Raw genomic sequence first — 72,089 nt, 5'->3', positions numbered from 1 at the left:
CATGGTGTATATGGTACAGAGTTGCTTGTGGACTGCCAGTTACGAGGATTTTCATGATGATCAAAACAAGATTTAAAACTATGGATCAAGTAGATATCTTGTTGAAGATCAACGTATCCTATTACATTCAAAAACAACGAATCGAAAAAATTTAAAACAGGAATGGAGATATGGCTATCGAATTAGGATATATCTTCACTAAGGTTTTTGATAATTTCACTTAGCACTTTTAAATTTTTAAAAAATCACTTACCCCCCCTATTTTCAAATTTTTGTAACATTCTCAACCCAATTCAAATTATATCATTAAAATACTATGTTTAGGAAAGAGAATGTTATGTCATTCCAAAGTTGCCCTTTTATTGTGATCCCTTAGCTGTAATGACAAATCAATTTAAAATCCTTTCATAGTTGAAAACTTTATTTTTAGTAAAAAATCATAAGTTTAGAGTTGACAAATGTTTTAACAAATCTTATCTATAATTTGGAGACAAAATTTTAAATTGACAAATCATAAATAATTAACAAAGTATGTAAAACTATTTGAAATATTGTAAAGATATGGAAAATAATTTTTTTCATCTTTTAAACATCTCAAATAAATTCTAAATATAATCTAAAATTTTTCATCTTTCATCTTTTCAAGCCATCGATTCAAATAAATAAAAATCAAAGATTCTAAATAGTTCATAAAATTTATAAATTCAATTAAAACATTTTACATAAAAAATTTTTTCTCATTTGATAATCTAAGGGCATGTGATAAGAAAGATTTTTCTCTTTTGATAATCCAAGGGCACGTGATAAACATATGGATGAATAAAGGTTGGACAAATACCCAAGTTTTTAAATTATAACTAGCCTCCTAAATTGCAACATTTTTGTAGAAGAAATCCAATTTTTGTCAAAAAATAATAACAGTAATATCGGGTTTATTTCTTACTATGTGACCTTAAAGTACCAAATAGACAAACCTTGAAAAAAAAAATTTACTTTGTAAATTTAAAACATGTTAACTAATTATTTATACTTTGAAAAAGTATAAGAAAAAATCTATTCTAGTCATTTTGTACTACTTATTGTGTTGACTTGATGTTGGAAGATATTGGTAAGATGGACAATGTAAAAACATCATTGCACAGGAGAAGAGGATAACGAGTTTTATATATAACAGCGATAAAATTATAAATCTAATGAAGATATTCAGACATCACTTGATTCATTACTGAATTCAATTTTATGGAAAGTCTTCTTCAGCATTTTATAGAAATAAGAAAAATATGCACTTCTAATGAGTAGGTAAACTTCAATAACACTATCAAGTGAAGTGAAAAAATTATTAAAGTGGTTGAGTTTGTATTATAAGAAAAATTTTAGAAAAATGTGTGTGCAATAATGAAATCGCTTGTCAATCTGCACTCCTAATCAGAAGTCGCTTCACAATTAATTAGCAAAATCAACTTATTATCTTGATTAATATTTTTTAAAATATTGACAAGCGACTTCTGATTAGGAGTGCAGATTGTAGTGTGTATAGTCCAGTAATCCTCAAAACTAATAGCCCTTATATATTAAAGGATTATTACTTGGTTGAGCAGAATGATGGGGTATGGCTTTTAGCTAGAGGATTTGCATATTCTTTCCAATCCTGGGTTGAGAGTTGCAAAAGGAAAAGATGGGATGAAATTGAGCAACAGTTTCGCAGTATCTTTAGTGTAATTTCTATAGTGTCGCGCTTGACTTATTTCTTCATTAATTCTCAGCCTACGAGCTTTATCTGGATTTCGATACAGCTCATTATGTTGGGCAAGTTTCATTTCTCTACAAGGGAAAACTTGTTCACCAGATACTGTTTCAAAACTAGATGTTCTCGCATTCTAGGAAGTCATCTTGCATGCTCGTAAGAAAAAAAGATTTTTTTAACTTTTTTGTTCTTCACCTGTACAATCATTGGGTCTTGTTTATGTGCATCCATATTAGTGATCTACTAATTCCCATTTTGATTTACCAACTCTATGTCCTTGATGAAGCCGGCTGCTTATTATGGATAAATGAGAACCAAAATCCATCCTAGTGCTCTGGTACTTTGATAAATGGTATGGCTGGATAGAAGAGTACATTTCATCATGACACTAACTTTGATAAATGAATTTTTTGCAAGTATTTCAACTGTAATGGTAACGGAAGGTGGTAGCTGCTAGATGATGATACTGCTACTGCTATTGTGATTTGTGAGCTGTCCACGTACATAATACTGAACTGAGTAAAGGGATGACTAAATTGGTAGAGCTGTTTCAACTTTACTGAACTAGTAGAGCTGTTTCAATTTTACTGCATTTCTTGTTAATATTGAGTTGAGAACTGTAAGCAATCCTTTGTGAACAAGTTTCCATGTATTTTAAACTCTCTCTATGTGAAAAGGGTTTTCCAACCTCAAGTCTTTCGGTCTAGACACATTTGAATGAGTAATTTCTGGAAGTTTCATGATTGCTTAATTCTTCACTCCATAAATTCTTTGGATTAGTAAAGCCTATCAACATGTTTTATTGTTTTTGTTCACTGTTAATAGCTAAAAGAATGCTGCTCATATCTTTCTTTCTTTTTTTTTCTCTGTGTATAACTAAAAGAAATTGAGACTGTAAGATGGATACATCCAACCAAGAGTAGTCTTCACCAATTATTAGATCAATTGGTGATTCCGTTAGTCCTATGAATATGGCTGACAAAGATACTGCTATTAACGTTGATGAAGAGCTGAAATTCTCTCTTGGAGACGAAGAATTGGGGAGTGAAGATGAGGCAGTAGAAGGTGATACACATACAACTATTGAAACAACCAATCAAGAGGCTGCTGAAGATGATGGTTTGGCTGCTTTTGACTGTTATAGTTATTATAACTCCCTATAATTCTTGCTATATCTTCCATGTATAGCAAATAAATTTTAATGGGCAATTACTTTTAAATATTTAGTGATAAACATGATGCATTGCCTATGAGAAGATTTTGTAGTATATACAAATTATTACAATAAGTATTTAAATTTTACTAAAAAAATGCTTCAGAAAAATGAACTAATGATCATGCAAACAAGTTAATATTGTAGATAAGATTTTAACTTACTAATATAATCCAAACAATTATTTTCTTTTGTAAAATATCTACTTATTAGTTATAATATTTTTTTAACACATTGTTAATTACTTTACAATGGACTAATCATTTATGATGGCATATGTAATAGGTAAAATAACAAGAAAGGCTATTGGCTGGGAATATGGCACATCTATGATTACAAATAAAAAAATAGATAGATGTAATATTGTAAAAAAAGCAATGCATAGTGGAATTAGAAAATTAAAAGAATATGTTAATCATGTCACAGAATAAGTTGAACCTTTTCTAAAGGCTCCAAAAGAAGTTACAAATGTAAAAGAAATACTGTTAAGGCTCAAAGAGCTATAATAAAAAAAAGAAAAAGGAAGAAATATTGAACTCTCTATAAGAAAAAAATATGTATGACCATGTCAATGTAGTTAGCGACATGGATGATGAAGACTACTACAAAATTAATGAATTGGGAAAAAAATAAATGAAACAAACAATTAGAGATACCGATATTTGCAATTTGTTGCAGAATGATGAAAATATTTTGTATTTGGAGATCGACCTTCCATGTTATTGCCATATATTATTTGTGAACTAAAATATCATAAAAAAATTTGATATCATTTTATCAAAATAAAATAAAGTTGTAATTTTATTTCTTTAATTTTTATTTTTTAAAACATTTTTAATCCTAGAAAATAAGGTACTAGCACTTCAAAGCCAATAATTTATTAAAATCAAAGAGGATTTTTACATAATTTTAATGTCATGTAAGTAAATGAAATGACAAATAAAGGAGTTGATTCACATATTTTTCTTTCAAAACAAAAATTAGTGTTTCTGGCAAAAAATATAAAGAGAGTTGGTAAGACAATTTCAAAACTTTTTCATTTCAATATTATACCATTCGATGCAACCGGAAATTTATTTCATTAATCAATGATTCATGAAATTAACAAAGTGGATGATCCCACAATTAGGCAATTGAATGTTGGCCTATTTTGCTGTATTTGGCTAAATATGATGATCTCTGCTTTGATTCCTCTTCTTCATTGTCCCTTGTGACCATTTTTTATTACCAACCCTATTCCTCTTATTGTTGACTACTTTTGATTCCCAAAGCTCTTCAGTCTTCCATCAACTTATATATGGAGTAAAATTTGGGATTCACATCTATAAAGTAGAACCATGTTGAAATAAAACTCAAATTCGAAAAGTATGTTGTGGTTGTTAGGTCCAATTGTCACTTTTTACCATGGTGTTTGGGGTACAGAATTGCTTATAACTACTAGTTAGGAGGATTTCCAAAACAATCTATATAAGATTTAAAACTATGGATCAAGTAGATGTCTTGTTGAGGACCAACGTACTCTATCACATTCAAAAGCAACGAATCGAAAAGATCTGAAACAGGAATGGAGATATGGCTACTGAATTAGGATATGCCATTGCCATTACTCTTGCTGCTTTGGAGCTCTGCTATCATAAAGTGTCACTTTAGTTGTATTGCCTAATTTGAGGGTCAAAGTTGAACAGACCATAAAGCATATCAGAGTTATCATTAAAAATATAGTTATTACAAACGTTAATTGCTGCGTAAGTGTTGATCCCATGACAAATTAGGAGTGTCACACAATTGATAAATTTTGAAGATATGAAAGAATTTTAATATTGAAATGGAGGGTTCCAAAAATCACTAGTAACAAGTAGTTTTATTTTGTGTTAACTTATATGATAGTAAATTTGACAGTAAGCAAAAAGTGAAAAAACTTTATTTATTAGTCCAGTACTTAGAAAACTAGTTTGGAATAAAAACAAATTGTCAGAGTTGGCCATGGTATTAAAAACCCTCTAGCATATCAAATTGAAAATAAATATTTAGATGACAAATTTCAAGAGTTTGAAAAATATTTCGGAGATATTTATGTTAAAATTTCAACTTTTGAGTGTACATTTATGTGTGATGGATAGAGCACTCGTATAAAACATCTGATAATAAATTTTATGACATATTATGATAGGCAGATGATAAATCACAACCCAATTGATTGCACCAATGTAAAGAAAAATATTAAATATATTTTTAAGTTAATAAATGTTGTGGTAGATAGTCTGGGAGAAAAAAATGTTATACAAGTTGTGACAAATAACGAATCTAGCGTGAAAGCAGTTGGACAATTATTGATTGAAGAAAAAAAAATCTATTCTAGTAATCTTGTGTTACTTATTGTATTGATTTGATGTTCGAAGATATTGATAAGATGAACAATGTAAAAAAATCATTGCGCAGGAGAAGAAGATAACGGGTTTTATATATAACAACAATAAAGTTATGAATCTAATGAAGATATATACCAAAAAAAGGAACTGCAACGCCGAGACATCACTAGATTCATTACTGAATTCAATTCTATGTAAAGTCTTCTTCAACATTTTATAGAAATGAGAAAAATATGCACTTCAAATGAGTAGCTAAACTTCAATAACATTACCAAGTAAAGTGCGGAAGCACTGAAAGTAGTGATGATGATGATGATGATTTTTTTTTTTGTCACGTAAAAGGAGGAGGTACGGACTTTATAGTTGAGCATGGCAATGGAATTTAACCACAATACCAGCTGAACATACAAAAATTGCTCAAGGACCAAATTAAGTAACCAAAGAAAAAGCAAATAGGCATATAGTACAACTCTTCATACCTCTTACATAGCTTCTCAGATCTACCTATCTAAAACACTGATTTTGCTTCTTCTGAACAACTAACCGAGTTTCTTCTTATCATTCATTTTTTTCTTTTCATCCTTTGATTGTTGGCAAAAAAATTTTGGGATTTACATTCGGCCAAAGTTCAAGAGACATGTGAGCTAAAATCAGGCCTACCACATGTTTGACAAAATGTCTAAGTGAAAATGAAACTCTTCCTCCGTTATCCGCACCTGAAGCGTCAACTGCCACAATTGCCCAGCGGACCGCCTCACACCTGCCGCTCGCTACTGACTATGGCACCACTCCCAACAACGTCTCCAGGTGCAAGAAAATTGTTTGAATAAATGTCCCTAATTTAGAGGGATTACTCAGAGTTTGTGCTTCTCTATGGCCGGCGCGGCTACAACGCCCGATCCGCCCTTAGGGGTGGCAGGAAAACCTCCTGTGGTGAAGTCTTTTGCTGCTGCTTTAATAGGCAACGCAACTGCTTCGTCATGCAATGACATTATTCCGGATTTTGGCCAGCTTTCAACCTTTCGTGGGGAGTCGGCACTTTTGATATCTCGCAAAGAAATTTTAACTCTTTCTGAACCATTTAAGAATTTTCTTGTGGGCAGATTTGCGTATAGCAGACCTCCTATGGAGCTTATCAAAAAATTTGTTGTTTCGGTTGGATTGAAAGAGGATTGCCCAGTTGGTTTATTAGATAACAATCATGTGCTTTTTCGGCCATGTCTGGAAAAGGATTACATGCGTCTTTTTGTCCGAAGATCATGGTTCATACAGAATTCTCCCATGACCATCTCCAAATGGACTATCGATTTCAAGGCAGATCATAAAGCATCAATTGCTCCTATCTGGGTATCTTTTCCTGAGCTTCCTCTTCCGTTCTTTAATATGAAGTATTTGAATAAGATTGCATCACTCCTTGGGAGGCCATTGAAGGTTGATGCTGCAACTTCAGATTTTCGTAGGCCATCTGTAGCTAGAGTGTTAATTGAGTTAGATGTATCAAAGGCGCCTACTCAACATATTTGGATTGGTGATGACTCTAAGGGTGCATGGCAAAAAATTGATTATGAATTTTGGCCAAAATTCTGCCATCATTGTGCAAAGATTGGGCATACTCAAGATCAATGTTTAAAAAAAAAAAATCCTATTCTTCATCCTTTGAAGGCTGACAGAACAGTAAACGATCGTGAACCAGCACAGATTTATGCTCCAAAGAAGGTTAAGTCGGGTGTGACAGTCGAGGCTCATGTTCAGACAATTCCGGAGGCTGCCATTTTAGGGAATAATTCGCATTTTGTTTTGGATACTATTAATCCTGATGATCTCCAACCGAATATTGGGCAAAGCCACAAGGGAGAAGCTGCAAAGTCTGCTATTGTCACAGATCGGGTTGTGGAGCCGGAGCATGGAGCAGATGTGGGGCTGCAGACTTCGACTTCGAATCCACTTCATGATGGGGAATTCACTGATCCAGAGTGTGAGGATGACCATTCCATTCAACTAGAAAATGGCGCATCCACAGAGGCTGCATTGAAAGAGAAGGCGATGGAGACTGGCGACTCCTCACAGCAAAGTACTAGAATTACGTCTGATGTGGCAAATGGTGCAGTCGCTAAGGTAGACCAAATTCATGATCCACGTGGTGTTGTGTCAGTTGGAGACACACCCTTTGTGGGTACAAGTACAAGAACAGAAACGAAATCCTCTATGCCTCAAAAGCCACAGATTAAAGATGTGCCACAATTTAAAAATGTGTTCGAAGAGCTTAAATGGGAGAAAATACATGATAAGATCCCCCTCATGTATCAAAAGCCTTTTTGTCATTCAAGAACAATATGCAAGGATAACAAAAATGAAGAAAAAGAAGATGATTCACAACGCGATAAAGACAGAGATCAAGACCAGAACCTAGTTCACGAGCAATTTACCCAAGTTATTTCAAAAAAAGCGAGGAAACAGCTCTCAAAAACAGGTAAAACAATGCAAACACGTCAACATGTTAAACCAAATTCCCATGCTCACTCAAAATCCCACAAATGTGAGGCACTCTCATGTGCATGATTTCTTTCAATTCATCTGTTATGTGTTTAGAATAGCAGTTTTTTCCATATGTGTGTATTACCTTAGTTGTCTCTTTTACTTTAACAGAGGTCAGGTTTGGCCCCCCTCCAATTCGCTGTACTCTTTCTCGATATAAATAAATTAAGGGATGGCATCCCAACCCCAATTTAGGGCTTTGACCAAAAAAAAAAAAGTAAAGTGCAAAAGTTAATAAAGTGGTTGAGTTGATATTATCAGAAAAATTTTAGAAAAATGTGTGTGCAATAATGAAATTGCTTGTCAAAATTTTAAAAAATGTTAATCAAGATAATAAGTTGATTTTGCTAATTAATTGTGAACCAATGGATAGGGCTGTGAGAGTCTCAAAATTTCATTAATTTCTGAAAATTAAAATAAATATTATTTAAACTTTGAAAATTATTAAATAATATGAATTTATATTTAAAAAAGTGTATTTATATTATTAATGATGTTTTCACTTATATAAATGTTATATTTTAATTTACATGAATTTTCAAAATTTATTTGACGGTTCGCGTTCGGCTAAACATTAAGTTGGATTTTCGCACTCCCATACGCAATATAGCTCTAAGTTGAACTGTATGATATGTAGAGGTTATAAAAATGTATAATTAAGTTGAGAAAATGCTAGATGAGGAATTTCTACTAGTAGATAAGAATTTCGCGCTTAAACGCGATTTAAATTCGAAATTGTCACCATTAATGGCATGCCCAAAAAGTCTTCAAACCTATACCTCTAGCTTACCTTCATTTTCAACCCATCTTATCACCAACTACCAGCCGTTTCTCTTCTCTTCAAGCTCGATCATCTGGTGCAAGAAGAGGTAAGAGCCACGGCCATTCCCAGCTTCCAACAGCCCTCCATCTTCAACCATTCCCAACCCCAACGTTCACCTTCCATTTCCAGCTTCAACCTTCGATCGTTGCTGTGCTGCTGCGGACTAGTCTGACCGAGAGAAAAACAGAGTGCAAGGGGTGCCGACTGACCTCAGTGATTCTAGGAGCGAACTTGGGGAACTAGGCACTTCATTTAGCTAGTAAACAACCACCAAAGGTAACCCAAAAACTTCCGCTTCACCCCCTTAGCCAAAATTTCAGATTTGTTGCAGCTTTTGGTTCTTGAAGTTTTAGCTTGTCTTGGTGAAACATGTTGGGTTGCTGATCCTCTAAGCTAATGATTGATGAAGCTAGAGGTGTTTTATGTGCTATATGTATGTTTTGAGGTGGTTAAATGTTGGGAAACGTTTTTTAGAATGAAGCTGGGGTGCTGCCGAGAGAAGGGAAAATTTTCCAGATTTGTACCTGTTGATATTTTGCAAATTTCGCTTAGGTAATGAACTGGATTGTTTGTTTGGGGGCTAGACTAGTTAGTGGTGATTGTTAGGGACTTAAAGTATGAATTATAAGTTGGAAATGGTTGATCAAAAAGAAGAGAAAAATTCTGCTCTGCAACCGAACCAGCAGGCCTGTTTTTCTTCCAACTTTGCCCAGATTCTTGAACTGGATTTTGTGAAGTTATTGAGCTATTTAAATCATGTATATGTTCACCTATATGTGTAGAGCAGTTTTGGTGAAAATGCAGCTTTGGTACAATGGGAAATTCCATTGAAAAATCAAAGAGAAAAATGCCCTTGAGCTGTCCCAAAAATTCTGGAAATTTCCAGATTTTTGGGCGAATTTGGGGTTTGGTTTTGACAAGTTTTTGAACCATTTGAGCTGTAAACATGTTAACCTATATGTGAAGTATTGTTTGGGTAAAAATGTAGCCTTTAAGTAGTTGAAAAATTTTGGACAAATTGAAGAGAAAAGGGACTACTTGTACCGAATGCACTTGGAAATTTGTCCAGCTTTGCATGAGACATGTTGAATAATCTTCACGTTAACATGAACCCAATTTGACTTGTGTTTAGTTAAGGGGTGTGTATAGCTCCATTTGGGGACAAAATCTAGTAGAGTTTACGTTCAAAAGTGGGCCAAAATTTTATTCTTCACGAGGCTACCAAAACAGAAATTTTGTTTGAAATTAGAAATGATTTTGACGTTTGGATTCATTTTGATTAAATGTGGACTAAATTGTCCCGAAAATGTTTTCTAGCATTAACCTTTGTTACTAGGTCCACTTCGAGTCAATAACCTTGAATTTTATTAGACCAAATGCCCTATTTCGAGAAATATGCCAAATCTGGAAACTTTCTTGAAAACTCAAGTTTTTGCTTTCATAAAAATCCTTGAACCAAGTTGGTCAATGGAATTTGGTAAACTTAAGGAGTTTCTATTTTATAGAAATTCCAACGACTAGTTTTACTTGGTTTATATGATTTCCTCTTAAAGGAATTTCCCAAGATATTTTTGGGAAAAATTAGAAAGGAAAATTCCTCTAAATGGGTAAATATGATTTTTCTCAACCTGTGACACCAAAGTGGTGTTAATTGCTTATATGACTCTAGAACTTGGTTATTGAAATATTTGACGAATTTAGCAAGTTTTTGGTTTTAAAGAAACCTCAAAATTTAATTTCACTCGAAATTTGTGGATTTCACTTTGAGAAAACGATTAATACTAGTTTGGGATTTTTGAGTGAAATTAAATGCTAGTTGACTCGAGTTAAATTCGCCAACTCAAAAGTGGAAATTTATGTGAAATATTTGTATGATTTTAGGAGTTGGTGAAGAGCACAATCTCGATCAAAGTTTGGAATTCTAGACTCTTCACTTGAGGTGAGTGTCTCTTGCGTGAATCATGTTTAACTGCTAGTTGAACTACTTGTTAAAAGTACTTGTTAGAGATATCATGAAATGTTATATGCTATATGATTGCATGAAATATCACAAGTACAAGTATTGCAATGTCGATTGGAGCGTGGTCTCGTCGACTAAATAAACCAAACGGATGCACGTACCACGCTCTATTAGAGTGGGAGGTACCTCTCTGCCGTCTTGGTAAAAGTGCTTGCAAAATTCGTGTTGGAGTCGGGCCCGAAAATAAGGGGGAAGTCGTTGCTAGGAGACAAGTAGAGTAGGAAATATTCTACATGGAGGTTAGGTAGTGAAAGTTGACGGAGTGTCAACTACTAAAAATTTCCTGATCAAGCGCGTGGACTTTGGCTCCTGAGAGCCCCGTATCCTTTTCTTGTCATGTTACTTCGATTTCCTAAATTGTTAATTGCTTACTTGTCCATTTTTACTTGTTAAATTGCCCTATGTGAATTGCATGTTTCGAGGTACCACTGAGCTATTGGCTCATCCCTTCCAATTTGTTTTCCTTGACAGGTTCTGAGTTGCATGAAGTCTTGGAGAACTAGAAAAGAAATGTTATATTTTGAATGCCCACTTTCATATATGTACTTTGGGAAAACTTTAGTATCTTTTGGATGACTTTTGTGTCTTTGGGAAAATGTGAATCCTGTGGTGCTTCTGTGCCCTGGATTAGGAATTTTAAATTGTAAATTAAGTTGAATTTAAGTATTTTAAGTTAGACATTTGCTTTGATGCTTGAAATTGTACTTTTGGACAGAGTAAGTTGAATGGTACGGTTTGTTTAAGTACTTGGCTTATGCGAGAAGTAAAGTTTATTTACGATTTATATTTGATGATGTTAGATGATTGAGTGAGTGAGTCCCGGCGAGAGCGGGGCAGGCGACTCGCCGAACCCTCTGATTCGCCTTAGGGGGAGGTGGGGCCGCCACAAGGGCGAAAATGACTATCCAAATATCGGCAAAATGTTGGAAGCAGATCTGGAAATTGATTGATAACAGATGGTACAAACAACTACATTTGTAATTTACATACAACAGGTTATTAACCAATGTTACATTCAATTCAAATATATAATAAATGTGTATTTGCTTGTTAGATTTTTATATTATTTAGCATATTTTTTGAACATGTCTTTCAATATTTTGGAATATGTGCGTTTAATCTTGATGAATTTTGAAAGGATTGAAAAGTGTCATTACAAAATTAGAGCAAAATTTAGATGTGTAAGTTGATGCAATAAATGAGGTATTCTTTTGATTTTTTCATTTATATGCATTAGTAATCATATTCATTGCCAAATTTTAGAATTTTAACACCTATGCATATATTATTTCTATAGATCAAAATTTTTACAGAGAAAAATGGAGGATTTAGAAGTGCTATTGTAATAAGAGTATTATCAAAGTTCTTACTAGGTTTCAACTTAATTTAGCTTTATATGAACATTTAAGTCGTATTAATGAAGTTAATATTTTTATAGGCTTAAAATTATTATCATTATTATTATTGTTGTTGTTATTATTATTATTATTATTATTATTATTAAAATGTTTATTTAAATAAATAGTGGTTTAACTACCATGAAAATGCTTCAAATCTAAGAAAGATTACAGTCCAAATATTGAGTCAAATCTACATTTTCCCTAGTTGTGAAAGAAACTGAAGTAAATGGTCATTAATTCAAACAAAAATTCACAATCGTCTAGCAATTAAAAAATTACAGATATTGATTTTTATGCATTACAATATGTGCTTAAAGGTAAAAACTTTGATGCATCAAAGAGATACTGATTATTTCTATAACTCAACTGATTTGAATCATATTTTTTTATCAAGATCATATATATATTAGATTATTGGATAAGAGAAACTGAACAACTCGTATTATTTGGATTGGTTGGATCAAAACATTAATCAAAGTGAATCAATAAATGGTCAGGATGACAATAAACATGGCAATCAATAAATGGTCACATTTCATGTTCTTTACTTTTCTCATACAATCAGTTTAATAAATTAGTTAGTTAGAAAAATTACAAAATGCTCTTCAAATCAATAGACAAATATCTATGATGTTGATTTTTGTCAGACCTCACGATTAGATCATTTAGTATCGCTTATCAAAAGAGAATTTCTTAACATAATAAAACACTTAATAAATAGAACTCATAGCACTAGAATAAATATAGTTACATAATGTATAATATGGTTCAAGACCATATGCACCCAAGTTTGACCAGTCTGTAGAGACTAAGTGTCATAAAAAGTTAGATACTTAAAACATGTAGAAAATTAGAATAAAAAAATCCCGATAATTGTTTCCTATGATTAAATTAGGCTAACTCTATTTTTCTAGAAGTTTTTGAATCGTATAACCTTGTCAACTAAGGCTCCTAAAATTAAAATCCAAGCTGAAAAAATATTTGTTTTTCGAAGGGAAAGTTGACTTTTTATTTATTAAGAATTTGGTTTTGAAACCATTATTATTGAATCCAAATGGAGGGTACTTTCTAATTTACGTGTAATATCTTAAGTAAATGGAAATGCATTTACTTAAATAATATTACACAGAAATAAGTCTTGAATGTTTATAACCTGAACTACCTGTGACCTGAATACAATTCACTCAAATCTAAGGGACTAATGTGCAAATAATAGATAATTCTGCCACATTCCTTCTTAAAGTGACACGTGTCACATAGCTTGATATGTGCCTACACACGTGTCACACTCGTCGACAGATGTCACACCATAGTGCGACACATATCATCCAAGTACGACATGTGTCATGACCCTATAATACGTGTTACAATTGTCACTTCTCTTGCTAACTTATCATTATCCCGTCTTCTTATAAATATAGCCCCTTTTTTTATTTACATGTCAAAAATTAGAAACTCTCACCTATACTCCTGAAAGGATAAGTAAAGGTGAGCCAAAGAAGAGAAAAGGAAGAGCAAAGGGGATCAAAGAAAATAGGAAAAGAAAGCCGCAATAAGGAGAAAGTGTCAGAAAATGATCCACCTTATCCAACACCAAGAATATCCAAGTGAGTGCCCATTTACATTCGTGTGGATATATGTTCTGCCCATATAAATGTTATAATGCTCAAATATTATTCTATTATAAGCATATAGTTTTAGATCTACACTTTATATATTAATTATGCTAGATCTATGCTAAAATTGGACCAAGTGAAATTTAAAATTACTAATTTAGTGTGTCTAAATACTACCATAATGCATGTTCTTACTTTATCTAAGTGATGAATGGTCATATATGTTTTAAATGCGATTGTTATATTATATACATGGTGATTATGCTTAATCAGTCCGGTTTGTAAGTGAACTGAATCAATTGCCTATTGTGTACTTCATCACACCGAAAAATGTTCATGAACTTGTCTTGCAAAAGAATGATATTGTGGCTGCATATGTTTGACCATACCAGTTATATACTTTATCGCACTGATATAAGTGATTATGCTTGTGTTGTGTCTTAACCTGTCGAACTAGCAAGGGGTTTGTCGAACGTCATTGCCTACACTAGTCTGCAACCCAATATTTAGATAAAAGGTTATGCACTATTAGGCCAAGAGTGAAAGGCATTTTTAGAACTAACCTATTGTTTGGGAATAGGAGGCAGAACTCGTGATGGTGGAATAAAGTGGAATCAGGTAGTCACAGACAACCAGTGCCGTATCCTTTATTGGGTTGTGATTTATCTGTGTTTCCTTGCTTGTCTAATACTGTTTGTATCAAGTCTAACTATGCATCTAAAATTTAATTACATGAGTCTCAATAAGCTGTGTCAGCTTACCCTAATATTAATAGATTTTGCAGATGTTGATTTGAGTATTGAGATACTGTACAAGTGACCTAGCAATTAGTAGATTGAACTTTTGTTGAATCTCTTGTAAGGAGGCCAAGAGTGAAAAGTGTTTGGTTTGTTCTGCTACAATGTGTTGTAATTTTTTCATTGTAAAATTTAATAAAAGAATTTGTGTTTCAATAAATAGACTATTGTGTTAGTTTATTGAGTCCTGACGAAAGTTAGGCATTCAGTCCACTACCAATATAACCTTACTGGGGGTAGAGTTGGGGTGTGACAATTAATGGTATCAGAGCCTAGGTTCTAGGGGGAAAAAAGATATGAAAGGATCTTGATAAAGAAGCCACTGCACTATGATAGGGATGAACATCTAGGTTTTAATTGTTCATTTTGCTTTCTCAACTTTTCTTAGTTACTTTATAATAAGTTTGCAAAATTTGTGGCTGCAAGAATGGACTCAGATCTACTTAACCCATCATTGGAAAAGGACCTAGAAGAAGATCCATATAAGGACGAGGCAGACATAGATAATTACAAATTTGTCGAAGATAGTGATGATGAAAGTAAGGGTGAAAACGTATCAACCATGGAGAATTATAATGCATATCAAGCCCTTACTATAGTATACTTTCCAAATGGATATAGGGGGTCGAACGATATCTACATTCCTCCACCTGCAATAAGGAATGGGGTTCTGGTTGAAGAAAGAAGCGACTATTTAAATAAGGTAGTTTTGAGTTATAAAAAGAAAAAACTGAACTTTTATAGAGGTAGGATATTAAGAACCAGTTAATGAATGAACTGGTAGAAGAAATCATACAACTCAAGCAAAATTTAAGTTGGAAGCAAAAGAAATATGATAAGATTTTCCAATTACTTACTCAAGCAACATGGGAAATGGAGTTGTACCAAGGATTAACCTTTGAAATAAATTTCAGGTATAAGGATAGTTACATGAGTTGACTGCCTTGTAAGAGAAATATGATTTTGAAGCACATACTTTGAAGGACAAAGTAAGCTATTACAAAAAATATAGTGAATATCTGGCAAAATGTTGTTCTAAAAAGGATGCAAAATTAGAATCATTATGAAAAGAAAACATGGTACTAGAGCAAGAAAAGGGTGTAACCATCTTAGCAGTGACAAAAAATACAAGAATAAACTTAGGACAATGTAGTCAAGAATATTGCATGTCTATGCTATTGCAGAAAGCAACTATAATAAGGAATAGACTAGGAGGTCAGAGAGCCAAAATTTAGTTAACAAACCATATATTCCTTCCGACTAATGAAATATTGTATCTAAGTCTGTATAGTTCGACAATATAAATAAAATAAATGATGTACTTTAAAAATTTTGGCACATATTTGTAAAGGTATGTTTTGCTTGATGTCCTGTATGAGTCTTGTACTAATATATATGGAATGTGATATTGTAAATATTTACTCTCCATGCATATTTATTAAAGTTTTATTTATGTAAATAGGATGATTCGAAGCAAAAAATTAATAAAACTATCAGGGGGAGGGAGTAATGACTTGATAAATAGAATTATTACTACTCTAAATAAGGTCAGCCAGATTATGGAATAACAAATGAATCATGTGGTAAACCCATAAATATACCTGAATTTGCCACCAAACAATGATTCAGTTGATGATGTAATTTTGGAAAGGTTTTTTAAGTTTTGTCCACCAAAATTTGATGGAGAATTTAGTGATGGGAAAGCTGGTTGGAGGGGATGAAAGGAATATTTGGAGTTCTAAATTACCCAAAGAAGTGCAAAATTAAGTTAGCCACCTATCAACTCTTTGGCATAGTTTGGGAATGATGGATGACCATTTCTCTTAAGTAGGAACAAAACAATACCCTACATATTTGGGCAAATTTTCTTAGAGAATTGAACAACAAATATTACCCTTATCATCTTAGAGAAAAGAAGGAAGAGGAATTCCTTACCTTGAAACAAGAAAGGATAATTGTAGCTCAATATGAAACCATGTTTACAAAACCTTCTAAATTTAAATTTACACCCCTGTTAGTTGCAATTGGCGAAGATCATGTTAAACGGTTTCTTAGCGAGTTACGTTGGGAAATTCATGATGCATTAGCTACCAGTGTGATAGAGACCTCTTCAAAAACAACAAAGCTAACTTCTAGAGTAGAATCTAGCAAAACTAGGAGACAAGTAGGAATTCAAGTTAAACCCGCCCTTCATAATCGCACTAGGGTAGGATAGGTCAAAGAAGTGTTAAAATTTAATGAAGAGACCCAGAAGGCTCGGTACCTCAAGAACAAGCCATGAATAACTATCTAAGAAAAGTCTGGTTCTAATAGTCAAGACAGATAGAAAGACATTTGCACATATTTTTAGAAATTAGGACACGAAGATGATTGATATTGGCTGAAATATAGAAAATGTATCAAATGTGGGAGTGAGAAACACTATATCAATGATTGCCCAAGAATGCGAGCAATAGATAATGCCTCTCAAGGACAAAAGAATAACCTAAATAACAAACCCAAGATTCAAACTCAAGTCTTTGCCATGGAAGGAGAAGAAATTGTAGAGGCTTCTAACATTGTGGAAGGTACGATACTAGTCTACCAACGAATAACCAAAGTGCTTTTAGATTTTGGATCAACTCATTCATTTGTTACTCCTATTTTTGCAAAACTAATGGGAAAGAAAATTGATAAACTACCATATAAGTTAGATGTGATTATGCCTATTGGTAGACATATGATCATGGAGTTAGTATTCAGACCTTGCGATATTAAGATTGCTGCCCAAGTATTAATGGCAGACTTAAATAGTTTTGTCTATACAAGATATGACATCATTTTAGAAATGGTTTGGTTAGCTCGTCACCATACAAATTTGGACTATTAAACCAAAGTGGTAAGGTTCTATCCACTAAGGCAACTTGAGGTAGAACATCTAGGAAAGAAAATGCCATGTTCAAATGTAATCATATCAGAAGCAAAGGCTAGAAAACTACTTTGGAAAGGTTGTACTAGATATCTAGCTTAACTAATGAATCAAGGAAAAGAGAAATTAGAAAACAACAAAGTTCCAATAGTAAAAGAGTATTCAGATGTATTTCTTGAAGAATCAACCTCCTTACCTCTAGATAGAAAAATAGAATTTGTTATAGATTTGGTACCTATAAATAAACCAATTTCAAAGGCATCCCACACAATGGCACTAGATGAATTGAAGGAACTTAAGATACAGTTACAAGTACTGCTAGGAAGTGGGTTTATCAAGCCAAGTATATCACCACGGGTGCTCAAGTTTTATTTGTTAAGAAAAATGATGGATCCCTAAGATTGTGTATTGATTATCATGGATTGAATAGTATAACTGTAAAGAATAAGTACCCTTTACTATTAATAGATGAATTATTTGATCAGCTGCAAAGTTCTAAAGTATTTGCCAAGTTTGACTTGAGGCAAGCTTACTATCAATTGAAGATAAAGAATGAGAATATACCAAAAACTGCTTTTAGGACCTACTATGGTCATTATGAGTTCGTCATCATGACGTTTGGATTAATCAATGTGCCAATGGCATTTATGAAGTTAATGCATAGAATATTTCGACTTTATATAGACCAATTCATGGTGATTTTCATAGATGACATTTTGATATATTCAAGATCCCTAAAGGAACATGAGGAATATTTACATAGGGTCTTGTAAACGTTGAGGAATAATAAGTTGTACGCCAAGTTTACTAAATGCGAGTTTCATTTGGAAAAAGTTTCCCTTCTTGGGCATGTGATATCTGGCAATGGAATTGCAATTGACCCTCCTAAGATAGATGCTATTTATCATGAAAAAGCCAACTACTAAAATGGAAATTCACAGTTTCTTAGGGGCTAGTAGGATATTATCGAAGGTTTGTGTAAGATTTCTCAAAATTGGCTGTACCCTTGACAAAATTGGACCAAAAGAAAGCAAAGTTTGAATGGAATGACAGTGCGAGCAAAGTTTTGTAGAATTAAAAAGGCGCCTAACAACTACCCCTATATTTACATTGCCAGAAGGAAAAGATGAATTTTTAGTATATATTGAAGCCGTAAAGGAAGGATTCAGATGTGTACTAATGCAGAAAGGAAAAGTTATTGCATATGCCTCAAGATAATTAAAACGCTATGAGCCAAATTACCCCATACATGATTTAGAGTTGGCGGCAATTGTCTTCGCCCTTAAGAAACGGAAACACTACCTGCATGGGGTAACCTTTGAAATTTTTACATATCACAAGAATTTGAAATAGATTTTCTCTCAAAAAAAGGGTTAAACTTGAGGCAAAGAAAGTGGATCAAATATTTGGAAGATTATGATTGTACCATCAATTATTACCCCAGCAAAGCTAATGTTGTCGTGGATCCTTTAAGTCGAAAAGTTAAAATAGTCATGTTTAGTATAGAGGAATGGGAACTACTAGAACATGTAGGTGATTGGAAGCTGATTAAGAATAAAAAAGGAATTACTTGTGCCAACATTAGGATTCAAACTGAATTATATAATAGAATTAGAGATGTTTAAGAACAAGATTAGGAAGTCCTAGACCTAAAGGAAAAAGTAAAGGTGGAAAGCTAGTGGATTTTCAAATTAATGAAAAAAAGATGCTAAAATTCTGAAATAGGATTTGTGTTCTAAATGATGACTACATTAAACAAGAAATTTTGAAAGAGGCACATTGTTCAAAGTATACAATACATCCTAAAGGAAACAAGATGTACAGGGACTTAAAGCAATATTATTGATAGAACAACATGATGAGAGATATTGCATGTTATATATCCACTTGTTTGACCTGTCAACAATTGAAAGTAGAACACCAAAAACCATCTAGGTTATTCCAACCTATACTGATTCCAAAATGGAAATGGGATGAAGTGACCATGGGTTTTGTTAGTGGATTACCAAAGATTCAAAAAGGACATGATGCAATATGGGTAATAGTGGGTAGGCTTACCAATTCCTCTCATTTCCTACCTATGAATATGACATATTCTCTAGAAAAGTTAGGCAAGCTGTATGTAGATGAAATAATTCGACTACATGGAATACCTTGTGATATTACTTCCAATAGGGATAAAGATTTACCTCACGACTTTGGAAACTATTACAAGAAACCCTTGGAACAAGATTAAAGTTTAGCATCTCATCCCAACCCCAAACTGATAGCCAATCTGAGCGGACCATACAAATATTAGAAGACATGTTCGAGCGTTTGTGTTGAATTTCAAGGGAAACTGGAACAAGTATTTGTCTTTGGCAGAATTTGTATATAACAATAGTTACCAGTCCACTATTGGCATGGCCTCTTATGAAGCGCCATATGGAAAAAGGTGTCAATCCTCTATATATTTGGGGAAAGTTGAAAAAAGGAAGATTCTTGTACCAAATTCCAGTCCCTAGATAGAAAATACCATTGAAAAGGTAAAACTGATAAAACAAATACTGACCATTGCCCAAAGTAGATTAAAGAGTTATGTTTACAATCAGCATAAGGATTTAGAATTTTTGGAAGGGGATAAAGTTTTTCTAAAGGAATGAATCATCAAGCATGGAAAAGATGGCAAGTTAAGCCCTAAATATATATGACCATTTGAGACACTGAAACATATTAGGAAAGTAGCATATAGATTAGCTTTACCTGCAAACCTGGCAGAAATTCATGATGTTTTCTAGGGGTAGCAACAAGAGGCACCCACCCCACGGGGGGAGAAATGGGGTGGGGATAGAGGCTGGGGAAGAAAATTTCTCTAGCCTTAAAATAGGGCAATAGATGGGGCAAAATATACCTGTCTCATCCCCTGTATATAAATTAAAGAAATTATATATATACATACATACATACACACATATCTACAAACCTAGCAGGAATTCACGATATTTTCTAAGGGTAGCAACAGGGGGCACCCGCTCCATGGGGAGAGAACTGGGATGGACGCGGAGGCTAGGGGAGAAAATTCCCCTCGCCTTAAAACAGGGCAATGGACGTGGCAAATACACCTATCCCATCCCTCACATATAAAATAAAGAAATTATATATATATATATAACACATGTATATAGTACATATATATACAATATAACAACCTAGTTATAGTCCAATTATCTATATTTAATAATATAATTAATAACACAATTATGTATCTCTTTTGATTAATAAGTAATAATCTATTGTTTACTAAGGTAACTAAACTACTACTACTAAGCTATTCAGACTAAAAGTAAATAGAGAAATAGAATGTCTTAATATCATTTTCATGGCATTAATAGGTTGCTAATCTTCTTTAGTTATTAATATTTGCAACTCGTTAAATGGTCTGAGAAAATATGGGATATTTTTAAGAAATTGGTCTTGAAACTATTTTTATTGAATCCAAATGCTGGGTACTTCCTTATTTATGTGTAATATTTTAAATAAATGGACATGTAAAAGCTCAAAACACATTTACTTAAGAGATAATTTTTAATAAATGGACATGTAAAAGCTCAAGACACATTTAAGCTCAAAACACATTTACTTCAGGATAATTTTTAATAAATGGACATGTAAAAGCTCAAGACACATTTACTTCAGTGATATTACACAAAAATAAGTCCTGAATGCTGATAGTTTGAACTATCTGTGACTTTAATACAGTTCACTTAGACCTTATGGACTAATATGCAAATAATAGATAATTTTTCCACATTTCTTCTTGAAGTGACATGTTTCACTAGCTTGACACGTGTCACAACCCGTGACACATGTCACCTCATCCAAGCATGAAACGTGTCATGATCCTAAGACGTGTCACAATTCTATCGTTCTCCTGCTAGCTCATCACCATCCTATCTTCTTATAAACAGAGCCCTCCTCTTTATTTACACATTCAAAATTAAAAACTCTACACCTATACTTCTAAGAAGGTAAGGAAAAGTGAGATAAAGAAGAGAAAAGAAATAGCAAAGAGTGTCGAAGAAAATAGGAAAAGAAGGTCATAATAAGAAGATAGTATCAGGAAAAAAATCCATCTTATCTAACACTAAGAAAATCCAAGTGAGTGCGCATTTACATTCGTGTAGATACATGTTGTGCCCACATAAATATTATAGTGCTCAAATATTATTGTGTTATAAGCATATAGTTCTACATCTACACTCCATATAGTAATTGTGCTAAATCCATGCCTAAATCAAACCAAGTGAAATTTAAAATTACTAATTTAGTATGTCTAAATGCTACCATAATGGATGCCTTTACTTTCAAGTGATGAATGACTATATATGCTTAAATGTGATTGTTATATTATATACATTATGATTGTACTTGATCATAGAATCGGTTTGTAAGTGAATTGAATCAATTGCTGGTTGTGTACTTTATTGCACCAGAAAATGCTCATGAACTTGTTTTACTAAAGAATGATATTGTGACTACATGTGTTTGACCATACCAATTGTGTATTTTTTTGGACTGTTACAAGTGATCATGCCTGTATTGTGCCTTGATCTATCAAGCAAGCAAGGGCTTTATCAAACATCATTGCGCACACTGTTCTGCAACTCAATACTTGAATAAGAGGTTGTCCACTTATAGGGCCAAGAATGAAAGGCACTTTCAGAACTAACCTATTATTTTGGAGTAGGAGGCTGGATTCGTGATGGTGGTATAAGGTGGAAATCAAGTCATCACCAACGATCAGTGCCATATATTTTATTGTACTATGATTTATCTGTGTTTCTTAGGTTTGACTATACATCTGAAACTTGATCGCATGGGTCTCACTGAACTATGTTAACTCACTCCAATATTAACAGATTTTATAGATATTGATTTGAGTGTCGAGATGCCATATGAGTGACCTAACAATCATTAGATCGAACTTTTGTTGAATCTCAAATAAAGAGATTAGGAGTGAAGAATGTTTGATATGTTTCACTATAGTATGTTGAAACTTTTCCATTGTAAAATTTAATAAAAGATTTGTATTTCAATAAATAAGCTATTGCCTTAGTTAATTGAATCACGGCGAGAATTAGGTAGCCCACTACCAATGTAACGCTGCTAGGAGGCGAAGTTGGAGTGTCACAGTTTTGATTTGTCAATTGGCAAAAAATCACATGAACATTGTGTAACCGAAAGACCAAAAACAATGTAGGATTATCTAGCGAACACTGCATTTGATGTTGGTGAATGAATGTAATGTAGTCTCTGGTTGACATGGAATCAAATAAAACAAACTCCAGAGGGTTTTCTAAGATGTCAATGATGTCGTGTCTCATCTGTGCTAATGGCTCATTCAAGTCAGGAATTGGTCAGCAATTTAGCTGACAAAACTACTTTAACAAATGAACTGAGAGGATCCTATTTGCAAAGAATTATGTGGTTTGGGCTATCAAATCGACTAAAGTCATTTGAATCTGATAATTGTTACTTGATGTTAGAAAAGCAAGGACTCGCATCGTGCAATGGAGAGTCAGTTTTAGTTGGGGGCTCAACTAGTAAATCCTAGGCATAACAATCAATTCTCCCAATCCAATCAAAACTATCCTTGTCCACCACAGCCCATACATGCAGTTAAAGCAACCACTGCCTAGACCAAGACCAATACACAAACTACGTCGTGGTTATCATCCCACGCACGCGGATAAGGGCAAAAGCTAGGGGTAGGTACAGGTCAGATATCGTCCCGTCCACCATTTGAATGACCTGCACACCATTTGGATGACTTGATTCGCATTTTGTAGATCAGTCATTTTTCTGATCCGTCCACCATTTGAATGACCTGCACACCATTTGGATGACTTGATTTGCATTTTGTAGATCAGTCATTTTTCTGACCCTTGCTCATCCTGCATATCGACAGGTATCCGAGTTAACTGATATCTGTCCTGCCTCACTTATCATTTAATTTTTTTTAAAAAAAATTTTATACTAATTTTATTTTATATTTTACACATTCATCTAAGATTTAATAAAGATTTTTTTTTTCTTAAAAAAAGTCTTCCACCAAGAAATAAACAAGCGAAGAGAATACAAGATAAAGGAAAAAAATTAAAAGAATTCAAAAACAATAAAAGTTTGAAATAACTAGTACATTTTTTTAAATATATGTTCCGCATTAATTAAACTCCTTTTTATAAAACATAAGATCATGACCTCTATAAATAAATCTTATAAATAAACTATAATCTCTCATATTTATAATGCAATTTGTTCAATGAAATTACTTATTTAGTTCTAAATTATTATTTTACAGTATGTGTATAAAAATAAAAACTTAAATATATATATATATATATATATGTGGGGTGAATCGGGTACCCACAAGTTTTTAATTATGTGACCCCTAACCCGCGCCCGCATCTTAGCGCGGGTATTTGACCGTCTTTTGATCCGATCAAAATATTCTAATTTTTGGATCGGATCGAATTGAATATGGAGGGTTTTCGAGTTATCGGATAATTTTGCCTGCCCCTAGCAAAAGATGTTAGTACTTAGTAGTAGAGAATGATCTGTAGTTTTGGTAGCTATAATAAGAAAAAGTTGCAAGGTTGATGTAACACCACATAATTCTAACAAGATTGACAATTACGTGCTCACATAAACAATATTTTAGTATCAAATTTATGTTATAAAGTTATACAAGTAGTTTGTAACTAGGAGGTGGTCTCCGCGCTACGCGCGGTGGATCAATGCAATTATGCCCTAACTTGTATTGGTTATTGAGAGTTGGCGTGATGTTAGAGTAAGAAGAACGCGATGATTCCTTTCTTTTCTTTGCAGCCCTAGCTTCACATCACTACAAATACTTGAATTCAGGTGCTGAAGATTGCCCTTTATGTGAAGTCTACCTGAGCAAGAAATATGTCAGCACAACTTGTTGGATCGCAATACTGTAACAAAATATTCTAATTATCAAATAAAGTAATAACCAATTTATTGTGTTAACCATCAAAATTTGGTGGCACTTACATACCTCCCATTTTATGTTCCATACATACACATGGTGTGGTCGTCCAACCCTGAATTTTGTTGTTTGCAGTCCAATTGTAGTTCTTCCACCTCCAGATTTCAAGTGGAAGCCATAACAGCATGTTGTAAGTCTCTCTGGTTGCAGTGTCAGCTCTATGGCATCATCCACTCCTTAGATTTATAATATCAATTTCAATTACTCCTACTTTCTTCAAGTAAGCCATCAAAAGCAGTTCTTTCACACAAAAGTTAAGAAGAAATTCTAGTACAAAAAACTATGAAAGAGAAATATAATTCAAACTACCATGACATGAAGATCCTACAAATTTTTTAATCTAAGAACCCGACAACTACTCTGGTCAACTTAACACAATTTTCCTTGCATAATTACTTAGCAAAATATTAAAGCCTTACCTTTGAAATATATGCCGATTGGTGAGAATGCCAACTCTTCACACCTGCAATCGTAACAAGAAGAAAGTGAGTTTTGGAAAAGAAAAAGGAAACTGTAAAAAAAACACACACACACACACACACATGGTGGGTAAAGGTTAATGTTTCCAGTAAAACATCTGGAACCATGGATGAATGTCGAAACCTCCATCAAAATCATCATCAATTCATCTCCAATCTTCATCATCTTTTCCCACCTAACAAAAGGAAAAAATGGACAAAAAATGTAGCTATTACTCCGAGTCCAGATTAAAATGATGAAAATATTTATTGATGAAACATGCAAGCTAAATCCTTAAAAAATGGGAAAAAAAATGAAGCATGTCAAAAAATTAAGTACAGTGGAGATTCAGTGATTACAAAGCCCAAAAAAAATGAATTTTTCTTAATAGGAAAAAATCTGAGAACATAACAAACAGAGACGCAGAGGAGAGGAGAAAATGATTTGTTGCTTTTAGCAAAGGAAAAAAAAGATTAGGGAAAAAAAGGCAAAAAAATAGAAGAAACTAACTATTATTATTTGAGGGAGGCAGGAGGGAAAAGGGAGATGGAGGAAAAAGAGAAAAATGGAAAGAGTAACCAAGAAGAAGATTACTAGCCCCTTACCTTCTTGAGCCCGTCATCCACCAAATCCCATCACCTTCTGAGAAGAAAAACAGCTCCTAACACCATACGAACAAGAAGGAAAATCGACGGCAAAGTCAAAGGAGCAGGTATAGTTTAAAAGGTTAGGCAAGGTGGAAAAGAGAAATAGGCCCAACCATTGAAGAAAAAGCACAATTATTGTCACTCTTTTGAGTGGGTTGCATGCAAGCAAAACATTCGGTGGCTCACAGAACAGTCCAATTTGCAAGCGTCTAGTGACAAAGAAAGAAAGTTCCTTACAGCAACCACAGACGAAGAAAGCTCATGCAAAATGTAAAGGGAAAACAGGGGGAAAAGGCAGAACACAAATAAGAACAAATAATGGATAAATGAAAGGTAGAATAAAGAATCAAAGAAGACAGGAAATTTAAAATAGGCTTACCTTAATGCAACGGCAAAATACAAAGCACCCATAAACAAAGTAAGTAAAGCTGAGTTAGTCCACGAATGACCGACCAAAAAACATATTGGAATAAACAACATTATAGATGAGATAGTTCAGTAAAAGAAAAAGCTCACCTGACCAATCTGTATCAAGAATAGCAAAACCAAGAAGAGGCTTCGAAGGAACAGAGCAATAAAAGAGAAAATAAGAACAGAGCAAAGCAACTACCAAAGACAGTCATGTAAGAGAGAAGATAGGATGTCGTGCTATAAACAATTATACAAAAAAGGAATGCAAAGAGTAAACACATCACTAACCATTAGCATAAGCAGAAAATCCGGGCAACAATACCGGCAGCGGTGGGTTGGACAGAGCAAAGAAAGTGCTACAGTCAAATCAAGAAACTCCTTTCAATAGCCGTCAACAGTAATGGAATTATGTTATATTACAAATACAACCCAAGGGTAAGTAGAATTTTACCTCTTGACATGAGCACGAAGAAGATGAAGAAAACGGTAAAACCAAAACCAATTTCTTGTCATCGGCAAGAAAAATGCAATGGGAGGGCAAAATTGTAATACAATTGTCCTTATGGTCAACCGAACTGAATTATTACAATGACCACAATCAAGTCCCAATACATCTGGGAAATGGCAAAAGACAAATACTAAAGCGGTCCAATCGGATACAACGAAAGTGAAGGTAAATAGTTATTATAATAAGAATAAGAAATAAAAAAAATGTAGCATTCTTTTAAAAAATATATAACAACATTCTCATTCGGAAATTTTGTTTTGCACAAACACGTGCAATTGTCACGTGCAAGGACGACCACAAATTGTCCAATAACATTTAAGCACATCACAAAAAACGGAACTGCTTGGCACACCCCTACACATTTAGTACATATGTGTTAATGAATTAACATATCTAAAAGATGTTATATTGTTTAGTACATTTATATTAATAATTGTTTTTATCTTTTTCTTGATTGAAGAATATTATATACCGCGTGAACTATTTTGATGATGTGATATTGTAAACTATAAAAGTTTGAGAAGAAAAATAAGCATATTTATATAATACTCATCTAAACTTTTTTTTTTCACTTGTAAACTACAAAACTCACGAACATGAGAATAATCTGCTGTGTATCAACCATAATCGCTCAATGATGGTCTCAACAGAAACTAATGAATGTAGAAGATTTGAAACAAAACAAAAAAAAAAAAAGGAAAATGGAAGATTCTTAGATTACTTCCGATAAACAACAACAGAAACAAAGGAAAAAGAGTGCAAAAATTCTTTCTTAGCATGGAATCGAAAACACCTATTTTCACAATTTACAACTTCTTGAGATTACTATTATATCATAAACTAAATTAGCCTGGTGTAAATGCATCTGTTAAGTTACTTTTTACTTTTTAGTACAATAGTACCAAATTAAAACAAAAATATTTTATAAAATTTCTAACAGGTGTTTAATTGGCACTTGTTAATACATCTTAATCACACCTAATCTATCACGTGAATACATATATTAACAATTATTACCTTTTCTCGCATTTATACACTTTTTTAAATTAAATTTATCTCTAAAAAAAGTTGACATCTAAACTACATTTTAACGAGTATCCAATAGGCATTCGATAGGTAGATCCTTTATAAAAAGGCGTTAAATTTTGTATGAAGTGTCGTATCTTTGATGATTAACTTTCACAATACTTATTAAATGCATTTTAATATGGTTTTGACTTAAATGGCTAAGATTAAGAGGGAGCCAAGATTATCTTTAGTTGTTGGCTCACTTGTGTAGACCAAAAGCGGAAAGGGAAATCATCACTTTCTAAATTATTTGCTTTGCTTGTGGAGACCGTAAAGTTAAGTAGCCAACTAGAAAAACATATCACGTTTCACTTCCCTCTCTCTCTCAATTTAAACGCGTATTTCTCCATAAGTCCCGTTTGAAATTACAGTGCGTTTACACAAAAAAAAAACACTTTTAAGTATTCATAGTAACTAATTTCATATAAGTTAAAGAGGCCAATTTTTGATAATTCAAAAATACTTTTATTAAAAATATTTGTATCAGAAGTATATCTTTATAAGTTATTGCAATTCCAAGCAGAACTTAGTTCCATTTAGCATACTCTATATTTTCATACTTTTTGTTCTTTTCAAAATTTAAAGAAAAAGCTCTTGTGTGACAATACAGCTCATTGCCTACGTGAACAATGGTTGAAGCAGGAAGGAAGAGACTTCTGGAACTTGAGATCAAAGTAAAGTATTAACTTTTGCAGATTTTAAAGTTTACGTATTGGTTTTGTCTGGTATATTCAAAAACAGAGCATGGTTAATTTTGGAAATTCACAAGTCTGATATTACTACTGCAAATTCTTAAGTAACCAAAAGGGTACTTTTATAGCAGCTTCTACCGACACCCGAAACTAATGGATAAGTATCGAAAAGTACAAGATCGATATCGATACCTAAAAAGGTATTTTTAGACACAATCAACTAGTATTTAAGGTTATAAAGTACGTACCCGAAAGGATAATTTGTTGTCTAGAGGCAAGATTGGTATTCTCTAATTGTCGGTGCCAACGTGCCTCAATGATAATAGATTTTCAACATGACCAAATATGGCACATTATTTGATAATTTAATTCAATACTTTAAATTTAATTTATTCAGATTTTAAGATATTTAGACATATTTAATAATAATAATAGGACATCTAAATTAATTAAGTAATATTGAGCTTTCCATACAAAACTTGCTCCAAAACATGAGTATCAACCATTCACTTATTAATTAATGTGATATGCACTTAAATGTATAATATTTAGGGTGTGTTTGATAAAACTGAAATCTAAATTTTGAATCCATTAAATTATTAAATTGTTAAGTACTAAAGTTCTATTTGATAACTCAATTTAGTACTTAAATTCAATGGATTTAGATCTTAATTTATTTAGACTGTTTGATACTCAAAAATTAAACATCTGAATTAATTAAGTGGCATTGAATTTCTTAGACAAAACTTGCTTCCAAAATTAAGTGATAAGCTATTCACTTTATCACTGAATATAATATCCACTCAAATGTATTAGATTTAATACTTAATAATTCAATAACTTAATGAATTCAGACTTCAGACTTCAATTTTATCAAACACACTCTAAATTTGATACATTTGAATGTATATTTCATTAAGTGATAAATGAATAATTTATCACTTATTTATGATAGTAAGTTTTGTCTAGAAAATTCAGTGTCACTTAATTAATTTAAATGTTCAATATTTTAGTTATCAAACGTATCTGAAAATATTAAGATTTGAAACTCACTGATTTGATGGATTGAAATTTCAAATTTCAATTTTTAAACTTCAATTTTATCAAATGCACCTAAGACTCTATTATGATGTTATAATCTCAATTGGAGTTTGACTTTTGACATTGCCCAATTCAATCCTATTGAAAAATTCTATAGTCCCAGCAATTCCTCCAATAGTCATCTCCTTTTAGTGATAATAGGGGTTCAAATTTTACATAATTAAAATTAATACTACAATTTAAAGTTCAAAAAGCTCATATTTCACCATCCGCCAATTTAATAATTCAAAAATATGATACTAAAATAAGAACAGTAGAATCTCCCTTTTCCATTATTATAATTTAAAAAATTATAACTTGACACATGATGGTATGACGCGTGTTACATGTGTATCATAAAGCACTACCATGTGTCGCGCTGGCGAGTAAATTTGCCTCGATTCTGAAGCTTAGTATACTTGGTTTTGGAGTTTCTTCGGACTGGCCAAGAATTATCATCCCAGAGACCAAAAAGTAGCAGAAGAAACAGTAGTGTGACTCAGAAAAATGGCTGTTGGGACAGGGAGGAGGAGGGGGAAGAAGAGTAAGGTACATTTCACCAAGCTCTACAACTTCACATGCTGTCGGTCTTCGTTGAAGGATGAGCATAGTCAAATTGGGCAGAGAGGTTTCTCAAGAAGTGTGCACTGTAATGATCCAGACAACCTTGAACAGCTTCAGCTGAGGTACAGGGATAATTATGTTTCGACCACCAAGTACACAGCTCTGAATTTCATACCCAAGTCATTGTTTGAGCAATTTAGGAGAGTGGCCAATATATACTTTCTTGTGGTGGCTTGTGTTTCTTTTAGTCCCTTGGCCCCATTTGGTGCTACTAGTATTCTTGCTCCTCTTTTGGTGGTGATTGGAGCAACCATGGCCAAGGAGGGTGTGGAAGATTGGAGGCGTAGGAAACAGGTAAGTTTGACTTCAATTTTTGAAATTGTGGTTTTTTTTTTTGGGTTTTTTGATCCCATTGGATGGCAGATTTTACTTGCTGTTAGTTCTGCATTTCGTCTATGACTGGCCCTTTAAATTTCTGTGGAAAATATGAAAAGATTAAGCTGCAACTTGTGTCTCAATTTTAGTGAAGAATGCGGTTTTTGTCGAGATTTTAGGTGTATGATGCCAGAGCAAAGAGTCCAAGTAGATGAGAAAGACGGTCTAAATTTATGGTGGTCAAGACCAAACATAGGAAATTTGTTTATCCCTTTCCTGGTTCCAGAATTATGTTAAACTCATGTTAATGTTATTGGGGTTCCTTGGTAATCAATTAGTACTGTTATTTATTGGTCTGTACTTCATTTTTTTTTTTCTGTGTATCTGCTCTACAGAAGATACAGTAGAGCAGTTTAGTTTCTTAAGAATCAAGTGTCTTATCAACATAAGTCTAAAATCCCTTATCTATTGTCATATACTAGTAATATTTTTTTGTGCAAGTTAGAAAGTGGGGACTAAAATCCTTCCTGATTAATGCTGGGGTTAGGGATGCATAATGCTTCTTGCTTTTGGATAGTTAAGTTTATCCAAGTTAATTCCTTCTTTGAGTCCATGATTAAATGAATTAGCACACATTTTTTCAGGATATTGAGGCAAATAATAGGAAGGTTCAAGTGTATGGTAGAAACCAAACTTTTGAAGAAACCAGGTGGAAGAATTTACGAGTTGGTGATCTTGTTAAGGTCTACAAGGATGAATATTTTCCTGCTGATCTTTTTCTTGTCTCATCAAGCTATGAAGATGGGATTTGTTATGTTGAGACATCAAATCTTGATGGAGAAACCAATCTGAAGGTGAAGCATGCCTTAGATGTCACAGCCTCCATCCATGATGAGAGTTCATTTCAGAATTTCAAAGCAGTGATCAAGTGTGAAGACCCAAATGATGATCTTTATGCATTTGTTGGAACTTTGTGCCATGGTCGCCAGTATCCCCTTTCTGTGCAACAAATTCTTTTGAGAGATTCTAAACTCCAAAATACTGATTATATCTATGGTGTGGTGATTTTTACGGGTCATGACACAAAAGTTATGCAAAATACTACAGACCCTCCTTCCAAGAGGAGTAAGATTGAGAGGAAAATGGACAAGATAATCTACATCCTTTTCAGTACCTTGATTATGATGTCTTCTGTTGGTTCTGTATTTTTTGGGATTGAGACCAAAAATGATATCCATGATGGGAAATTAACAAGGTGGTATCTAGGACCAGGCAATGCAACTGTGTTTTATGATCCCAGAAGAGCTTCACTTGCTGCATTTTTTCATTTCTTGACAGATCTTATGCTGTATCAATATTTGATCCCAATATCGTTGTATGTGTCTATTGAAGTTGTAAAAGTTCTGCAGACCATATTTATTAATCAAGATCAGGATATGTATTTTGAGGAAACAGATAAGCCAGCTCGTGCACGGACATCTAATTTGAATGAGGAACTTGGTCAAGTTGATACCATCCTTTCTGACAAAACAGGTACTTTGACATGTAACTCCATGGAGTTTGTTAAGTGTTCTATAGCAGGCATTGCCTATGGTCGTGGCTTGACGGAAGTAGAGAGGGCTTTAGCAAAGAAAAAAGGGGGAGGGCCTCCTGAAGTTGGTGATACTTCCTTAGATGCAGAAGGGTCTAATGCTGAGCTTGTGGACACAGGCAGATCAATTAAAGGCTTTAACTTCCAAGATGAACGGATTATGAATGGTCAATGGGTTAAGCAAACTCATTCCAATGTTATACAGAAATTCTTCAGAGTCCTAGCTCTCTGTCATACTGCCATTCCTGATGTCAATCAGGAAACAGGTGAAATTTCTTATGAAGCTGAATCCCCAGATGAAGCCGCCTTTGTAATTGCTGCTAGGGAACTTGGTTTTGAATTCTATGAAAGAACTCAAACAAGTATCTCACTGCATGAACTGGACCGTGAAAGCGGGAAATCAGTTGACAGGTAAAAGTTTTTGGTCCCAAAGTCTTTGATGTTTTGCTAAACTAAAAGTTTTGCAGATCAAATTCATTCATTCTGGTAATAGTCCTAGTAGATCTACAGCTGCTATTTGCGCTCAGCTGTTTCTGGACAGCCTTTGTGTGTGGATTATGGGCATTTCCTTAAGCTAGCAGCATTACTTTGTCTCTGCATTGTAATCTGTGTAATGTTTGTGCTTGTACAGATTACATTTAATCAGTGTGGTTCTGAATTGATGAATATAGATGGTGAACCACTGACCTTCTTGTTGGTATTTGTCTCTTCAGTAATTGAACTTGCTGTAAATCATAATCATCTGGGACAGACTTTCATTATTTACATGCTGACACTGGATTAGTATGTTCTCTGTCATTATGAAATGTTCCATTCTCTATGATTATGAAATGTTCCATTCCTATCAAGCAACTAAATGGAGAAGCAGAGAGCGAGTTGCAACTCGTTGTAAGAAGTGGTTTTAGGTCTTCTAGCAGAAACTGAAAAAGCTCCAACTGATTACAGAATGCTTGAGCTATTTTTTGTCTATAGACAAGTCACCTCAGTGAATGTTTTCCATTTTCAGATCCTACAAGCTTCTTCATGTCTTAGAGTTCAGTAGTGCCAGGAAAAGAATGTCAGTTATTGTGAGAAATCCTGAGAACCAGCTGTTGCTCCTTTGCAAGGGCGCTGACAGGTGACCCACCATGACATGTAGTGAATAACCTACAGAATTTAGCAGTAACTAATCCAACGCTCTGCTTTGTCCTTGTTTTTGTTTTTGTTTTTTCCTATCAAGTGTGATGTATGAAAGGCTCTCTAAAGAAGCTCAGTCTTTTAAAGATGCCACATTAACTCATGTAAAAATGTATGCTGAGGCTGGTTTGAGGACTTTAATAATTGCATATCGTGAGCTTAGTGAAGAAGAGTTCATGTCATGGGAAGAGGAGTTTCTGAAGGCACAGACTTCAGTGACTGCAGACCGTGATGCATTGGTGGATGCTGTTGCTGATAAAATTGAAAGAGACTTAATTCTCCTTGGTGCCACAGCTGTTGAGGACAAACTTCAAAAAGGGGTAAATATTCAATTGCTTACTTATAACCTAGGAATAGTATGAACAAGCATATTCTGCAACTTTGTATTTGTAATGGATCATATTCTAGTGGAATGAATGAACTTTCAATAGATCTTAGTAGTTGGAGAGATCACCTGGGCTCTGGCCTTGTCCCATAATTAAATATGACACAATATTATCCTCTTTTGTAAAGGTTCCTGAATGCATTGAGAAACTTGCAAATGCTGGCATAAGGATTTGGGTCTTAACTGGTGATAAGATGGAGACAGCAATCAATATTGGGTACCATTATCAAGTGTTCCCTTGAAACCTCTTTTTCTCCTTTTTTATGGCTAAGCTGAATCATGCATAATTTGAAAATAATTCTTCCATACCTCCTGCAGGTATGCATGTAGCTTATTGAGGCAGGGCATGAAACAGATTGTGATTACGCTAGATTCTCCTGCTGTAAATGATATGGAAAACAAGGGCGACAAAGAAGCTATTGCAAAGGTACAACATTTTGGGTTCTATTTCAACGTATGATTTCTGGTACACGCTCTAACAAGGTCAATTTTCAAAGGCTTCAATTTCAAGCATAACTAAGCAAATAAAAGAAGGATTATCAGAACTCAGCTCAGCTAAAGAAAGTTCTGTTTCATTTGCTTTGATAATCGATGGAAAGTCACTTGCCTTTGCCCTCGATAAGAATCTGGAGAACTCATTTTTAGAGCTTGCAATGAAGTGTGCATCTGTCATATGCTGTCGCTCCACCCCGAAGCAAAAGGCTCTTGTAAGTACTTTGATCACGTTTGTTTGTCAAGATTCTGAATGTCTTCTGTTTATTTTGTTGAGGGATTTGACAGTTTCTGTTGAAACCAACAGTTTCTTGGTTTTTCAGGATAATGGTTGTAGTTGCAGATATGTTCTGGTGTCCAATTTTTCTGATTAAAATATTGGTGATATGCAGGTAACAAGGTTGGTCAAAAAGGGGAAAAATAGAACGACATTAGCAATTGGAGATGGTGCAAATGATGTAGGCATGCTTCAAGAAGCTGATATTGGTGTTGGTATTAGCGGGGTTGAAGGCATGCAGGTTACCTTTATTCCTTTAGTTTCTCCTCCTCCTTTGTCATCATCTTCCCTTCTGCTGCTCCTTTGGGTGTCATTTTCTTCCTTGGGGAATATAAAAGAGAGAATTTTGGCACAGTGCTACACACATGTTGAATCTAATGTGTCCTTTAGAGGGTATAGTTTGTGTTGATTAATCATTGACTAAATTTTATTGCCATGGATATCCACCTTTTTGTGGTTCATGAGTGTATTTAAAGCTGAGAAATGGTGTGTGAAGATTTTTGACAGACTCAATATATAGGAAAACTAGGGTTAATAATGAGATTATAGTAACTATAAACTTTGCATACTATGTATTCTGTCAATGAGTTCATATGGATTCGTTCATGTCTTGCTCTTACAAATAATATAGAGGACTGATTTCGTATCCCAGTATTGGCGAAGATGTGCTTTAAATTTTCTTAATTTTCTTTTTAGCTTCATTATTGATGAGGATGATAAGGTTTATCTAGTTTGGAAACACTAGTGCAAATGTTTAACATTTTTCTCTTTTCTATGTTCAGTCACTCAGATTGCAGGGAGTCATAAGATAGATGGGTGCATCAAAGTTGATATGATGAACTCTATATTTGCTTTCTTGTCAGCATTATTTATCTTCCTTGTACCTGTTAGATTGTCAGCATGAAGGCATTCTCTTGTCATAATTGTTGTTCTAAAATAAGAAGATAATTGTCTGATAGTTGAGCATCTTTTGTAGGCTGTGATGTCAAGCGATGTTGCAATTGCTCAATTTCGCTTTCTTGAGCGGCTATTGCTGGTTCATGGCCACTGGTGCTACAGGAGGATATCAATGATGGTAAAAATATACTCCTATGTGATCTGAATGACTTGCTAGGGTGTTTTTGCTTGCTTAATCAAATAGATTTTCGAGGAAGAAAATATTTTTTTCTTCATATGCAAGGCCCATATCCTCCTTTGGTATGTCACTGTCAAGAGTTAGTGAGCTTGGCAAGAGTAAGTTCATTAGCTTGGAAAAGAGTTAAAATGTTACTTCTCTATGCTCACATCATTCTTTTACTATTTTGTCCTAATTCTTTTTTTTTTTTTTTGGATAAATGCAGATATGCTATTTCTTCTACAAGAACATCACATTTGGTTTCACCTTATTTTGGTTTGAGGCATATGCTTCTTTCTCTGGAAAACCTGCATACAACGACTGGTATATGTCATTGTATAACGTATTCTTCACTTCACTTCCTGTCATAGCTCTGGGAGTCTTTGATCAAGATGTCTCAGCACGGTTTTGTCTCAAGGTATTTACCAAAATTTTCTGGGCAAACCCAAAGGCTCAATGGTTTTTCAACCAGATGCATGGAAGTGAAATGTCACACAAACATAACTAAATTGAGTTAACACAGTCTGTGATGATACCAGTTGAGCTTATTGAGTCTTTAACTATGCCTTTGCTGAAAGCAATTGATAAGATAAGTCAAGACACTGAGAAGCAAAGGCATCTTTTGGTCCAATATAAGCTCCACAGGATACTTTGGTATGATAAGTGGTTGGAGATTTAGTTGCCTTAATCAATATGGTAGGACCATACACAGAGACTGAGAGAGAGAGAGTGGTTATAATTTTCTGAAAATAGATAGTTCCTGCTATTCTTTGCTGGTATGTAGTATACCCCTGTTATTCTGTCATGCCCGGAAGATATCTGACTGTCAATTTAACCAGCTTTGCATTTCTGGAAGTTGGGGTTTCTACATACTTCACATTCTCTTTCTGGCTCTAGACTTAATTTGCAAAAGAGTTTTTCATGGTGAAAGATGAGTAATAAATCTGGGAAGATATAACTTCCCTAAATGAAGTGCAATATTAATTTGCTGGAACTATTTTCATTGCTTGAAGCATGGTCCGAGTGTCGGGGAAGACATAGTTGCAACAATTCATTACTTTATTTATTGCTTTACAGTATCCTTTGCTATACCAAGAAGGAGTGCAGAATATTCTCTTTAGTTGGCAACACATCCTTGGCTGGATGTTCAACGGGTTTATGTGCTCAATGATCATCTTCTTTCTTGCAACAAATTGTATCAAGGAGCAGTCTTTCCGCAAGGATGGTAAAGTGGTTGATTATGAAATCCTGGGAGTGCTAATGTACACTTGTGTCGTTTGGACTGTTAATTGCCAAATGGCGTTATCTATCAATTACTTCACTTGGATGCAACATTTCTTCATCTGGGGCAGTATTGCTCTATGGTACTTGTTCTTGGTAATCTATGGTACTATATCTCCTATACTATCCACGACTGCATACCGGGTTTTAGTGGAAACCTGTGCTCAGAGCCCATTCTACTGGATGGCAAGCCTGCTTATTGTGGTATCTGCTCTCTTACCATATTTTTCATACAAAGCTTTCCAGATTAGATTTCATCCCATGTACCATGAAATTATTCAAAGAAGACGACTGGAAGGATTAGAAACATAAGAGCCCCATGAAATTCCTGTGCCAAGTTGGGGGCAAAGAAAAGCATCTAAATGAGGGATCAGGAAACCACCTGTGAAGGCTATAAGGGCAATGATAGTAGCCTAGTACTTGGTTATTTAGCTTCTGTATAGGGTGACATTTTGCCCATATGCTTTGTAGGTTGCAAGTTGGCTAGCAAACCTGAGCTTGGGATCCCTGAAGAACATGCTATTCCTTTTAAACTTCAGCAGTTCAGGGTAACATTGCCAGTGTTGTTATTTGTAGCCTATAGTTGCCCAAGTCTTGCCTTCCCGCCCCAAACCCCCCACTAGACGAGTTTGCCACAGAATGATAAACAATCCAAGATTCATATAAATTTGATATGAATCCACTGTAAATTCTTCTTTGAAGTTAACTTTTTTTTTTGGGGTTAATTTTCTGGCTTGGAAGAAGATTCTTCCATTTGCTGTGTCTAATGCTTGTGATTGCTGCGAATTGTGCAGGTCTCTTCAAATTTTGATGAAAAGATCCTTGTTATTTGTAAAAAGAATAAAAAAAGCCTTTGCTTTTTTTTTATTTATTTACTAAACTATCATAAAAATTGAAGATCCAAGAAAGAAGGATAAATGAAATGAGTTATTTATCAGTTGTCCACTCTGTTCGGCTTTCCATGGTGGGATAAATATTAGTACGGGGTGTAAAAACATGATTGGTGTCTGAGAATGACTTTTCTAGGCAAAGATAAGGGGGCAATTAACAAGCACTTTCAATTCTTTTTTTTTTTTTTGTCGTAAAAGCACATTTAACTTAGTCTACGTCTACTCCTCCTCTTACTCTAACCTACTCTCTAACCTACTCTAAGAGGGGTGGTCCAATCGAATTGAGAAAATCGACAAGGACTGAATTACTATTTGATCAGATGAGAGCATCACGCACTCCTCCTCTTACTCTAACCTACTCTCTAACCTACTCTAAGAGGGGTGGTTCAATCGAATTGAGAAAATCGACAAGGACTGAATTACTATTTGATCAGATGAGAGCATCACGCACTCATATGGATATGGATTTAGAAGAATTCCTTGAATTACCATTTGATCAGACGAGAGCATCACGCACTCATATGGATTTAGAAGAAATTACATATATAGTGACACATTGATAGGAGGTAAGGTTTAAACCTTTGATCTTCCACCCCACAATTCAAGTGGTGGCTAACCCCTCTAGACGAAGTTGGTTACAAGTACTTTCAATTCTGTCGGAGACTTTTTTCCCCTTCTGCAGCTAAGAAAAACAAATATGGAACTGGTCCTCCATGAGACATGCATGATTTATAAGAGTTTCTTGAATTATTTTCTAACTTATGAAGATCAAGAGCTTCTTCGTGAGTATAGTTTGGATAATTTTTTTTTATACATTGTTAGTATAAATGACGATTAACAAAATTGTGACACTTCATTAATTAGCTTAATCTGCCAGAGCAACCTTCTTCCAATTACTTCATAGTCACAAATGCCAACCCCATATAAAACTCTTTCAATTAGCAGTCTTATTCTAAGCTCCTTGCTTATATTCACCAAAAAAAAAAAAAGAAAAGAAGATCGTTTGTAAAACCCTACAGACTACGGACGCCATACCCAGTCTGCTCTTTCTCCCTACATCAATACTTAGTTCATCTTCATAATAGTTCCATAGTTCTGCAAAACAGCTTAGTTCTTTATTATTCTTCCTCCAAAATTATGAGATTTTCATGTATAATGTTGGTAAACATATGTCTTTATTTGTAACTTTGGTAATTGTAAATATGAATCATAGCTTTGTTACTAATTCAAGTAGGCACGCTGAGGATGCAAGAAAGGCCTGTGGTCTTTCCAACCTGTTGATTTTTTTTTTTTTCTCTATTTTGAGCTTTGGTCGAAGCCCCTTATAGTGACTTTCCATACAATAGACAAATCCCCTCTTGGTGAGACTTGGTTAATGCATCTCACCTGGCAAAAATCAAATCAAGACACTTCCCTTCTTGTTCTTGAAATTTTATATTGAGAAACTTTGCTTTTGCTCCTAAAACGTTAAAAATAAAGCTATTGCTAGGTTCTATCTTGTACTCAAACTTGAATCTTGACAAAGGGTTGCCTTAATCTTGCCAAAAAGCAAGTATTCCTAACAAGAGCGTGTGACTATGACTTTTGTCTTTGAAAAAGAAAAAGGTATATGCTTACTTGAATGACGAATATTTGGGTTTTTCCTTCTTTCTTTAAATGTCACTTCTGATTTCTTTTGTGTTTTCATATTTGTCAATGTAAGAATTAAGTCAACTAAACCAATAGTGATCCCCAATTGGATAATTTCATGGTTGCATATGAGGTCGTTAGATGACTCATCTAGTTGTCGTGCTAAAATGATTGCCAGTTTGGATTGCTTACCTTTTACATTTAGGTAGTTATATGAATACACTGTGATTGCATATATATATATATATATATATATATATATATATATATATATATATATATATATATAGCCAGACGGGGAAGTGGGGAGATGGCTATCTTTCTTTACTTATTATGATGTTGGTAGTGTAGATCTACAAGTTTATATCTTCCTGATGAAATTTATTAACTTCGTGATTACCATCTTTCTTATTTATGCTACTGATAGTGTAGATCTACAAGTTTAGATCTTATTAGATGAGACTGGTTAACTTTGTGATTACCATCTAATGTATTCAAGCTTGTTATAATTTTGATAGTTCTGATTTCATGACTTTGGATCTGATTGAATGACATGGATCCAGTAAGTGCCAACGTCCGGTCCAGGTAAGACCATGGGATTTGGCTCTGTAGGGGCGTTGAGGTTCTTGGGACGTACTCCAAGACGGGGAAGTGTCACAAGATCAGATCCGGGAAAATGGGTTTTTACTATCAATCTTATGATTTTGTTTGAAAATATGGTCGTCATGTATAGTTAATCTTTCTCAAAAGATTTAGATCTATTCTCGTAGGTTTATTTTTACTATCTTTAATATGATGGAAATATGGTCGTCATGCATAGTTAATTCTTTTCAAAAGGCTAGATCTTTTCTTGTATGTTTCACACTATCCTTTATAATCTGATTAAGAAAAATGGTTTATCCTCCATGGATCCCGAAGGATTCTGTACCAAAGGGAAGAGGAATATAAAGTTTGATTATCTAATTTGATTTATTGTTTCTTTTCATGGCTTCTTTCTTTAGAACCAACTCTAGCTCTTCTAGTTCCTCTTCAAACACCAAACTAAAAGAAGAAATTCACATACAAGATGTCAATCAAGATATAGACAATTGGGAAATTCCAAAATATACTCAAACTGATATATATGAAAGAGATAGAAAATGGATGTTTTCTACTTCAGATTATACAATTAAAACGGTAGAACAAACTATAGCATTAGATGCTGATCATGAAGAAATCAAACTATTATCCAAAAGAACAATAGAAAAACATAAGGAAAAATACAATTATATTCATTTTGGATTAGTACAAATTGCAGCTAAACCTTTGACAAGAGAAGGATTAGATACATCCCTACTCCTTTGTCTTAGAGATAGCAGATTCTTAGAATTCAATGATTCCCTCCTAGGTATGGCAGAAACAAGCCTTTGCGGAGGACCAGTATATTTTGATTGTTTTCCAAACTTTACAGTCTCTTTAAAAGATAAAAATATTCTGGATACTTTAACATTAAACATAAAAACTGCTAACTATAGAGTCAAAACTGGGACTCTTCCTGTGGCTATCATCTATAGAATTCAATACAAAGTTATGAATTCAGCATTCAGGACAGGAGCCTTAAAAACTTTACAAAAAGGAGAAACAGTCCTATTCCAAACAGATCTGGCTAGATCTAGGATTACAGTTCCAAGATCTATCACCTGGAACCAGATCTCACTACCAGAAAGCTGGGTTCTTCCCGAAGTAGCTCCAGCAGATCCAATACAAAATACATCAGTCTCAAGCATTCAACAATTTGCTTCTGGAGCTGTTCAAATCAAATTTAACAGATCTATGAGTTTCAGGGCATCATCTTCATCAACAACTGGTATAGATATGCCTAGATACTCAACAGGAAGAAGGTCAGTTTCAGACAGACCACTATATCCTTCCATTTCAACTAGGCTACAAGATCTAGATCTTTCTTCTAAAATTCCACAAGCAAGGTATGCAGCCAGCAGACCTACTCCTTCAGAGGTCCAAGATGAATCCTCTGATGATGCGGAACAAGAAGGACTTCCTAGATCTCCTACATACTCCTCAATAACAGAGAATCGTCCTCAACTGGATGAGTTAAGGGTGATTTCTTTGGATAAACAAAATATCAGAACAGAATTTTATGCTGACAACAATTATTCAAAAAGAATGTGGTTCTTTGACAAATACAAGGGACAACATCGACAAAAGATACAGGAAGAATTCTATGGGTTTCTTAGAAGAACAAAACAACATATTCAGTTCTTCGACTGGTTTGAAGTATATTCACAAAGAAAAGGAATTGATTATCCTTTTTCGCAAACAACAAATGTGGTAACAAGGTGGCAAACAGCTGAAGGAGAAATCCAAGCACAACTTCCACCATCCAAGTCAATTACCTTCACATACAAGTCAACGGAAATAAATGCCAAGCCATTCAAGCTCAAAAATATCCAGGATAAAGGAGCAATTAATAGCAAGGACATCCAGGGAATTTATGAGCAAAACAACTACACCAACAAGTATCTCCAAGCACTTGGAGAATATCTTTTAACCCAACCTATTCTTAAAAATCCTTCTACAACCACTTCTTCATCAAACCCAATTTTTAAGCCTCATGAAATACCAACCAAATTTCAGAACGAGCTCCAAAACAAACCCTTAACCCAATTAGAAAAACGGATAGCCAAAATAGAACAATCCTTCTCTACCCCACCATCCAAACAAGGGTCAAATAACCAAGGTTCTGCAAGTATTAGTCAAACAGCTTGCACTATTACCAAAGGAGAATCTCAAGAACCCTTGACTTTAAACAAATTACATCAACCTTCTTTTTCACAAAACCAAATTTCCAATTGGAAAAATCCACAAAAACTATACTATTCCAGAGCCACTTATCCAGATATCCTTCTTGAAGAAAAACCCAACATCCTGCAAAATTCATATAATGCCAACAACATATATGAATGGAGTATAGATGGGATTTCTGAATACAACATTCTCACAATCCTTCAACAAATGACGATGGTGGCAACAGCCTACAGGACATCACATGGCTGCACTGACCAATTAGCTGCTCATATCCTAATAACAGGATTTACTGGGCAACTAAAAGGTTGGTGGGATGAACATCTCACTACAGAAGACAAAGACAACATTCTCAATGCCGTCAAGATGGATACTAATGGTGAACCAATTCTTCGAGATGGAGACACTATCTCAGATGCGGTAGCAACCTTAATATTCACTATTGCAAAGACGTTCGTAGGTGATCCAGGGATATTCAGGGAAAAATCATCGGAGTTGCTAAACAATCTCAAATGCAAAAGTCTTTCAGATTTTCGATGGTATAAGGATACATTCTTAACCAGGATATATTCCAGGACAGATGGCAACAAGGCCTATTGGAAGGAAAAATTCCTTGATGGTCTTCCAAAATCTTTACGAGACCTTGTTCGAGAAGAACTAAGGACTCAATACAATGAAACTGTACCATGGGAAGAAATAACCTATGGACAGTTAACAAGTCAAATTCAACAAGTGGCACTCAAAGTGTGCAGACAAGACAAGATGCTCAGACAACTAGCAAAGGATCGAGCCCAAAGGAGAAAAGATCTTGGATCCTTTTGTGAACAGTTTGGGTTACCCAGTTGCTATACAAAACCTCACAAACGGCCCAAACCCACAAAACATTTTGAAAAACCTCCTATATACAAAAAGAAATATCAGCCCAAACAACCTTTACCAATACAGTCTCCACCCATCCAGTCTCCTCAAATAACAAACTCCTCTCCAGTTTGCTACAAATGCCACAAACCCGGACATATAGCCCGTTACTGTAAACTTAACCAAAGGATCAGTACCTTAGGGCTAGAAGACCAAGTTAAAACCCAAATATCAAATCTTCTAATCGAATCAGAAACTGATGATTCTGAAAGAGAAGAAGATTATCTCAATCAGTTAGAAGATGATATTTCAACATCTTCTTCCTCTCATACCACCAGTGATAAAGAAGAAGGAGGTCCTACCATCAATGTTTTGACAAAAGATCAAAACCTTCTTCTTGACATCATTGAAGATACTTCTGAAATAGAGAAAAGATAACTCTATTTAGACAAATTCAAAGAATCCCTGAACCAAGCCACAAATTCTTCAAATCCCTTAGCCAGAGACCCTAGAATTCTTAAAACCTATAATCTCATAGACATTCTTGATAGATTTCCTTCCAAATCTATTAAACCTTTAACCCTACAACACCTTCAAACAGAAATTGATCTGCTCAAAGAAGAGATTAGATCAATTAAAGCCAAACAAGACCTTAACAACCTTGTTCTTCAAAACCTAACACCAATTGAGGAACCTATCAATCAAGAGGATTCTGAATTCCTAGAACAACTTTCTAAAAAACCCAAGGAAGACAAGGATTATTTGGTCCAGATTCGATTACTAATTAATAATAATTACGTGATCGAAACTGAAGCCCTATTTGATACGGGGGCAGACCAAAGTTGTATTCTTGAAAGCCTTATCCCACCTCAATTCTTTGAACAAAACAAAGAAATTCTCAGAGGAGCTAATGGATCCAAACTTGAAATTAACTTCAAGTTAACAAATGTTCAAATCCAATTCTCCTCCTTATCTATTCCAAATACATTTCTTCTAGCCAAAAAACTATCCAATAATGTTATTATTGGAACACCTTTTATTCAAAAACTTGTTCCTTATCTCACTACAAACGAGGGCATAATACCCCAACTTCTTGATTCAAATGCCCTCCTACCTTTTTCTAAAAAACTAACAAATTCTGTTTTGCAGGAAGAATGACAAATTCAGCAAAAGTCGACGAATGGATACCTCAATATCTTGCCAATAATTCTATCGCAAAAGAATATTATTCTCACAAACATCAATGCAGGGAAGATAGGATCAGATTCTTCAATGTTGTATTTTACAACTTTGAAACTGGACAAAGAATTCCTCCCTATCTTCGGTATCAACATAACAACATTGTTGCAAAACCAACAAACAACACAGTTCGCAATTTGAAGGATCAAAGCTTCATGAGGCAAAAAAAAATTCAGAGACTAATTCTTCACAAACATTGGATCAAGCATCAAGGGGGAACACAAGCACCTGAGATTGACAAAATGATTCAAGAAACAAAACAAGAGCTATCCACAACTATCTTCTAAAAACAAGATGTTCAAGCTGGCTCAATCGGAACAAAATTCAGAAAAAATCATTTTTTTACTGTAGCACCGGAGGCACTGTAGCAATCCGGCAAGTTATTGTGCAAACACGGCAACAAAAGACAAACGTTGCACTGTAGTGCGCACTGTAGTGGTACTGTAGCAAACACTGTAGCGGGTACTGTAGCACTACGGAAATTTTGCTATAAATACCCCTCAAACCCAACACACCATTCTACACCATTCTTACACCAATTCTTCAAGACTACTTCTCTCTCTAGCTTGAAGAATCCTCCTCCCTCTCTCTACAAACAAGTTCTTAGTTTCTATATTTTAGTTTTAGTTCAAACAAAGGAGCTTGTCCAAGCTTCATATCCTTGTAAGTTTTCTTTTATATTCTTGTATTCTAATTCAATCAAATGGTTGGCTGAGCCACCTACATTCATATTCATTTACTTGTTTTTATTTGTTTTGATTATACTAACAATCAATGGTCGGTTATACCGCCTAAGCTAACTTACTAGCCTTTACATTCTGTTATTTACATTTTGTTTATACATGGCTGGTCTAACCGCCTATACTAACTAGTGGCAGTCCGGCTGCGACCCACTTCCTAATTTTATGCTTTCCTCCTCTTAATTCTTTACTTGTTCCTGGTTTAAGGGGCTAACCCCTCGTCCTGTCTGGTATCAGTTTTTAGTTTATATATATAAACTTGGAGGTATTCATATATATATATATATATATATATATATATATATATACCTTTTACATATATATGTGTGTGTGTAAAAAAATTGCCTATGTACTACAATAGCATAATATTCAGCAAGATTTTCTCTAATATCATTGTTAAAGAACCCTTATTATTTTGCTTATAGCATATTATGTCTTCATTGTACCAGCAAGTGATTTGGCCACGGAAATTTTGCAGGTTGCAGGGATTTAGGTGTGGTGACATGAGATTTAAGGAATTTGATTACGTAATCGAGAACTTTGAGAAATGGAGCAGCAACAAATTTTCTATTAGCCAACTTCTTTCTGGTTTCAACGTTTTAAACAAAAGATTTGTTGGCTTTTGATCATTATATGATTCAGTAAATAATAACAGCGGTAGGTAAAAATACCCACCAATCTGAAAACTTACAATATCTGATCTGATCCGAAAATAGGGTAGCCGATCCATATTATTTGACTGGATCAAAATAGGACTGGGTATCCGCTTATATGTGGTGTGGGTTAGAGTTATGGGATTAAGAACGTGTAGGTACTTGATCCGGTCAAATGATATATATATATATATATTATTTTTTCATTTTTATACACATACTATAAAATAATATTTTTAGAACTAATTAACTAATTTCATCGAACAAATTGCACTACGAACATGAGAGATTATAGTTTGTCTATAGATTCATTTATAGAGGTCATAATTTAATGTTTTTTTAGGAAAGAGTTTAATTAGTTAATTTTGAATTCTTTTAACATTTTTCCGTTAGTTGTACTCTTTGTATACTTATTTCTTAGTAGGTAACTTTTTTTAGAAAAAAAAATTTATATTGAGTCTTAGATGAATATGTAAAATATAATATTAAATTAATATAAATTATTTTTTAAAAAAAAAATGGTGAGTGGGGCGAAATGGGATGGGTACTTGTTGACTCGACTCTCCTTTAATGAGTGTCTGCCAATCGGGTATACGTTGATATGCGAAACAGATAAGGGTAAAAAAATAATTGACTCGTAAAGTGCGGGTCAAATCAGTCAAATGGTGCACCGGGTGGGTGCCCGACTTGTGTTCACCACTAGCAACTATGCTTTCTTGGTCCATTTATCATTTCACTTGCTACTCTTTTATTTAAAGCATTGATGCACTGACTCCCCATATTTGAATTTCATCAAACTTTTATTCTCTTTTTGAATTTCCACATTTCCTTTTACTATATCACAAATTTTCCCTGCTTTTTTGGTTGTTTACTTGTGTTTTGCTCCGTATTGACATATGAAGATTTGCAGGCGGAGTTGGATAGGAGGTGGAGTTTATTATTGAAGTATTCATTTTTTGCTCAGTGTATGCATATAGGGCTAGCAGAAAACCATCATTAGGCAATGGAAGTAGAAGCTGCATTTCCATTGTTCGTAGTTCAAGTGCACTAGACTAATATTCGCGAATACTTTACTGCAATAACTTAATTCCAAAGTACCATGCAACTTTATTGGATAAGAAATAAAGAAACATTTAAGGAAAAGGATCATATAAAACTAGTATTTTATCCCGTGCATAAGAACCTTTTTTTTTATATCAGTTATTAACTTGTTTGAGTAATTCCATAAAAAAAGATGTCAAAAACATTCTTTCATATTCATTAATTTTTATTTTAGAAAATCAATATAATCTAGGTGTTCAGCTACCATATCAATTTTTAATAACTTCTATACAGCATATGTGATATGATAATGTTTTATGAGATGATTATTAACTTTCACAGTGATTATTAGCCCAAATTACATATTTGCGTTCAATTAAATGCAATAGATGTAATAATTTATTTTTCATGAATAAAAATTTAATTTCCAGTAGTAATAATGAATTTACGATATAACAATTGAGATCAAACTAATTAAAGTTACTCCATATAGACACGTACGTAAAAATTTATTTACAAAGATCGAAAGTTTTTAGAAGAGAGAGGGATCATAATAACAAATAATTAAATTTTATTAGAAACCATAAAAGTTATTAGAAGAGAAAGAAATAATAATGATTAAAGAAGAGAGTGGATACAAAAATGGGTGTAACCTATTTATTCAAATGACCTATCAATTCTCTTCAATTAGAAATACATTTTAGGAGAGAGATAATGGTCAATTGAATTTGTTGCTTTTAATATATATTTCATTTATTGATTTTTCAAAAATATTAAATTAATTTGTTTCCAATTTACATTTTTGTTCGACATATATTATATCTCAAATAATGCTCCAATTTCTCATTCTTCTAAAAACTTTCAAAATTGCAATTTAAATGTAAGACCGAAAAAAAAAAAAGATCTTCCAACATTCTTGGTCTTCGTCCTTCAACAATCTCGTCTCTAGAAAATCTCGGTTGTGCTAAGTGTTTGTTTGGGAGCCAATGTTTGATGGGGAAAGCAGAGAAAAAACAGAGAAAGGAGTTGGTTTACCAAAAGATTAAGTGGGATATATTATGCAGCTATAGAGGAAAAAACTTTCCACCCAAATTTGGGTACAAAACGAAGGAAAGGTGAAAAAAGCTTTGTAGAATTTTTCTAAATGCCATTTCTATCCTTAGACATATATTAAATAAAATTTTAATGATGTATATATTTAAAATCCTTCCATTTCTTTCCCGAAATCTCAAGCAACATTAAACTATATTCTCTTCTTTTTTTTCTTTTCTTTCATGACATAACATTTCCCAAAAACTAGCCAAAAGAGTTCGATACTTAAAATATTTTTCTTTGCCGGCCAATCTTGTTGGAAAAGATCAAAGCTAAAATATATGAAAATGCATGTTTATTCTTTAGGCATATGTATATGTCAAAATTTTGGGGGGGCTTGTTGAAATATTGAATCCAATCTTGTCAAATTTATTGTGAATCTATACTATTGATATGAGAAACTTTATATCTGCACATGTTTAATCAAAACATGAAACTTGTGATTTTGTAAATGCTTCTAAGATGTTTGTAAATATGCATAAACTGAAATTGAATCAAGGAAAACAAGATTTTTTTTCCCATGAACTTATTATTGTTTTAATTTGTGGGCATTGATGTGTAAAGCCACTAGCCACCACCACTAGCTGGCCAGTAAAGCGGTTTATGCCAGCACTTTTTGGCCAAACCGAAAAGATAATTTTTTTGAATTGCAACTTTAGTCCCATAGCTTTTTTTTTTACCCATTCTATATTTCCTAAAAACAGCGCTTAAAAGTTCTCATAAAATTTTTCTCAACAATAATTTAGGCATAATAGTTTTAGTTTGATTGGCTACCAAAAGTCTACACTTAATCAAATGAGCATAGCAGGAGGATAAAACTCAAAAGAAAAGCAAAAGAATGAAACTCAAAAGAAAAGCAAAAGAATGAAGAAATATTGTAGCCAACCAAACTAGTTTTCAAAAGACCTCACTCTACGTTTGGGCCCATCCAAGTTAGAATCCTGATCAGATTACCATTATTCTCATCATTATCAAAATGCTCAGGATCATCATTCTCCTTAAAACCACCATAATTATCAGGATCATCATGCTCCTCAAAACCATTAGAATTAGAATTATCAGAATCGTTAGTTCATTCTTCTCGCAACCATCATTGTCATTGAGTTGTGCTATAAAAAAATCAATGTACATCATCAGGAAAGCTTTCTGATCATCCAAATTTACACCAAACTCAGCTACAAGTTGGTGGTACATAGATCTAGGAGTGAACGTGGCCAAGTTAGAAGTTTGAAGTTTTTCAAGGAGTCTTGCTACAATCATGTCATGATCAATACTTCTTCAATTTGATCTTCTTCTTCAGCCTCCACAAATGGAGGACCAAAATCATTCTCATTACTAGAGTTGTCCTCCTCCTCCTTATCAAGATCATCGTCCACATTATTATCAGAATCTTTTGTGTCCTCAGTGTCCTCAGAACCATCATGAGTTGTGCTATAAAGGAATCAATGTGCTGTTTCAGGAAAGCTTTATTATCACTTGACTTAATGTCAAACTCATCCGCAAATTGGTAGCAGATTGATCTGGTATAGTATGTAAGCTTTAAAGTTTAGGATTTTGTCATATTTCATTAATTATTTATATACAACTAATGACGTTATATCTTATAGTTGTACTATTTTATCAATTAAATATGTAAAGTCCCTAAAATAAACATATACCTAGATAAATGTAATTATAAATGTTATGATATTGAGATACATGTAACTAGAATTTATTTTTAAAAATCTCTAGTCGTGGTATTAACAGACGAAATACTATTAATATGGATAAACAGAATATATTATATTTCTTTCTTTTGAAGGAAGTAGTAGATCTCATATACTATAATGTAGTGATATCAAAATTAGTTATATAGGTGCTTGATAAGATAATCAAATTTGCTAGATTGATGTGTATAGAGAATATCATATGGATAACTATTTGATTGGGAATGATGTATTCTCTATATGTTGTATGTATAAGTGATCCTACTACTTAAGATTATCATGATACCTCGAATGTGGATTGCTATACTTTAATGCTCTTAATCATTCTACTGTAATTGGGTAACCATAACATTAGAGATTGGGTATAGCATGAGTTATGGAGGGATAGTGAGTAATTTATAAGGATTCGCCACCTCAAATAGTAGAGGGGTTATCTTATTAATGCCACTTGTTGAAATATAACTCAAATGATCTTAACTAAGTAGAAAGATTTTAGATAGTTGGCACATAAGAGTTGGCACATATTCCGTACTCCGGATTAACGTAGATAAACATGCTAAATGATAATAATTATATGGCATACATGCATGGAAGATGTAATCTACTTGACTCTTTTCTATATTTAGATGGTCCTGATGTTTTGTTAAAAGCCAATCTTGATCTATAAGTTAGTTGATTTTGTTTAGTCAATGATAAATTAAAATAGTTTAATTTGTTTGGTTCTTATTATTAATAATTCTAACTTCTACTTATTGTTAATGTAATTGAGAACTTAATGGTCACACAGATCAAGAGGTTTTTATGCAAGATTAAAAGATATTCAAGTAAGAACTTGAATGATAAGTTTGCAAAACTTAAAGTTTAATTTGTAAGACAAATTAACCTTGAGAAACTTATGTTGCAAATATGAATAAGTCTTCCAAAACAAGAGTTGTATTAGAAACTAGTTTCTTAGTCCTTATGAAAACACTATTAGAGTTTTCAATAGGATTTAGAAACATATTTGTCTATGTGTGTGTGTCTATATCCCATTGATGAAAGTTAGTAATGTAACGATCCAACCGGCGATCCTATTAAAAATAGGGGAATTGACCACTTGCTTGGTTCTTACTAAGGCTTAACAAGGTAAAATCATAAAATGTACACATTATAAAAATCCTTAAATTTTCACAGTTTTCAATTTTTCAATAATACAATAAAACTTATACAAAATTCAAAACAATAATATAAGTTTGACCATAATATAAAACTAAATCTCCAATCAAGTTCACATGTATCCAATCCCGAGCTTTTGATGGTCTTACATATGACCATCGCCTTGATAGTTTCTCCAGTTTTGGAAACATTTTTTTTAACAAAACTTGATGAGCTAATGTCCAATGAGATTAATAAAAAAGACATTTAATAAAAATATTAACGAACTATTTATAAAATACTGATAAAAATTCAAAATTTATCTATCAAATTTTTTTTAAAAAGTATCAAAATTTTTAAACATCTTTAATATAATCAAAGATCAAGTAATAAATTATACACAATTATCAAGTGGTAACACATTTATAAATTACATATAAACTCGTCATTTGTAAGCCGGATGTGCACATTGCCAATTACATGCTAATCACCATCAATACCTTCAACAACATGAGCACTAATACCATCAATAATTGTAGGAGGAGTTGCTTTGTTGGTATCATCAGTACCTACAAGTGGTAGGATGCTAAACAACATTAACAGCTAAGGCATCAAGTAGCACAACATTTATATCATCAATGTTCTCCAACTCAACAACTTTAACACTAAATGTGTTGTTGCTTTTTGTATTTGCAATCACTTTGTAAAGTCTCTCCTTGACAATATCATATCCAAAAATTTCATGGAAAAATGGTATAAATTTTGTTTCAATAGAGCATGTAACACAATTTTTTAACCAGATACAATAGTATTATACAGATAAGACATCCATGTTGTCCATTAGAACTAAATTGCTATCCCCTCCCATCAGTAACCTTTTACAATCTATTTTTACATGTAGCCAACTCTTTCTATAATATTTTTTGGCTCTCCAACTGGGTCTTCTTCCTACTTTTTTAGTCTCCAAACCTTCTTGAAATTTCTTTTGAAGAGATTGATATTTGGAAGTTTCAATTTTGAATTTAACTCAATTCATTTTAGAAAATTATGAATTGCAAACACAACTAATGATAAAATAGAATTATGAATCAAAGAAGATGATTTTTATTAACACACTAACAAAAATTAGGCAGATTGAATTGCAGAAATCTGACTCCCTCTCTTCATTTTCAAAAATTTTGGCCAATTTTATTTTGCAATATTGTTTATTGACCATAATTAAAAACATTTCTAACTATTTTCAATTGGTTATTTATCACCTTATTCATCCAAAACAATCAGCCTTCATAAAAGACAGACTCATCTGTGAAAATGTTCTCCTTTGCAATGAATTAATCTACAACTATCATATTTTGAAATACCCGCCTTGTATGGCTAACAAAGTAGACCTTCACAAAGCATTGAATTTAGTTTATTAGGATTTCTTTTTAGCTTTATTATCTACTCTAAATTTTCTTTAAAAAAAAACCTATATGGATTAGAGTTTGTATAGGTGGGATGCAATTCTCAATTATGGGTTCAGTGGCGGAGCTAGGAATTAACTTTGGGGGGGGCGAGTCTATAACAATGAAAGTAAAATATATTTACAAAAAAAAAATAATGTGAACATATATACCACAAGATTAGAAACAACCTTATATAGAATGAAAATTACTTATATGCTTCACATATACAAAAATATCATCATATTTACAAATCTATTTGACTGTGTGGGACATATGAAATTGTGCACGACGACTTTTAATTTTATCAAAGTCATCAATGATTGAATTTACATCAAAAGTTCTAGCAATTTCTTTCTCAATATACATTATCATAGAGTTGGCAAGAAAGTCTTCCTCCATCCTAGAACGCAAACAAGTCTTGATGATTTTCATAGCAGAAAATGCACGCTCTGTTGTAGCTGTTGAAACAGGAAGAGTCAAAATAAGACGAATCAATCTATCAATAAGAGTATAGCACATTGACTTTCTTGTCTTCGCTAACACTTGGCACAACTCCTGAAGTGATGACAAATTTTGAAGCTGAGAATTACAGGAAAACTCAATCTAGAAAAGCTCTAATTGAGTTCTTAAGTGTAACTTCTCTTGATCTGTGAAGTCAGCTGAATAAAACTTGTTTGCAAGTTGACAAATTTGTTCAATATTGAAAGCCTAAAAATTATCTTTGGGGTGCAATGCTGAACTAAGAATAAGCAATTCTATTACATCTTCCTTAAACCTATTCTTCATTTCAAGTATTTGAGAATCAACCGTTGCCAAAAACACATCAATCCTGTAGTGATGCTCCATGGTAATTGGATCATTTTGTTTTCGAATTCTTCCTCGACCTGCTTTATAAATGACATTCATATCAGGCATCTCTATATTTCGTGCATCACAAAATGTCTTTCCATTGGTGAACAATTCATTCCATCCATCATCTCTATAACTTTGAAGTCGATCCTTTGTTACTGAAACCAATTTAAGGGCATTCAAAATATCTTGAGATTTGCATTGTAAAGCTTGAGAAAGTACTTGTGCAAATCCTAAAATGTCCCTCATCATATGCATAACAAGAACAAAATCAAAGAATGTCATGAAATCATAAACTCTGTCAGCTTCACTTCTTTGAGTTGATGTATTTCCATAATTGATAACATCAATTAGGATAGAGCAAATGTCTTCATATTCTGTGAATAAGCTACAGATAGAACTAAAATGAGACCCCCATCTTGTAGTCCCTGGCCGTTTTGAGGTACCCATCTGATTCTGACCCCTACCAGTCTCAAGTTCATCAATAGCAATCAATTCAGCAATTCTAGCAACTCTAAGTTGGTCCACCCGTTTGCAAGAAGATGAAACTAAATTTATAAGAAGAGATAAGTTTGTAAAGAATTGTTCCACAGGAATTACCTCTTGAGATGTTGCTACCAATGTTAATTGCAGTCGATGAGCAAAACAGTGAATATAATATGCATAGGGGCACTCCTGAATAAATAATGCTTGCAGTCCATTCCATTCTCCACGCATGTTACTAGCTCCATCATATCCTTGGCCACGAATGTTTTGCACACACTAAGATTATGACGAGAAAGGACATCACATATCTCCTTCTTCAAAGTCAAGGAATTGGTTTCGTGCACATGAACAATGTCAAAAAATCTCTCTCAAATATAGCCTTGCTTGTCCACAAATCTAAGAACAATAGCCATTTGCTCTCTTTTTGATCTATCTTGAGCCTCATCAACAAGTATAGAAAATTTTGAATCACTAATCTCCTCTCGAATATGCTTTTGTATCTTGATCGACCAAATGGACAATATCTCCTTTTGGATCGTAGGAGAAGTATAAGATGCATTTCGAGGAGCATTATCAAGAACCACAGCAGCCACTTTTTCATTATAAGAAGACACATGCTTGATCAACTCAATAAAATTACCTCGATTGTTAGAATCTAAACTTTCATCATGACCCCTAAAAGCCACCGCTTGAAATGCACACCATTTTGTAGCATCTATGGAAACTTGAAGTTGCAACCGATTTTTTGCAACCTGCTCAGAATTTTGCTTCTCAATAATTTTATCAAGATGTTGCAATGAGTTTCCCAAATCATGATAGCATTGCATTGCCACTTTGTTTGATGAGTTAGGATCTTTTCCAATGTGATTTAAAAAAGCACAATTTTTCCATGATTTACCTTCTTCCATGATCTAAATCCACTAGTTGTGAAGGCCATTGATCCAAAACGGTCCGTTGGCTTGGAAAAAAGTGAGCAAGGAAGACAAAAGGTAGCATTCTTTGTTGGAGAAAATTCCAACCAATCTGGAAACAATTTATACCAAGAGAAAAGGAAACGTCGGCCCTTCTTGTCAACAACCATTGATTCAATCGGAAGCTCAGGTTGGTATAGCCCAAACTTAATATATGCTCACCGTACCTCATCCCTTTGATGCTCTAGATATTCCCAAATGGATTTTCTCTTTCCAGGATCACGTTCTATGGATGAAATATCAAAATCGATCTAATGATTCAGCTCTACAAAATTTCTTTGTTTGATGCTTAGGAGAAGAATCACAAAGAGGACAAGGAATTTCACCACTTCCACTTGGTTCTAGACATCTTTTCTTGAAAAAAGAATCAATTGTCCTGTTGCCCATTACCACTATATTTGCAACAAACAACAACCTGTAATCGAAATAAAATTGATTGAGAAATGCTGATTATGGCCTATAGAGATGGAATAAAAGCAGCAAGAACATTTGCAACCTAAGTAGACATAAGTGACATGCACAAAGTATTATTCAATAATAAAATGCAAACAAATGATAAAAGATCTCCATTAGAGCAGAACAAGTTCTCATTTCAAACATATCTCAAGGAAGTTTTCATAGCTTGTTATTAAATCGGCTGAACTTGAACAACTAACACCTACTTGAACTCATCAACTACTGTAATCCGAAAAATAATCAATAACTATCCATGCCAGTACAAGTTTCTATAGTCTAAACAAGCATTACTATAAAGTATAAACGGAAACCGACCATAATAAATATGTACAATTTAAACTCCTTAAATTGCATAGCAAATTCTCAGCACAATGTTGAGAAACAAAGATAGACAATTCTAGAGGAACAAATATTCAGGAGGTCTTACTGCCTGCTGTCTAGAAAACCATGATAAATAAAGCAATGATAAAATAAAATCAGTAAAATGACAAGCAGAAAACTAAAACTCAATGCGACAAGTTATTTGCCCAATAAAACTCAATGCTACAAGTACGAAAAATAATACAAGTCCCTCTCGAGCAATTCATCAAACAACTAGCGGGGCGAACTTTTTACACCCACATTTCACTAAATAAATTTCTAAGTAAAAAAAAAAATTTTTACACCCCTCCAATTGTTAAAAAAAAAATTACCTAGACGGCTAGACCATGCAAAATGCAATGGTACAAATGTACAATCCTTAGCCAGCGGGGGAAGGTCTTCACAGGAGAAAGTTTCTTCAAGCCTTCACAGGAGAAAGTTCTTCAAGGCTCAAGCCTTTGACGTTTCTATTTTCTACTTTGACGTTTCTACTTAGGAAGAAGAATTGTGGCAATCAATTGCCAAGTTAACTAACTGGCTATCTTTTCTTTGCACTTCATACGTTAAGAAAATAATTCTCTGTTATTTGGACTTTCAAATATTATTATTTGGGCCCTTGGGGGGGCAAAGTGAATTTTTTGATTAATTTTTGGGGGGCCAAAACATAATAATAAATTTTTTTTTTACTTAGAATTTTTTTTTTAACAATTGGAGGGGCGGCGGTTGCCCCCCTGGCCCCCCCTTCCCTCCGCCTAATGGGTATGCTGATTTTGTAATTTACTTTGCATGTGCCTGGGGCAATAGGCAAGTGGATCTAATATCCTCCTATTTATTCATTCTTTTATTGCAAAATTTTTCTGACAATTTAGAAGATACTATTCTTAATCAAGAAATGCAAGTTTATCAATTTTACCTAGACCTAGGGTGATTCACCTCGCCTTTGTTGATGATTCTTCTTGTTTTTATGGGCAACTATCTAGTGAGAAATCATATTGCAACATATTCTCTCCTTATTTAGTAATGACTTTAGATTTGCTTGCTAATCTATATAAATCTCCTATTTGTTATTGAAACACTATAGTCCAAATTAGGCCAACATCCCTAAAAACTACAAATTTTTGGAAAAAGGTTTTGAACTCTCTTACTCTCTTCAAGGCTTATGATAGAGCACTATTAATCATTATTGAATTCTAGAAATAAAAGAATTTCTAGTTGGGAAGCTCATTACTTATCCTATACTAGTAGATTATAGGTAATGAAACTCATTCTTACTTGTATTTTAGTATATTGGTTCAATATTTTTCTCATACCAGCTTCTCTCCATCGTCAAATTGAACAATGCTTCAATCATTTTTTTAAATAGGAAATATATCAAATTATACTTCTACTATACTTAGTTGGGATAACTTGAATTTTTCCTTAAAGGAAGAAAGGTTGACAAGATGGTTCTAGAAATAATCTTGACCAATGAATCTATTTTAGTTATGCCAACTTCTCATCCATTCTCAGAGGCAACTAGAACTATTTTGAAAATTAGAACAATGTCTTCTTAAAATAGCACCATATTATTTCATATGGAGTTGAAACATATCTTGGATTAGTACTAGAACGGAGTTGATTTGGAATATTTTTGGCTTTGCTATTCTTTGTTTGATTAAGAAAAGTAAATTCAAAGTCTAAAATTATCGAATGTGAGCTTGCCAACCTCCCGATATTCTTCTTTCCATCTCTTAATTCTTTTTAACAACACTTGCATAGCATTCCCCAACCTTTTACAAGTAGACAATGATCTAATTATTTAGTGAGTCTCATTTTATGGAAGATAAGCAATTATATTTTATTAAGAATATAACTCATCATATATTCAACCTCACATTTAATACATTAATGGGTAATTTTGTACACAAAGTATTAGTGCTCACAATCACTTAATAATCTATTGTTACTCTTTAAACCTCATTATCTAATGGCAATGCTAGAATAAAGATAGGGTTCATATTGCTAGTGATTTTAGATAAATGATTTTAATTCCATTTCTAATACATATTTTATTCACTAAGTCTCTTGGCAAAAAGTTAGTCAACAGATCAGCTAAATTATTGTATGTTCTTACATATACAATATCATAATGCAATCTCTTAGCATTTGTTTAATATACTCATGTTTTAGATTAATATGTCTAGATTTACTATTGTACACCTTGTTTAAGACTCTAGACATAGTGACCTTACTATCACAATAAAAAGTAATCGAATGCATAGGTTGTGGCTACAACTTGATATTAAATCACTAAATCACTCTAAAGCTATAAATTTAGCTTCCATGATGGAGTGATCCATCACAATTTGCTTCTTAGAAATCCATGAGATTGCGCCAAAGTGAATATTCACCTGGTTGTGAAATTCTTGTGAATATAACCAAAGTGAATATTCACCTGGTTGTGAAATTCTTGTCATCACACTAGTGAATTTGTGACGACCCCACCTTCCCCTAGGGCTTACCCAAGGGTTTAGCGGACCGCCTACCCAACTCTTGTTAGAACTCCCTCACTAACGTTCTTGAAATAACCATTCAAGCTTTGCAATTAACATAAAAGTTTCCTTTCCAACCAACAATTCAAACTTAATTTACAATCCAAGAGTAAAACATAAGATTACATTTCCAAAGATTCCAAATATGTCTCATTTACAAAAGTACAAGTACATGAAAGTTGTACACCCTAGTTCATGCCTACTTGCTCCAACCTCCATTCTTGTAAGGAAAACAAACTAATGAAATGAGCTAAAAGCTCAGTGAGGTTTCCAAACAAGCAATCAGGTAGAGAAACCATGGAAGTATGGCATTTAACAATTTGAACACTTTGCACAATAATAAACAGTCATTCAAGACATAAACAGTCATTCATTGGAAGGATACGTACTCACTTGGAGCCATTCATTTAGTCATTCAGTCGCCGACCATTTCCCTTATTCCTCTGTCGTTAGAAAATATTTAACAGTGAAAACTCCTTCAGTGTTCATTGTCATTCATTCATTGATTTCATTGCATTGTACTCATTGGCTAGTTCTCCACCAGACTTCGTGGTAATACTCGAGTATACCAAACATTGTCCCAGAGTTACCAGCCGTCCAACCGAATCCGCATCTGGCTCGAGTCGACTGGCAATGAAGGGTAAGGGTCCAGTTTAGCTAAAAGGCTTACATTTATGCACAAGTAATATTCAATCATTTAATCATTGAAAATTTCACGTTCACTTAGGTCAAGTGCGATAAAGTACACACTCGCCTATTGAAAATCCATTTAACAATCATTTAAAGACATTTAACATTCAAACAAACATTCCCTACAATTTACATAGTCATTGGAAGCACAACATGCAAAGAACACTCACCAGTTTAAGCAAAATAATGTCAAAAGTTCGCTTCCGGGTTATGCACTTGATCACCAACAAACCCTAAGAACAACCAAGATAAAGTATTATGGTTCAACCATTCAAAGTTTAGGTGAACCAAAGAAAATCCAAGTAACTACTAGTGCAATAGTGTAAATATAGTTTTGGAATGAAAAGAGGATATTTGGACTCAAGGGACATGAGCAACCAAGGAGTTCCTCATTCCAATTCATGGCTGAAATTTCTAGCAACAAAACAATGAAAAGAAACAAGGTAATGCACCTCTTTAGGTTAGGATATTCACTCCAACTCAACATACAATTGTTGTTCAAGGTTTTAGCAAGTGAAGTCAACGAGAGTGTATCCAAAAGACTTCCAAACTAAAGACTTTGAGGCTAAAAGATAGCAAGGTGCAAAGCTGCCATCCAAACCAGGATTTTTTGCAGCCATGAAACAAATACAATCATGAGGTTTTTCACCTCCCAATCTCCGTAGTTTTCACTCAAATTCCCGCACAAAAGTCTTAACCAAGGTTTGGAACAAGTTTTGGCCAAAATCAATAATGAAAAGGTTAGATAACAACAAGGTAATAGACTTCGCTATCACTTGGCCAACAAGCAAAATTTCAGCTAGCAAATTAGGGAAAATACTAATGAAAATCCTTCCATTTCAACCAAAATTCAACACATAACCAAAGCTTATAGGTTTACCAAGCATCTTAAACAAGTTTATAACAAAATCAACCCAAACTTGAAGGAAACAAATTGTCCCAAAAGTTGGACAGCACATCCCCTTATTTTCTTTACTTTTCCATCCAAACTCAACAGCAAATTTCATCTCAAATCAACCTCAACCACAACCACAAGTCATAAGTTATAACATACACTTGATTAAGGCCACAAAACTATCCAAATATAGCAAAATTATAGCTCAAAACCAACCATACTCAAGCTGATTCTTGGAAACCCTAAGTTGAAATTTTCACATACAAGCTGGAATTTTTCCTTAAACAAGCCAAACTAACATATAAAAACTAGATATTTCACATGACAAAACTATCAAATCATGGCCAACCTTAAGCATCATATAAGGGCTGAAATTTCCCCCTAAAAGCTGAAAATTTCCAAATCTCCACTTCAAACCATGAAATTTCTCATAAAACTACCAATATTCAACTCTAAACCACTAGGATGCAAGTATTAGAAGTAAAGAGAAGTTTCTTGCCATAAATACCTTAAAACCCCAAGAAAGATGGAAACTTAGTGCTTCTTCCTCCAAAATCTCTCCACTCAAGCCTTTAATCTTCCTTGAATATCACTTTTTATGGTATAGTTTGCAAGATTAGTGGTTAAACTCAAGATTCAAGTAAGAAATTTGAGGTTGAAGATGAAGTTTCCTTTCCCTTTTTTCTCTCAAGAATTTCGGCCAAGACTAGAAGAAAAAGGAAGGAATTTTGGTCATATTTTGTTTTTATTAAAGAGGTAAGAAAGTCTTTGGTCAAGGTCAAAGATCCAAGAATTTTGTGACAAGTGTTTAGCCAAAATTAATTCTTATCTTGTTGTCTTCCAATGGCTAAACTATCTAGCTATCATCTAATTATCCCTTAACACCTTATAAATTAATATCCCTTTGTGTAAAATTCCTACTAATCTTCAAAAATTTATCGCACTTACTGCATTAGCGGGTCCCACTTTCATAATACGTTTCAAACTTAACATGAACTAACTTATACAAGGAAAATAATTTAAAAACTGGACTCACTTATAAGAATATCTAGAAAATTAAGGTAATAAAGTAAAGTAAAGAAAATATATTTGAAGAAATAAAATAAAATAAAATAAAGTAGAAAAATTTTTTCGGGTCCTCACAGAATCAACAAGTATTCGAGTTACCTTCAAGCACGGCTGGAAATTTGTTATATAAGAGTTCTAGATTCTTCGTTCTTTTAAGATAACCAAAAACTCTTTCAATGGATTTTCAATGGTCTACACTTGGATTTTTGATATATCTGGCAAGTCCACAAACTGTATATGTAATATCTGTTGTTGTAGAATGCATTGCATACAGCAAGTTTTCAATTGCACTAGCATATTCAAGTTAAAAAATTGAATTTCTAAAATTCTCAAGAAGCTTCAAGCCATGATCAAAAGGTGTACTCAATTTTTTAACCTTTAAATGTTGAAACTTGTTCAATGGCTTATTAACATACTGAGATTGACATAAAGCATAATCTCCACCATGTTTCTTGACTTTGATATCCAAAATAGTATTCACTTTTCTAAAATTTTTCATCTTAAACCTTGAAGAAAGATACTTTTTAGTATCTTTTACACCTTTCATAGAATTATTAATAGTTAGCATGTCATCTACATTGAGACAAAAAAGCACACTATACTCTTGAATGAATTTAGAATAAATACATTTGTCAGTATTATCGTACCTAAATCCACTTGGGAGTAACACAAATTCAAATTTTTCATACCATTATTTAGGTATTTGTTTCAAGTCATACAAAAAGTTAACTAGTTTGCATACTCTCTTTTCATTTTTTGGCAAAACAAATCTTTGGGTTATTCCATACACACTTTTTCATCTAAGTTGCCATTTTGTAATGTTGTCTTAACATCCATTTGATGTACAAACAAATTGCACATTAAAATTAATGACATTAGCACTCTAATATATGTAAGTCTAGCAACCAATGCATGTGGACCAAAATAGTCTATTCCTTCATTTTGTTTAAACCCTATAACTACTAATCTTGATTTAAAAGTTAGTTTGAATCCATAAAAGAACCTAAGTATTGTAAGATAATATTGAGTTCAATTCATCATTTACCATTTCTCTCTATAATGAAGCATTTCTTGATGACATTGCTTCACTTAATGTTTTAGGATCATCTTCTACATTCAATAAGATTAGTATCCTTCTCCATTCAATAATATTAGTATTTTATTTTGTAAAGATTTTTTTATTTTCTTCAATCAAGAAGATAATAACTTTTGAAAATATGAAATCCGAAAGTAGATGCCTTGCTTTCCTAAGTCTTTGACTTCTTCTATGCTCAATAGGGGTGTCACTTTCGTTCGTCTATTACTTGAAGAAGAACCAATATTTTGGAGTAATTCTAGACCACTAGTAGGATCCACAATAGGCATTGAATCTTCAAGAAATTTATTCTCAAAGAATTGCTTGTCTCTTAATTCGACAATGATATTAGAATCAAGGTCAAGCAGCCTATAAGCATTGAAATTTTCTGCATAGTCTATAAATATACTTTTAAGTGCCTTTGGTTTGAATTTTGTTCTCTTATTATCTGGAACTTTATAATAAGTAATGGAACCTCAAATTTTAAAATAGTTTAGATTTGGTTTTCTCCCATTTCATACGTCATATGAAGAGACTTTTATTTTCAATGAATGAGTTCTATTATGAACATGACATGCAACCAACAATGCTTTATCCTATAAATTATTTGGCTATCCAAAACTTACTAACATGAAATTAACCATATCTTCCAAAGTTTAATTTTCTTTTTATCAAACCATTTTGTTGTAAAAGATATGGTGCACTTATTTGGTGTATAATTCTATTTTGTTCATTAGTTATTGAGAATTTACTAGGAAAATATTCATCTCCTTTATCATTCCTCAATACTCTGATTTTCTTATCTAATTGGTTTTTGACAAACAACTTGTAAGATTTGAACATGGTAAAATATTCATTATTACTTTTCATAAGATAAATATGTACAAATCTAGAACAATCATCAATAAAGGTAATGAAATATTTATTACCACCTATTGTTAGAAAATCATTTAGTACAAATACATCAGGATGTACAATAACAAGCAAATTAGTATTTCTTTTGCCCCTAGGAAAAGGTAATCCAATCATTTTTGCACATATATATATATATATATTTCAAACTTCGTTTCGAACATAAAATATAAATTTCTATTATTTATATGTCCTACCCTGCCATGTAATATATAATAAGAAAAATCAACAATACAATCATAATAGAAACTTTGTTAATATTGAATAGAAATATTCCATCACAAAAATAGTTTTGTCATATAGATACACCATTCTTGTACAAAATTATTTTGTTGGAATCAAAGTACAACTCTAAGACTATTCTTATTCAGCCTATTGGCCAATACAAGACTTTTTCTAATATTTGGAGTACCAATTTCTTAATGGTTGTGAATTGCAAGTTCAAAACCCTTTTGCCACGCAATTTCGCAATGTCATAATTCCCTATAATAACTGCGTGCCCTTTAGAAGCATCTTCATAGGTTTTAAATGTGGACTTATCATTGCACATATGTACGATCACGTTAGAGTCATATCACCAATCATTTGAATTGAATAAAGTTGAAGCCATATTCAATTTAGATATCATAGAGGCTCTCTTCTTAGATACTATTGTAATAATTTTTGTAATATCTTTGTTCTCATTAAGGCTTACTTGGGCATTGTCTCTCTTTTGCTTCTTATAGTATAGTCTCTAATAAGAAGAGCGTGTGCACTTCTAATAAGAAGCAAAAGAAAGACAATGCTCTATAATTAATATAAGTTAATCATTTCTGGTGGTTTTAAATTTATATTAGACTTGAATTATATTAGAATTTCAATATATTGTCTCGAATAGGTCAATCTAGAGGGGAAATGAATAGGTTGATATGCAACTTTTGGCTAACTATAAGGATGTTTTGGACTTGATTAAAGAAAAGCAAAAATTTTAAGTATAAAATACTCCCAAAGATATATTGTAACCCACTCTCCCAAAAAAAAAGATAATAAACACTTGCAATATGAATAAACAATAATCAGATTAACACAACAATAAATTGCAAGTATAACTCTCAAAATAATAAGAACAACAAAAAATAAAAGAAACTAAACAAAAGATATTTTTTGACAAACCGCATAGACCTCTGGATTTTATCAATAAAACAAAATGGTACAAATGAATGGGACAAAGAACCCTACCTCCCAAGCATTACAAATAACCTGAATTAAAAATGAAAAAGATCCTTACAAATTTAATGAATATTTCCTACTTCTACGAGGGGGATCAAAGCCTATCTACTCTAATTTCCCCTCGCATTAAATTAGGTAACTATAATGCCGAATTATAAATCCATATGCTAGACTGAGTAGCCTTCTCATTAGTTAAAGCATCTGCTGGGTGATTAGTCTCCCTAAAGCGATGGGAAATATGTAGCAAACTATCACGAAGATTGGATAGCTCATCAACTTTTGGCTGGATTGACCATGAACACTAAATCTGGACTAGAATAACTCATATAGGAAAGATATTTTTAAAATTATTCTAAAGTTAGAAGGATGTGAGAGTTAAAAATTCAAGAAGGTAAATTGCCGTTTGATAAAAAAACTAAGTTTCAGTTGGAAGAAGATTGGGTCCAAGTCAAAATTATGGACGAGATATGAATTTGAAAATATCTTAAAAAATACATGTTTGAAATTTAAAGAAAATGAATTTAGACACAAAAGAATACTAGAAGATTATGTAGGGAATCTGGACAATATTGGACTCATGAAACTTTCCAAGATAGAAGGTATTTGGACATTAAAATCAAGATCAAATTAATTTTTGCCAGAAATTGAACAAATCAATAAGTTATTGAAAGTTATTCTTTCAAAGTTCAAAATGGATTTTAACTTCAAAAATGTCTCGAGACATATTTAAGAAAAGAAATAGTTTGTAAAACTCTGTTTTGAGTAGATTTAAAGAAAGACATAGAACCTATCATAACTAGGCAATCCATACTTTTCCTAATAGACATAGGTTAACCTAAAGATTTCAAATAGAAAATTTTTAAAATTGCAACTTCAAAACTTACAAGAATATTACTCTATAGTGGCTTGACCCTAATGCCTTTTCATCCTTTAACCTTGTTATCCATTCTATAAACTACAAGGCCTTCAAGTAACTTGACCATAAGCAACTTATAATCTACTAAACAATTGACAAACCATTAGTATCAAAATTTGTCATATAAAAACTTATGGTGCGTTCGATAAAATTGAAGTCTGAAATCTGAAATCGAAAGTGTGAATTCATTAAGTTACTAAATTGTTAAGTACTAAACCTAATATATTTGAGTGTATATATGTGAGGACCCGAAAATTTCTTTAGAATTTCCTTCCAATTTGAAAAAATTAAATTATATTTTCTTTTATATTTCTTTACTTGATTATTTAACTATTTATTAGCCCTAAATTTCATGGTGATTTCATTAGTTGAGTCAAGATTTTTATAATTTCCCTCTTATATTTTAATGCATGATAAGTGTCGTAGCACATTAAGATAGTATGGCCGACTAGCAAGGTCTGACTAATAAATTTGATAAATAAGAAGGAGTGTTGTGCATCAGGAATTATGTGACATGAGGTGTTAAGAGTTATATGGAGAAACCCTAGATATCTTGGGAATTAGAGACAAACAAGAGAGTTAAGAAAGAAGGCTTGAACCGACGTGCGCCGTTTGTTACCGATTGAGTACACCACTTGACCAATACTTTCTTATCCTAATCTCCTTGTTTTTATTTCATTTAATCCTCGCTAATTTAATCCTAAGGCCAGCCGAAATTTTTGATCAAAAAACAAGAGGAAAATTGGTGGCTTGCCAAGTGTTGGTCATTCATGCAACCTTTGACCAAGAAGCTTTCTTCCATTCTTATCTTTCGTAGCACAAAATTTCCTTCATTTCTTCATCTTCTTGGCCGTGAGTTTGGAGAGAAAAAGAGAGAAGAAAAACCACCAAGTTCATCTTGGTTCTTGCCTTGTTTTAAATTAGAATCACAAAAACCAAACCGAACAAAATAGCACCAAGGGAGCAAGGAAGCTTGTAATGGAGAGTTTTTGAAGAGGAAGCCTTGGTTCTTCACTTTCTTCAAAGGGTTGAAGGTAGAAGATGAATAACTTCCTTTCTCTTTCTTATTCTTGCAAATTATGGTGAAGATGACATGAAATTTGGAATTTTATGGATGATAACTTAGATTTGGTGAAGATTAGTGAAACTTCAGCCTAGGGTTTCATTTTTCCAGCTTTGTTTCTTATTTTTCAGCTATGGTATGATGATATCTAGCTTTGTTATGGACTTGTATGAAGATTTGTGGCTTTATTGTGACTTTCTAGTTTCCCAATAAGAATTTCCAGCCTTAGTTGCTAAATTTCAGCCTTGGTAGAGAATTTTACAGCTTAGGTATATGTTGATTATAGCTAGTTTTGTGGCTAAAATAGTACTCTATGTATCCTATACCTTGTGAGCTTGATTTGGGGCTGTCTTGTGATGAGAATGAAGCCTTGAAAATGGCTGAAAATTAGGGAAAATAAGGGGAAGTGCTGTTGAAAATTTTTCCCGCAGGAGACTTTGAGCAATCTTGGAAAATTTGTTATATCTTGGTGTAGAAAAATCCAAATTGAGTTCCATTTCTTGCATTTGAAACTAGACTCATAGCTCTTTTAACCGTGTAAAAATCAGGGGTTGGTTCAACTCCTATAAATACCAGAAAATTTACAAAATTTCCTGAAAAACCATGACTGTTCTGTTTTGCAAATGAGACAGCAGTGATTTTGAACTGAAAATTTGACTAACTGATGAGTTGAATTTCATGAAGATGTCTTCTAAGGTCTATTAGTACTTCGAGTTTATTTTCTAATGGTGTAAGTTTTATAATTTTTTGACTTACGGAACTCAAGTTATATTTTTCAAAAAATGTTGCCAAAACTGGAAATTTTGTCAAATGAATTGAGTGTAACTTGGAAAACTTTGAGAAAACTTTTCTAGGTCTTAAACTTTAATTGATGTGATTTTGGATGGTTTTGTGGTCTTAAACAAGTATACTTCATTGTCCTAGAATGCACTTGGACATTCTTCGATTGGCTTTCAAGTTGTCTTTGAATTTGTGTTTTGAGGGGCCGATTTTAGATAGGCGTATGGCTCATGATTAAGGCTAAAGTGAGTACTTTATTAACCTAAGTTTTGAATGATCAGACCATGACATCTTGTCTTGGTTATTTTTAGGGTTGAGCGTTTAGCTTTGGTCTACTTTAAAAGGTGAGTGTTTCTTGCTTGTGTATGCTTTAAATGACTATGTGAAATATTGTGAATGTTGCCGAAATGTTAAATGCTTTCCAATGATTGGTAAATGGATTTTCGGTGGGCGAATGTGTACTTTATCGCACTCGATCCAAGCAAAAGTGAATTTTCAATGATTGAATGCTACTTGTGCATGAATGTAAACATTTTGGTTGAACTGGGCCCTTGCCCTTCGTTGCCAGTCGATTCGAGTCAGAAGTGGATTCAGTCGGGTGGCTGGTGACACTGGGACAATGTTTGGTATATTTGAGTATTATCACGAAATCTGGTGGAGAACTGGCTAGTGAATTCAATACAATGAAATCAATGGACGAATGACATGAGCACTAAAGGAATTTTCACTTACAAATGTTTTCTAATGTCGGAGGAATAAGGAAAATGGTTGGCGAATGAATGAATGAATGACTCCAAGTGAGCATGTATCCTTTCAATGAATGAATGATTGATTCTTAAATAATTGCTTATTACTGTGCCCAGTGTGCAAAGTGATAAGTGTAAATGTTTCCGTGTATGCCTGCTTGATTGCTTGTTTGGGAATCTCACTGAGTTTTTAACTCATCCCATTAGTTTGTTTTCCTTACAGGAGTGGAAGCTGGAGCAAGTAGCCGTGAACTAGTGTTTATAATCTCTCGTACTTGTACTTTTGTAGATGAGATGTATTTGAAATCTTTAGAAATGTAATCCTATGTTTTACTTTTAGATTGTAAATTAAGTTTGAATTGTTGGTTGGAAATGGAACTTTTATATTAATTTCTAGGCTTGAACGGCTATTTCAAGAACGTTAGTGAGTGAGTTCTGGCGAGAGTTGGGCTGGCGAGAGTTGGGCATGCGATCCGCCAAATCCTTGGGTATGCCCTTGGGAGAGGTGGAGTCGTCACAATATCACATTAAGTGATAAATAAATAGCTTATCACTTATTTTTTGAAACAAGTTTTGCCCAAAAAATTCGATGCCACTTAGTTAATTCAGATATTTTATTTTTTTTAGCAAATGTATCTAAACATTTTAAGGTCTGAATCCAATAAGTTTCGGTGCTAAATTGGGTTATCAAACAGGGCCTTGGTCTGGTTAAACTAAAATATTACATGATGAGACTAGATTTAGGTGTATTTGATAAAATTGAAGTCTGAAAATTGAAATTTAAAATCTGAAATACAAAGTCTGAATCTATTAAATCACTGAATTATTAAAGTATTAAAATCTTAATATTTGAGCATATTTTGCGGTAAGTGCTAACTAACTAGGTCATCACTTTTTTTTGGAGTAAGATTTGTTGGGAAATTAATTGCCACTTAATTAATCAAGATATTCTATTTTTGGTTATCAAACATATCTAAATATGTTAAGATTTGAACCCATTAAATTTATATGCTGAATTGAGTTATCAAATAGGGAATTAATGTAGTAAGTTAATTGAGTTATCAAGTACTTTTACTAAATAAACATGATTGAGCATTAATTGCGTAAAATTTTCTTTTAATTACTGCTACATGATATGTTATGCATGACTTTATGAAATCAAAAAGATGGAAAAAGAATAGGATTTGAATTTTTTTTTTTGTTTTACATTCATTCAAAATATCTTCATTGTAGTGAATGGTCTATTTTTATAGCTAATTAATTTAATTTGCTAACAAGTAATTGTGCCCATTTGTTTAGGTTACATATAAGTGTACGTAGTTTTATACCAACTTTCATATGATTTACATAATATTGTACAAGTCGGCATAGGATTTACATAGTTTTATTTTAACCGAGATATGACTTTACATAATTTTCTATCATAAGTTTAGATTGCAAGACATATTGTAGGACACAAATCAAGAGCATAGGATAGCCTAAGTTTATATTGACATTGTAGCAAAAATTTACTCTTAGTTTTAGAGGAGCTAAATTTGTGCAATCGCAAAAATTGAGTATTGCATTAAGATATGGACGAACCTTTTTTTTATAAAAAAAAAATTATTAATGAAATTGCTGAAAATTATCTAGTATGATTTGATATACATTGTAAAAATTTGTATTAATAGCAAACTAAACATGCATTAGAAATAATAGATTTACAATTTATTAAATACAATAGATTTGAAAAATTGTGGTGATATGGGCGAACTAGTTAATATGAAATGTATATACTTTCATGCAATAAATTATGGTAATATTAGAACTAAGTATTTGTCTAACTAGTTGTCTGATGGAAAATCATTAATCTTCAAGAAAATAAAATAAAATTACTAAATTGCCTCTGTACATGGATAACATTACATATAATTGATGGAACTTATATGATAATTTTGAGTATATTAAGACAATATCCATTTAATACTCATTAATGAAAAGGCAATTCAGCACATGTTAGAAAAATTGTACTTGTTCTATGAGTCATACCTTTCTCTTGTCCAATTCTTTGGTCAGTCTCAAGAACGTTCGTTTTAGAAATAAGTGGTTACTCTTCTCCAACCACACAGATTTTGTAACTTGTTATCCTTTTGCCTAGTAGGCAAAGACTTATCTTTGTGGAAAGGATGATTCATTCGAATAGGAGGAAAGAAATGTTTGTACTTGACCGTAAAATTTATGTTGTATATGGTTTTTTTTGGGGGGGGGGGGTTATTTTTCTCTTAATGAGAGTATTGGGTATCGGTTTATATGATTCTAATGAACCAACATTAAATTTTTGAACCATCAGCCAATTAGTCGTATCCTCTACCATTGGAAATAATATTCTATATTGGATTTTTTTATTGCCTGCCCTTCTCCTTATTTCTAAACTAACATAATATATATATATATATATATATATATATATATATATATATATATATATATATATATATATGTACACACATATATACATACATATGTACATATACACATGCAGACACACAAACTCTAGGATTCAAGGTTTTGGTTTTCCCTTTTCCCTATGGTTTGGTAGATTCTTTCTTCTTTTATTTGGTTTTGTTTTTGATAATTATTTCTAGGGTTTTTGGTTTGTTTATTTTTGTCGAAGATTTTCCAAAGAATCCAAGTATTGGTGAAGATAAATCTACCTTTTTGGATATGTTTTAAAATGGATTAAAACAATAAATAGGACCACTAATCTCATCCACGTACAGGCTGAGAAGATACATTTTAAGTTGTACTAGTTTATTTGTGCCTCATGCGATGCATGAGGGTGCCCAGTTTTTTGTGAAGTTGTTAGTTGTGTGTGTGGAATTAAGAGTGGGTGTGTGCGAATTTGATGATGAAAGAGTGGTAGTTCAAGATACGTAGGCACACTATTTTGTAGCAGTCTGTACATTATCAAAAATTGGTCATTACATGATAGAAAGCTCATACAAAGAGCTGTAGACAAAACCACTATTTACATTAACAAAAATAGGTGGTTGCATGGTAGAAAACTAATGTCAACAGCTATTGCAAAACTATAGATGACAAACAAACCTATTTAACTAAATTTACCCATACTCGACTATGAATAGATGGATATGGGTATCTTAAATTTTTGCATATGAGTATAAAATGAGTTACCCAATAATACCCATTTAATTTTATTGGATAACTCATCAAATCTAATTAAATCATTTAGAATTGTCCTCTCCCAAACCTCCTCTCTTTCTCCACCCCATTTTTTTTCAGATTCTTCATTTTGTCAGGATGTTAACTACTTTTGTTTCATTATTATTATTATTATTTGTTGATTTTATTTTATCATTTTATTTTCTCTTAGTTTGTTAACTTGCTCATTTTTTAGCATTACCAATTTATGACAAATTTTAGCCTATTTTCCTACCTTTCCAAAATGAAAATTTAAATTTACACATGAAAAAATGCTAGGGGTTCAAAATTTTTGGATTAAATTTTTATGCTAACTTTTATAGTACTTACTTCAAATTTTTATATTCTTATTGATCAATTATTAAATAGTATGTAATTTTGTGACATAGAGTACGGATGAAAAAAAATTGATAATCAGGCTTATTGAACATTATAAGTAAATATTTTAAACTAATAATGAGTGTAAAGGGTGATATAAATTGATAACTTAATTTGTAAAAATGAATTTAAATGAGATTACAAAAAAATTAAAATAAATGGGTAAGCCTCCAATTGCTTCCACATAATAAGGCAACAAAAGTAAAGTAAACTCAATCTATACAATACTAATATGTTAAGGTGAAATTTCAAATTTAACCACCTGTCTAAAGCACATTTGCACTGTTTTTAACAAAGACATGCAAGACATGCAACTTCAGAAGCTCCCAATTGCTTCCACGTAAGCTAACACCACCACCGTATATGTTAAGCAAGTCAATCTGTCCAACACCAAAACAAAGATGTGAAATTCCATGTTTAGCCACCTACTGATGGTGCCCATACGGGACCATCACTATTGCACTCATATCAGCCAACTCCCCTTTTTATACTTCTTATGATATGATATGATATGATATGATATGATATGATATCATGTGTTATTGGGCCGTAACTTGACCAGGCAACCTTGATGGCATTTTGAGATAGGTTGTTTCTCAATTTCAACAGAGTTTACCGCTATATACACCTAAACTCTTCGCCTTTCCTGTATCTATTAACTATCTAGTTTCATTCTCGTGCCAATCTCTAGGATCATATAATCACATTGAATAGTACTTAATGTTGATCTAGCTTGTAATGAAATAAGAAATTGTATAATTAATACTCAAATATACAAAAGAAAATGGAATGTACAATTAAGAATTTAATTATATCAAATGAGACTTGAAATTAGAATGCAAATTAGCACAGGAATACTGAAAGAATCTGAAGCCAAATCCTTGCTTGGATCAAGCCGAATCCATCAATGCATTTTGATCACAAAGGCCCTGAAATTGCATGTTAGATGATCCCAGATCAGATCTTCGCTTACGGTCACAATTTTTAGGCATATTTTTACTTCAAATGGTGATTATTTTTGGTGCCATAAGTTATATTTAGTAGATACTTTATTTTTGAACACCAAAAAACAAATAGAAAGCACAATTTTGCCATAAATGAACAAGTCCCCTATTATTAAAATTAACTAGAATCATCTGATCATTTCTTAGTTAGAAAAACATGACATTTGCGATTAACTTTCCCTTCTCTTGCTATATCCTAGGGGTAAATTGCCAAATTCCTACAGCAAATACTTAGTGCAGTGAAAACAATTAAAACTTTAAGAAAAGTAAGGATGGCGTGCACCCGCCATGCAAGGGGCTAATAGGGTGGGGCAGGGGGAATTTTTTCCCCCCTTTTAGAAACAGGACGGGGAAGGGGGGAGTATACTCCCGCCCTGCTAGCCGTTAAAAAAATTGATAAACATATATATATATATCTATAATTATATATCACAATTGATATAAATATAAAGTGGTTTTACTATTCCGAGTGAAATAAGTTATATTCATTCTATATTGATTAACTATAAAAGTTCTAATTTTTTGGACCCATCAAATCAATATTTTACAGTGGCGTTCCAGCCTAGACTTGTATTATAAAAAAAATTACCTTTAACCATTTTCAATGCCTTTTTTTTATATAAATTTCTTACATGTCATTTGTCACTTATTATATAGGTTCTTTTCTCCGTATT

At 33.2% G+C, this 72,089-nt stretch overlaps 4 protein-coding genes and 1 long non-coding RNA gene across 48 annotated transcripts; 1 reads left to right on the top strand and 4 right to left on the bottom strand.

The window, feature by feature from the left end:
• Positions 1-14,957: 14,957 nt before the first annotated feature.
• On the bottom strand, positions 14,958-20,535 carry LOC140010894 (uncharacterized). The gene is made up of 2 exons (XR_011818080.1): positions 20,168-20,535; positions 14,958-15,167 (listed from the first exon to the last, which is right to left on the bottom strand). It is a non-coding gene; the product is annotated as an uncharacterized lncRNA (long non-coding RNA).
• A 3,544-nt stretch (positions 20,536-24,079) lies between these two features.
• On the bottom strand, positions 24,080-26,585 carry LOC140011208 (uncharacterized). Of its 42 annotated transcripts, none has more exons than XR_011818504.1 (8): positions 26,445-26,585; positions 26,282-26,349; positions 26,099-26,138; positions 25,541-25,574; positions 25,080-25,131; positions 24,896-24,939; positions 24,486-24,652; positions 24,080-24,360 (listed from the first exon to the last, which is right to left on the bottom strand). XR_011818504.1 is itself a non-coding variant. In XM_072059921.1 (8 exons), the coding sequence occupies exons 1-7, from the start codon at positions 26,452-26,454 to the stop codon at positions 24,635-24,637; spliced, it is 288 nt and encodes a 95-aa protein (XP_071916022.1). In that variant the 5' UTR covers positions 26,455-26,585; the 3' UTR covers positions 24,080-24,360; positions 24,486-24,634. The 42 variants fall into 42 exon arrangements, 9 of the variants coding, with proteins under 9 accessions (XP_071916022.1, XP_071916015.1, XP_071916016.1 ...); XM_072059921.1 differs by having other exon boundaries at positions 25,061-25,131; positions 25,541-25,577; XR_011818476.1 differs by having other exon boundaries at positions 24,896-25,131; positions 25,541-25,961.
• A 3,131-nt stretch (positions 26,586-29,716) lies between these two features.
• Positions 29,717-37,321, top strand: LOC113699049 (probable phospholipid-transporting ATPase 8). 3 transcript variants are annotated; one of them, XM_072058834.1, is made up of 12 exons: positions 29,717-30,259; positions 30,925-32,282; positions 32,878-32,988; positions 33,091-33,367; positions 33,561-33,649; positions 33,751-33,859; positions 33,930-34,139; positions 34,317-34,442; positions 35,178-35,276; positions 35,542-35,733; positions 36,393-36,800; positions 37,068-37,321. In XM_072058834.1, the coding sequence occupies exons 1-12, from the start codon at positions 29,849-29,851 to the stop codon at positions 37,146-37,148; spliced, it is 3,471 nt and encodes a 1,156-aa protein (XP_071914935.1). In that variant the 5' UTR covers positions 29,717-29,848; the 3' UTR covers positions 37,149-37,321. The 3 variants fall into 3 exon arrangements, with proteins under 3 accessions (XP_071914935.1, XP_071914936.1, XP_027074899.2); XM_072058835.1 differs by having other exon boundaries at positions 29,718-30,259; positions 33,211-33,367; positions 36,393-37,148; XM_027219098.2 differs by having other exon boundaries at positions 29,718-30,259; positions 36,393-37,148.
• Positions 37,322-48,447: 11,126 nt separating this feature from the next.
• LOC113699671 (uncharacterized) lies at positions 48,448-53,391 on the bottom strand. The gene is made up of 4 exons (XM_072060064.1): positions 52,588-53,391; positions 52,190-52,404; positions 48,815-48,971; positions 48,448-48,570 (listed from the first exon to the last, which is right to left on the bottom strand). The coding sequence occupies exons 1-4, from the start codon at positions 53,389-53,391 to the stop codon at positions 48,448-48,450; spliced, it is 1,299 nt and encodes a 432-aa protein (XP_071916165.1).
• A 137-nt stretch (positions 53,392-53,528) lies between these two features.
• On the bottom strand, positions 53,529-54,068 carry LOC113702801 (uncharacterized). Its single transcript, XM_072060063.1, has one exon. The coding sequence runs from the start codon at positions 54,066-54,068 to the stop codon at positions 53,529-53,531; it is 540 nt and encodes a 179-aa protein (XP_071916164.1).
• Positions 54,069-72,089: the final 18,021 nt, after the last annotated feature.

Source organism: Coffea arabica, chromosome 7e, assembly GCF_036785885.1.
Source record: "Coffea arabica cultivar ET-39 chromosome 7e, Coffea Arabica ET-39 HiFi, whole genome shotgun sequence".
NCBI lineage: Eukaryota > Viridiplantae > Streptophyta > Magnoliopsida > Gentianales > Rubiaceae > Coffea > Coffea arabica.
The sequence above is the reverse complement of the archived record's forward strand: the minus strand, read 5'-3'. Positions and strand labels throughout refer to the sequence as shown.

What these genes read in the sequence shown, in the direction of transcription:
- LOC113702801 (XM_072060063.1), bottom strand. Translation starts at nt 54,068, where the DNA reads ATGGAAGAAGGTAAATCATGGAAAAATTGTGCTTTTTTAAATCACATT.
- LOC113699049 (XM_027219098.2), top strand. Translation starts at nt 29,849, where the DNA reads ATGGCTGTTGGGACAGGGAGGAGGAGGGGGAAGAAGAGTAAGGTACAT. An exon ending in ACAAAGAAGCTATTGCAAAG is followed by an intron (nt 33,860 to 33,929) that starts GTACAACATTTT and finishes CAATTTTCAAAG; the next exon opens with GCTTCAATTTCAAGCATAAC. An exon ending in GCGGGGTTGAAGGCATGCAG is followed by an intron (nt 34,443 to 35,177) that starts GTTACCTTTATT and finishes CATCTTTTGTAG; the next exon opens with GCTGTGATGTCAAGCGATGT.
- LOC140011208 (XM_072059913.1), bottom strand. Translation starts at nt 26,506, where the DNA reads ATGACAAGAAATTGGTTTTGGTTTTACCGTTTTCTTCATCTTCTTCGT. An exon ending in ATTTTCTGCTTATGCTAATG is followed by an intron (nt 25,578 to 26,281) that starts GTTAGTGATGTG and finishes TTTTCTTCTCAG; the next exon opens with AAGGTGATGGGATTTGGTGG. An exon ending in TGGATGACGGGCTCAAGAAG is followed by an intron (nt 25,132 to 25,540) that starts GTAAGGGGCTAG and finishes TCCTTTTGTTAG; the next exon opens with GTGGGAAAAGATGATGAAGA.
- LOC113699671 (XM_072060064.1), bottom strand. Translation starts at nt 53,391, where the DNA reads ATGCGTGGAGAATGGAATGGACTGCAAGCATTATTTATTCAGGAGTGC. An exon ending in CTTGCCAACTCTATGATAAT is followed by an intron (nt 48,972 to 52,189) that starts GTATATTGAGAA and finishes ATTCCTTTATAG; the next exon opens with CACAACTCATGATGGTTCTG. An exon ending in AAGAAGATCAAATTGAAGAA is followed by an intron (nt 48,571 to 48,814) that starts GTATTGATCATG and finishes GGTTTTGAGGAG; the next exon opens with CATGATGATCCTGATAATTA.